General features: G+C 41.6%; 1 protein-coding gene across 1 annotated transcript; it reads left to right on the forward strand.

Annotated features, from left to right (window-relative positions):
* Nucleotides 1-2,656: 2,656 nt before the first annotated feature.
* On the forward strand, nt 2,657-45,873 carry plcl2 (phospholipase C like 2; the record flags this gene model as incomplete). Its single annotated transcript, XM_080737345.1, has 6 exons — nt 2,657-2,781; nt 23,982-26,465; nt 28,087-28,290; nt 35,132-35,207; nt 44,268-44,377; nt 45,667-45,873. The coding sequence occupies exons 2-6, from the start codon at nt 24,033-24,035 to the stop codon at nt 45,871-45,873; spliced, it is 3,030 nt and encodes a 1,009-aa protein (XP_080593471.1). The 5' UTR covers nt 2,657-2,781; nt 23,982-24,032.
* Between the last annotated feature and the right edge of the window lie 26,216 nt (nt 45,874-72,089).

The following is a 72,089-nucleotide window of genomic DNA, read 5'->3' on the forward strand; positions in this document are numbered from 1 at the left end:
CAATGAGGCTCAGCCAAGCTGGTCTTCAACATACACACTGCCGTTTTGTTTTAATGTAAAAATGTAACCAAGTAAGAACGAATAAAAAATAAAAAATGTATAAGTCCTTGTCATAAGCCCACCTACACAGTCACTGTATCACTGCCGACATCGCCAGAATGTAACCGGGCCGTGGCCTGGGTTTAGAACAGATTCTTGATACACATGTGACAATGAAAGATGGACTCAGGCAAGGACTTTCCCCCAAGATTACAATATTTATTCAATCATTCAGCAATATTAAAAGTACTTTACTGTACAGTATCAAATGGTTTAAAAGTCATAAAAACGTAAGCAGAGAAGGGAAGGGAGTACTACAGGATGGTTAAGGAATGAAGCTTATTAACCCTTGATTAAAAGCATGCAAGTTGAGGGCAAAATACCAATCTGTAAGGGGGGGGGGGGGGCACCGCTGTGATCCTATCCACCTAACCCTCCACAGTCCAGGAGTTCAACGTGCACCAATCCTGTAGCACTCAGAAGACACAGAAGACAAGGATGGTTATCACTATGCGAGCATAACAGTGTAGAGGCACGTATGAATTACTTGAATTACTGCTTGGGGGAGAATACAATTATTGTTACCAATAAGGTTCAATAACAGCAACTAAATACTGAAGTTAAAACAAACTGAAATGAATACAAACAAACAAAACATAACAAAACGGCAGTGGCAGTCTATCTACAAAAGAAACAAATCATACATGTTAACACACCATAAATCATATACATTATATAAAAGCAACCAAAAGTTACATTTACCTCATAACTAATGCACAGAGCCCATGTGAAGGCAAATAAAGGGCATCACACAGGGCATCAGACATAGGGCATCAGTCTCTAGGGAGCAGGGCCTAAGGTGACAAACAAAAGGTCAGTTTCAAAGGCAATATTGTATGGCATTTCACCATTACTGATATATTAACCTACCCAGGGCATGGCACAGAATAGCTTCAACCTGCTACCACCAGGACAAGAGGGAGGAAAGCCCACACTAGTGTGGCTTTTGTAGTGCAATCAATTCAGGCAGCAGGAAGTGGAAGGGACCCTGGCCTTTCTCTACGGTAGCTCAGGAAGGACATTTCTGACTGGCTACACAAAGTATTGGAAATACTCAATTAAAGTAGACATGAGTACTTAAGTAAATATACTTAGTTACTTTACAACACACAGACTACACACACAGCAAGCAGCCGTTTTCTCCACACAAACTACAGCCACATGCAAGCTCACAGCAACTTATGGAAGAACGATCTCTTTTCTTCGACAGCAAAAGGCAAGTATGAAAAGCCAAAGAGTCGGCTATGGAGATTTTGAAATAGAATCTGAGTCGTGGTGGTCATACGGACGGACGAACGAGAAGATGTAGTTTTTTGTTGTAACATAGGCTATAAGATACGGGGAGAGTGGGCTGTGTCTGTCACGTTACCCCTTAATATGGGGATTTACACAAACGCCTCGATAAAGGTCTAATAGAGAAGCAGGCAAGCAGCATCCTCTTTTGAGGTAAAAAGGACCACTATTGATTTTATGGGTTTAACATTTTCAATGTTTTCATGTTAAGTTGTTAACAACCTGACCCCCCGTGGTAACATCTGCTTCGAACCAAAACACTAAACACTAAAATTAATCTGCATTTTGGCTGAATAAACCAGACATATTCTAACTAGTAAAAAGTCGCGTAGACTATTTTCCCCGTTGAAGACGACGTCATTTGTGGCTCGTGCGACGAAGTAAAGGAACTGTGCGCGTCTTGACTCCATCGCGCGAAGGCGTCGCTTTGCAAAGAAATCGCACCGGTGAGAAGCGAGCGGCGCTCACTTAATGATATCTAAATATGCGACACACGTGCATATGTATATCTCCTTGTATGGGCCGTTCTGTCCGTGACGTTAGTTAGTAATCTCCATACATGGAGTTCCGTGCTCGTACATAGGGACCGTCCTGCGTCCTACACACAAAGAACAGATCTTCAAACTGACAGGGCGCGCTGGTGCAACGCATTCTAAGTTTGTAGATCTGTTATTTACCCCTTTTGTGTTGCAAAGCGACACCGTCGTACTGCGAGTGCATAAGTGAGCTCCTCTGTGCTGTATCTAACACATTCATAGCTTCTACTACTAACTGTCATGCTGCCTTTAAGTATGCTAATCAGTCTGCTTTCTCTCCTTTCCACAGCAGACCTCAATGCACGAAAAAAAGCAGCGTTTCCGCTGATATCAGCGTGGCGGTGTGAACATGTGTTGCCAGATATAAACCGGGAACGCTGTCCTTTCCTTCAAAATGTTACTACGAGGCAATAATAACAATAACAACAACAATAGCAGGCTAGGCAGGGAGTTGGAGTAAAACCTGAAACACAAGGGGGGTTTTGCTGCAGCTTGACAGCACACAGTAGTGTGTGTGTGCTAGAAAGTGCCTATGGCGGAGCTCGGGGAGAACGGCAGCAGCGTGCCGCCTCCCTCCTCGTCAAATCCAGGACACACAGCCGCAGCCGCCGTGCAGCCCGGCGAAGACGAGGAGGAGGCAGCAGCAGCTGGCAACACGCACTGCGAAGGCTCCGTCTTGAACGGGGACTGTGGCGGTGCTGGTGGTGGGATATCGGGCAGTAATAACATGGTCGGCACGGGGTGTCACGCTCCTGGCAGCCAAGCCGGGCATGAAACATCGTCCACCGCCAACAAGACCTCTGTGGGACTGGATGACAAATCTGGAATACCGCGCAGGAGCAGCATTATTAAGGTATTAAACGTTTAAGTTGACTGTTTACAGGATCAGTATGGATGTGATTATTTTTGCACGTCTTCCTGCCTCATCATGGCTTATTTGACATGCAGCATTTGTGCGCTGGACTCATTCATTCAACCACCCCTCGATATATAACGTATGCTTTGCCTTTTCAGCAACCTCGCCCATGAAACATCATGGCTAATGTAAGCGAAATTAATGGTGGGGGGTTTACTGTGCAGAGCAGGCCAGTAATTAATGATTATGACCAGAGCCATATGCTGTGCTTTTGAGTTGACATATTTTGTGGGGATGTGTCGCTTAATTATTGCTCTCTCGAATGTGTCAGTTATCATCAGTTAACCCTGTCTCTGCAATGCATTAGCAGGGAAATAGCTCATACACGCATGTTTCATTTAAATAAGCGCGCACACACACACACACACACACACACACACACACACACACACACACACACACACACACACACGCGCGCACACACGCACACGCACGCACACACACGCACACACACACACACACACACACACACACACACACACACACACACACACACACACACACACACAGTATAACTAGGCAATTTACATTAGTCATAACACCAGTTTTACATATTTTGAATGGCAAAGAACAATGTGTGTGGGAAATCAAAGTACTAGTAGAAAATCACTGATTTCAGCCATTAGGGGCTGTTCAAAATGACAATGGTTTGGCAGGGAAAAGATTAAATAAAACCTAGTTGGCTGGGAGATCTGATGATAAAAGACACCACTTAAAGTATGATGCCCATGTTTGCCCACACAAGGAACATGCCGTGGATAAAAGTGTCCACTAATGTCATCTCATGTTTGTGTTGGGAGGAAAAGTGTAAACATTTTAGTGTTCTAAAATCTGGTTCTCATTCTGTAACCATGCAATATAATCAATACAAAGATTAGGCCCATGGTTTATTTTGTTATTGGTGAATTCTCTTGCCTTGAACAGAGTCTAGCTCAGACAGGGGTAGGCAACCTTAGGCACGGGTGCCAACATTGGCACAGGGGAGGAGGGTGATCGTACTGCACACTGTAAGAAGTGTGAGAGAGAGGATTTTTATTTTAAAAACAAATCTTGTTTTAATAGTCAATTAAATGAAGTTAGGTAATTTGTAGCAAATTACATCTTGCACAAAATTCTACATTCATTAAACCTCTGAACTCTGACTGGGGAGGGAGTCGGGGAGATAGGTGGATTATTGCTCTGGGTCTAATGATCGTTATAACAATTAATGTCCTGCCAATAAGATTATGTCAAAATATTTGTCATTAAAATATATGTTGACATGGCACACTGACACTAGAAAATAAAAACATTGCAAAGGTTGCTAACCCCTGTTCTAGCTCCTACTTGCCTTTTCCAAGGCAGTTTTTACTTGCAACACATTCTTGGCACATGTTGAACTTTGACACTCTCTCTGCTTGGAGATTGATGGAGGTAATATTGACATTTCTGGCTTGTAAAGCTCAGAGTAATCTCTCACCACACAAGGATCTGTCTCGGTTCTCATGCCATGCCAGGCTAGTGCAATTTATTCAAGTGAGATGTTCACTCCTGTCAGCTAGAGCTGTTCCTCCTGGACCGCCTTAAAAGACAAACTGAAATCGAATCTATTGGAAGTTATTTGAATAATACAATAGCAGAATACATTTCATGTTAGATTCAACCTCTGAGCTTTTCTGTTAGGGATAGAGGCCTTTAAACATTCTTTGACAAGCTTCTCATTGCCGCTGTACCTGTTTTTGTGGAAATGACCAGTCCAGTTACAGTACCAAGGCTTTCACGTAGGTGGTCCAGTGCTACTCGTTCTACTGAAGGATTTCAAATAGTTTCTACACCAGTGAACTGTAACAGCACAGTCTTAAGGGTGGCTAATTGCAGTAATAATTAAGCAATGTCTAGGGACTGCCCATAAGTCCGACATCTCATTACTCCGGCGGGGGCTAGGGTTAGGTGTTTTACTGAGGTTAGGGTTAAGGTTAGGTTTAGGCATAGTTTTACTGAGGTTAGGGTTAAGGTTAGGTACCGTAGGACTAGATTTGTCTTTAACAGGGACATGCCTTTGTTTGGTATTCTTTGCATTAGTTTGTTGGGTAAAATAAGTGCTAAAGATTTCTATATTCCAATAATTGCTATAGAGCAGTGGTAATTAACCAACCAGCTGATCACAAGGCCGATCTTCAAGGCCACTACAGTCGATCCCAATACATATTGTGCGGCCATTCATTTAAAGTTTTCAGACGCTCTGGCTTGAACAATCAGATCTCAGTAGAAATGTGGATTGGTCCGCTTGTATAACCCCTCAAATTATTGAAAGTGGAATGACCCAGTCTGAGAGGAGCAGTAGGCTACGCTCGCTGCACAGTGGTCGGTCTATGCCTGTGGTTGACTGTACTATGCACTCAGTCTTGTCAGCGACAGGCTGCCGGTAGGCATTATCCTGCACATCTAGTTGACAACGGATTTATTGATTAATAGACAAGCACACCGCAAATGAGATGGGTATGATCAACCAATCAATATCAGATGTCTTCCATCAAGAAGAGAGATTTTTTTTTTTTTTTTTAAGTTAATTCCGATAAAGTGCCAACGCGTTGAACAGTTTGATTCATAATACAATATTTCAGCTGAATATAAGCCTAGTGATGTGGAGAGCATTATATCTTTTTTCAAGCACTTTTGTTCTTACTTCTTGTGCTAATTTCTAATTTTGTTTTCTTTTAACAAAATACCAGAAGGTGGAAATGGAATTCCAGTCTTTGTCCTGAATATTTGCTTAGGAAGTTGTGTAAAACATGCAACTTTAAAGGGACTACACAATGAATTTTAAAATGTTCCTTTCTTTCTTGTTTTTTGGTCTTACCAGTGTCTCTTCCAGCCCCCCAAAAACCCAATTCTAAGCCTTACCTTTCATTTCAGTGATTTTTTTGTAAATCTTCCCACAGCCTAGGTAGGCAGAGGGCTCATATCCTAATTTGGGCCCCCTCGAGAAGGGGCGGTACTTTTTGGGAGGCTATATTCTATTGAGACTACTATACATATATATGAGGTGGAACCATGAGGTAAAGTGGTGCTAAAATTGGAACGATACAGAGAAGATTTTGCATTGTGCCGTGGTATCTTCTCTGTATCATTCCAATGTTAGCCCAAAGAAGCGCCCCGTTGCCAACAAAGGGAATTTTGGTATTGCATCTGAAATGACTTAGAATTAGAGACAGATAGAACATGAAATTTCAAGTCCAGGCTAGTGCAATTTATTCAAGTGAGATGTTCACTCCTGTCAGTTAGAGCTGTTTCTCCTGGACTGCCTTAAAAGACAAACTGAAATTGAATCTATTGGAAGTTATTTGAATAATACAATAGCAGAATACATTTCATGTTAGATTCAACCTCGGAGATTTTCCGTTAGGGATAGAGGCCTTTAAACATTCTTTGACAAGCTTCTCATTGCCGCTGTACCCGTTTTTGTGAAAATGACCAGTCCAGTTACAGTACCAAGGCTTTCACAAGGTGGTCCAGTGCCAGAGGATTCAGCCAACAAATTATGCCCTTTGGAGCATTACCAATGCCCCAAAGGCATTAAGGAGAATGTCAGACTACATAATAAGAACCTTCACTGGCAGTCATGACAAATTGGTACAATGCACTATAGGTCCTTATGCTGTCATTTTAAGTCATTTCTCAGTACAAAACAGAAGAGAAAATGTCAGCATGAGTCACGGTATGGTAAAGTCTGACAAGTTGGGGCCATAATGTTTCGGCAGCTGAAGATTAATAACTTCTAGTGGCAGTGGGGTATGCTGCAGGTCCTAGGGATTCATTAACACATTGACCGCCATTTTAACATTCACTGTAGGCTCCCCTGCCATTTTGTTTAAGCATTTTCTTCATATTTAGACATTTTTCCTAAATTCCCTGTTTGCACGAAAATGTCATACAGTGCATGGATTAAAAGAGGACATCCTCTAGTCTCTCCAAAAAATATTTTTTTGTATGTACGATGTAGCAATCTAGAGTTTTGGCCATTTCAAACCCCTTGTTTTTTCAAAATCCAGGTGGAAATTCAAAATAATTGGAGTTATTGACCTTTTTGTGAATGATCTGTTTTCAAGTGGATAACTCACTTGAGATGTGTCTTTATGGCTTCAGGCATTATCAGATAAGTGTACTAATGTAATTATGTAATAGGATTTATTTTTAGAATTTTCTGTTTAGAAAAATGCAGAGAAAAATATTTTTATTGGCTATATCTGACCAAAAAACTCACATACTATATTGCAGTATTTCTGTGAGTATTTCTGTGAGCCCCCACTTGGGGGCGCTTTCTCTCTGTCTCTGTGTGTCTGCTGGTTGTCTTTTGCTCTGTACAGGTGCACACACACAAATAGACATAAAAGGGGGCATGAGTCTTTTTTCTAACATGTCCTAGAATGTGAAAATAGCAGATCTACAAGCTCTACAAGCTCAACACATCGCTCTGAGACTGACACATTGAGAGCTTGTCATTCAATTTTATATGAGATACTTCAATGGTTTCCAGTGGAAATAAGCTTAGTCTTTTCATGGATCTCCTTTTAGTAGACCTTGTACCAGTGAACTGTACCGTCATGAAACTGTACCTTTTCCTATGCAAACTTCTAATAAAGTCTTCAATCAATCAATCAAAGTCGAGCTTGTAGATCTGCTATTTTCACATTCTAGGACATGTTGGAAAAATGTCTCCCCCTGCCCCTAAAAAAATCCTCTGCACTGCCCTGCTAAACAGCTCCTCTGCGTCTTTGCTCGTTAGTAACGACACTAGTTGATCTCTTGCTTTTTGGGAGGAGCGTGGTGGGGGAGCGTGGGAGTTTTGGTGGTGGTCCGTGAGAAGTGTTGGCTGGAGACCAGGCAGGGTAATGAGAGGACGGACCCCCTTCCAGGGACCACTTCACTTGTCTCTGACTCAACTGGATCGCGTCGTGAACTTTATGTAATCGGGCAGTTTTATTGATTGATTTTGTAAGAGTTGATTATCGTGTTCCCACTGCTCTGCGGAGCGAAGCGTTGGGCCCGCGGACCCCCTGTTAGAAAGCCGACCAGGGACCCCCCTTTGCAAAGGACCGCCTGGCGCCAATGGCCTGCTTGGCTGCTTGTGGACCATTACAAAACAATATATTATAGCCTGGATATATGGATTATAACCTGTGGATTCTAATCAACCATCATCATTCTCAGGTATGTTTTAGAAGCATTTATATGGCGAATTGGCGATAATTATTTTGTATCTAGAGAGAGAGAGAGAGAGAGAGAGAGAGAGAGACAGATCTCTGAATCAGAGACTCTGATAGCACTGTGCTGATCAGGACAGGGGGACCACTGAAACAGACAGTGGTCCGTGGACCACCAGCCAGCTAAGAGATGTTCACACACACACACACACACACACACACACACACACACACACACACACACACACACACACACACACACACACACACACACACACACACACACACACACACACACACACAGCTGTTCTCACACTTTTTTTTTCTTCTCTTTTTTTTCCGCCAGCCTTGTGTGCGCAAAATGCGTCACTGTGCCAGTTCACTGTGGGTTATGGGGAGATTTATATGCATTTGTATTGCAATTTATACATTATTACAGTCTTTTTTTCAAACACACTTACTTTGATGTGTGATATTTTGGGTTCTCTGTAAGATAAAAGGATAAAAATTTGTCACGAGCTGGGGGAGAGTGTAATTAAACATTACATTATATAAAAGCAAATTCTCGGGACTATCGGGCCTGGCGGGGAACGACATTGGGATTTTCTCGGGACTATCGGGGGAGGCGGGGAATGAGTTAAACAGTCTCATAGTGGGATCATTCGACTTTCAATCAATTCTGGATGTACATTTTCTTCAAACGTCTTATCATTCCATAGATTTCCAGTTTGACATGAGAATGATTGCTTTTTCAGCTTAATTATAATTCAATATGAATGCTCTGTCATTGGCCAATGCACTGCATTTTCTGTTTACATTTTGAATGGACTGAATTTTAGCGAACTGACTCCTGATGTCCCTGGCAGATCACATTTTTTCACTCCCACCACTGTATACTTGGCTGAGGTGTCAGATCCAGTAATGAGTATTCGTTTTTTTTTTATTCGAATTTGTTTTCTTGCACGGTGCAATGTTTTTTTGTATTGTTTTTGTTGGCAGTGCCTTGTGGATCAGTAGATGGTAAAAAGCGGAAAAAAGCACACCTTAACCGTCATTCATAACTATGGTTGAACTGCTTTGGGTTGATGTGGTAAGGAGGAGGAGGAGGACTATCGTGTTCTCATCTGAAGAGCTCTTGCACTCAGTGTTGTGAAACCTGACTTATATTGGGTGGAGGGAAAGCAGATAGTGCCATATCAAATCTACAGTACGTGTGTGAACAGTTTTTCCACATAAATCTTATGTGGAAAAAAACCCATCAACATTTATCACACAACGAATAACAAATTACAGTCCATTTGAAATAACTTAATTTCACAGTTATTGAAAGATAATCATAATTAACAGTTACTCGTTCTCTAGCATTGTCAGGTGTGTTGGTCATAACACTCCATAAACTAAAAAGCAACCTACACTTACTTTTACGGCTGTATCTAGGCCAGCGGTTCTCAAACTATGGATCCCGACCCAAAGTTGAGTTGCGGGAAGGTGCTGTTGGGGCACATTGGCAACCAAAACAATAATGAATATATTTTAAGCAAGAAACACTTAAAGTGAGGTTGTTGCGACCAGCGTGAAACAAACGGACACTCCTCTCCCTTTAACACACACACACACACACACACACACACACACACACACACACACACACACACACACACACACACAGCTCCACCCCAACAACAAGTAGCAGAACAGTTTTCCTCCTCAGAGGTGGAAAGACTGGTGATGCAAGGTTAGCAGACACGTTCACAAGCAGAGGCTTAGAGAGACAAACTTATTTTAACTGTTCATAAATGATTTCCTATAGGATTATGTTTAATATAAAATGCATGGACCACTAGTCCATTTGGTTCCATCTGTAGCCTTGCGGTGTTAAATTTCGATCGCGACGCGATGTAACATTACCGACCGGCTCGCTCGGATTCCAGACAGACAGACAAACAACCAGACCAGTAATCGAGAGTTCGATCACGAAATTCTCGTTGTAATATTATGTTAAAGTACTACTAGCAACATATTCTGTCTAAACTCTAAATGCTTATGGGGGGTGGTACAAATCCATCTGTATTCTTGTATTCTGTACCCTCGCAGAGTTTCGATCGGGGGGGGGGGGGGGGGGCTCGTGCTAGAAAAAGGTTTGAGAACCCTGATCAAGGCTGTTCAAAAAGCTGTGAGGAGCTAAACATGGAAATAAGACAATTATAGTATGTACAGTAATATGACACGCACGCACAAGAATTCAGTTCCACTCCAATCCTTGCTTTCATTTATTCTTCAGATCAACAGTTCCCAGCAAACTATCATACTACGTCACCGTGGATGTTACTTTGTTGCGATATTTGCGTTAGTTGCGTTATAGTGGTCATTCGGGTGAACAGAAATTGTCTGCTTCCAAATCCACGCTCACCCCCTCTCCATCCAAATTCCCACACTAGTGGACTAGTGTCCAGGTAAACGCCATGAGGAGTTATCACCAGGGCAGCACCCCAGCTCCAGTGATCACGCCCACCACCTACTACCAGTGTAGTGCCCAATCTGTCAATCAAGTGAAACGTGTAAAAAAACACACAAGTCACATTATGGCTCCTGCACTTAATGTAGGATCAGGATGTACAGCTATGCTATATGAAAGAGCCTACCCATCGCTTAAGAAGCCTTTTGTGTCTACTGAAGGATTTCAAATACTATCTACACCAGTGAATTGTAACAGCACAGTCTTAAGGGTGGATAATTGCAGTAATAATTAAGCAATGTCTAGGGACTGCCCATAAGTCCGACATCTCATTACTCCGGCGGGGGTTAGGGTTAGGTGTTTTACTGAGGTTAGGGGTAAGGTTAGGTTTAGGCATAGTTTTACTGAGGTTAAGGTTAGGTACCGTAGGACTAGATTTGTCTTTAACTCATTCGTAGTTTACGGCCGTAAAGCCCGTTAATTTCTCTATGTCTTTCACTGCCGGCTTCTCCTTACTGTTAACGTGGGCGCTCGTCCAGTTCCCATCGTGCGTGATCGGACACTGCTATGCATCGTGTGTTCGCGTATTCCATCAGCTTCTCGAATCCGTTGAAACTTTTTCAATTGATCAATAAGTTCTCCATCTGTAAGCCGCGGAGTGTAGACAGAAAGTTAACGGGCCAAAATAGAGGACGGACTTCCGCTTCCGGTTCAGGGACTCCAATGTTAAAGTTGTCCGCTCAATAATGTGTCCGTGTAGAAACCGATCATGGAGCATTAGTTCCGGCCTATTTTAGTTGCGCTTCGATAAAAAAATGTTTTTTAATTAATTTTTATTACATTTACGGGTTCTACGGGCATGGCAGAGAAGGGGTACAAAGGGGTATTTTGATGGCAGAGTTTGTGTTAACAGGGACATGCCTTGGTTCTGTATTCTCTGCATGAGTTTGTTGGGTAAGTGTTAAAGATTTCTATATTCCAATCATTGCTATAGAGCAGGGTTAGGGTAACCAACCAGCTGATCACAAGGCCGATCTTCAAGGCCATCACAGTCGATCCCAATACATATTGTGCGGCCATTCATTTAAAGTTTTCAGACGCTTTTTTCCCCCAACATATCAATTTTCAACATATTAGACTTGACTCCATCGAGGCTCACTGACGTTTCACTTTACCTTGGGCTCTTGATGAGAACGCTGTTCGCGGCACGTGATAATTGGCGAGACACAGAGCTTTTCATGTTTGTACCATAGAGGTATGGTTTGATATTTACAGACGTTGAAGACTCCTCACTACTGCCCCCACGGTTGACAAACGGTTCGCCACGGGTAGTTCAGGCATACGTACGTTTTAATCGGTTTTAATCCGTCGGTTTGGGTGGTGTCCGCTAGCCAACGGACAGGGAGAAAATGCGGACATCAAACCTCCGTTTCTAATGTAGTCCTGCGGTACTTATGTATTACTATGCATGGTACTTAAGGTGGCTGAGAGAGTAATCTTTCCAAGAGGTGGCTTAAGCGTCACCTAATTGTCCATCTGGTTTCAGGTGTCTGGTCCATATCCAGCAGTGTTAACCAGCTCCACTGGATATTGACTTGATTGATTGATTAAAGATCTGTCAACATTCTTAGTGCTGGGAGCTTTTTCTATCTCAAATTTCACATCACGTCTGTGTTTGTTCCAGACGAGTGAGGCGACTTGCACTCATTCCCATGCATGAATGAAGCCTTATTTCTTTGTGTGCCTGCTCAGGTGTCACTGAATTACTAGTCTGGGGATGATGTGAAGTGGGGCGAGCAACAGGCAGTTGTTTCAAGGGTAGCTCAATGACTTGTGATCACACTTCTGCTAAATTAATTGTAAGGCATGGCTATTCCTTCCCTTATGCCCAGATGGGTTATCCTAATAGGCCTAATATCATACAGCTTTACAAGCACGTTTAAAAACAGTTACTTAGATAAAGTGCTATACTAAAACACATAAAACGGAACATCTAACTAACAATACAGCTGTTTTTATTCAACTACCCTTAGACAGTGCGAATCGAGACCATCCTGTAATCTTATCAATGTAGTCCATTCACAATAAGTGGAATGGATTATATGTTTTTATGTGAATATTACAGCAGGGGAATTATAGATGTATGTTATTGTCCTAGTTTGTGCAGCCCATGGACAATGGTTACATTGAATAATTATTTGTTTCATATCAGACCAATCTAATTTCTGATAATATGGTCAATAGAAACAGATTCTTAACTACCTTATTTTTTTACTATTCTTGTGGCAGACTGAACAGTGTTTGTACATTTGAGAATTGGAGCAACAGTATTTGTGCCACATTTGGTGCGAATTGGAACAACGGTGAGCCCTATTGGCTATTCTGATGGCAGACCCCTGACCAGTGTTTATACCAAGTTTGATGCGGATTGGACCTTGCAAGTCTATGTTTGTGTGTGTGTGCGTGTGCGTGTGTATGTGTCTTTTTTCTGACACACAGCAAAGGTCGTCGGGATCGGGACTCGAACCCGCGACATGCTGATTACCAGCCTAGGTGCCCAGACAGCTACGCTAGTTGGCTGGGCCATGTGTGTCTTTTTCATTCCCATATACAGTATGGAATATGGATATTGGTTGGATGGTTCCCGGGATGCGCAAATGACACGCACACGCACACGCACACAGAGATTTGCGTGATTTATGGAAGGATAGATATACGATTAAGTTGCAGAAGAGTGAGGCACGCATTTTTGCATTGTACTTAATAGGACAGCATTGGAGCGTAGCATTCCTCCCTATCCTCATCCCCTTCCATCGGAAGTAGGCGTTGGCCTTTTTTACTCGATTGGGAAAGGATGCACGCTATCTGAAATGAGAAACGCTGCTGGTAATTAATCAAAATGTCAGTATATTGGTTGTGGTTGATGATATAATTGTCAAGGTTCTGTGAAATATTTAAATTACAGTAGCTGTAAAATGCATTTTTTTGTAGGTTACAAAGTCAGGGTTTAAACTGACCTGCACATTTGTATGGAAGCACATTGCCGTTAATAATTAACTTCAAAGGTTTTCTCATTCATATTGGACACAGTTTTTATTCAGTCCATACCAGGTTTGCAGAGGATGCAGTTGGTATGATACTTATGAGAAATTACATTCTAATTACAAAATGATATACTTGCTAGTTGGAGACTCTTGTAAAGACCTCAAAATTAACTCATTGCATGCCAGGCCCGATAGTCCCGAGATTATTTCAATGTCTTTCCCCGCCAGGCCCGATAATCCAGAGAATTTTTTTTTTTTTTTTTTTTCCAAAAATTTTTGGACCCCAAAAACTTTAGTAGGCATGATAGCAATCGCGAAATTGCATGTTTAACCCCCATAGCAACCCCATCTTTCAAACATGGCAGCCATCTTTGTTTACATTTTAGGAAAACATAATGGCTGCTATCTCATGAATGCCTGAACGGATTTCCATTCGGATTTTTTTGTTTGAAAGCTGTGAGCAATGTGCAGACACGTGGTGCATTATCTAGGCATGGGTGTGCATGATCCGTGCACTATGAATTACATGGAAGTCTATGGAGACAGAGGCAGGGGAGAGTACGAAGGTATTGTTAAATGGCGGGGAATGTGTTAATTTGAAACTTATAGTATTTAAGCAGACAACTAGTGCAGTGTTCCTTGCCTATACTATATCATGCATTTGTGTGAATGTGAATGGAGAGTCTTGGAGAGTACATTATTGTATTTTTTATTGATCATGTCTGCCTTCAGCCAGGGTATGTAAAAGATACCATTCTATACTGCATCTTCTCTCAGGCAACAATACTGCTGGCGACGGACCTCACAGGGAGGGGATTGGCTGATTTATCAACTGAAATTGTGGATTGAACCGCTTCCGGGGCTGTATTGATGTGCTATTAGGGCTGCATAATTATCTCAAATAATAATTATAAAAAACATTATTTCATGTGTTTCACACTTACGTAATCATGAAACTTGGTAATTAATTTTCCTTGGCCAGCTGTTGCTCTTTGCCCTGCTCTCTTCAACATTACACAAGATTTACTGTAATAACTCATCTCCCATCCTTCAGGCTCATAGTCAGCATATCGCAGAGAGCATATCACAGAGGCCATTACATATCAGTTGACCAAAGATATGGTTTCAAAGAACAACAAAGTTATTATGGTTACTTCAAGATATATTTCCGTATTAGGCCGACATGTAATCATTTTGCATTAAAACCATACATATACTGTAACTGTAGATTGTTGTTGCATGAGGCCAGATAACCTTGTACAATGATAATGATGGGCCAAAATGTCCTCATCACAGACTCGTAGCCTTATTTATGTTTGCCAGACCCAGGGGGTCGGCCTACATAAGGCTTTGTCGGTCGGTCTGTCGGTCGGTCTGTCGGTCTCTCTTTTCCTCAGTGTGCCTGTCCCTCTTTTCCTCAGTGTGCCTGCTCATCTGCCCCTCCCTTCCCTTGCTCGGCTGATTGCCTTGAGTGCCGTCACCTGTACAGGACCAGCTGAGTTGAGTTGGCTGACGAGCTGCTGACACTATAAATTCCTCAGCCCATCTACAAGCTCACAAACATTTCCAGCTGCTCAGCCTATACAATCCTGTGTGTTCATGTGTTAGTTCAGTGCCATACTAGTCAAAACAGCCGATCTACAAGCTCACTACGCTTTGTTGCTGAGACTATAAAATCCTGTGTGTTCATGTGTTAGTTCAGTGCCATACTAGTTTTCATTGCGGGTCTGGCACGACCAGGTGACCTGGTGTAGTTTTACAAAGACGATGGGAAAATGAAGATATTTGCATGGCTTCTCATGAACATACAATTTCCAGTGCAAGGTTTGATGATTGGATTGAGCCTCCATAAACTGTCAGCTCACCACAAGTAAAATAAACATACAGTCATAAGATGGTGATGCTCACTATTGTGGTGTAGGTACATAATTCTCTGGACCAGAGAGCAAGGAGCATCTCGTGATGTCCTCAGTTGTACACATGGATAGTCCTCAACTACCCACTGAGCCAGAAAAGAAGCAATGAGTCCACTAGGGGATTTTGATGCACACAGATCCCTATGGGATGATGCAGTTGGGTTAGATTTTCTCTTTCACTCATTGTGTGTGCACACGCACATTTATTTAAGTGGTATGTCAAGATAAAAATAGTTGTTGTTTCCCCATCATGAAAGTTTGATTGAACTATTATTAAGTAAGAAATAGCAATATATGATTATCATATGCCTTTGTTTTGCTGACTTGCCTTGAATTGTATTGCAATACATCTCTACAGAAGAAGGTTTAACATAGAAGGTGTGACATAAATATTTCAGAGGATAGCAGATTATAATATGGTATTAATGATCAAGAGGAAGATAAAGACATGGAGATCCCTGTGATGCCAGGGGAACCAAATCCCTTTTATGCCCATATATGGAGATCCCTGATGTCATCAATATTTAACCCATACTTGTGAATATCTATGGGTACCAAGGGTCTCCATATATGGGTAACTGGTCCGATATACATCACTGGCCAGATGGCCAAGACATGGCACGCTTTTCGCCCTTAGGTGTCTTACTGGTTATTATTACTATTATTATTGTTGTTACAATGAAAGCCGGGCTAAGTTACAAGGTGGTGCACGCAGCTGTGTAATGTCCTTTACGTGGGACCATTTGGTTTCATTTTACACTCTCAGGAGTTAAAGATCTTACGGGGTCCATTTGGTTACCTACTCTCCGTCATTTAGTGTTCTTTAATAAGGTAAATCTATTTGAAGCAGCCTGTATACCACGTAATTACCATGATATCTCAGGTCTGTGAAGAACAAAGCTTGTTTTGATGTTGTGTGCTTTGTCTGACACACAACACCTTCATTATGGGTCATTTTGCATTTGTACTGTAGTTAATTATACAATTAAAATGGGATGATTAAAGCTGTTGGTTCGTAGGACAATCTGTACCTTGAAAATCATCACTGAAAAAACAAACATTACTGTATCCTTTTCAGCATCAATAACAACATGATCAAATGACATACATTAGTAAAGAAAACATCATCTAACCACATTTCCAATTGAGTGAGAAAAGAAGCTGTTACTGGAACTGATAAAACCGTATGTGTGTGTGTGTGTGTGGTCACGATAGGTGGAGCTAGCGGATATCCTGACCAGAATGGTTGGAGCTTGTGGTCACAGAACTAACTAGAACTAGACCTTACCCGTTCAAAGATGTGTGCTCCAAAATATACTGTGCAGAGTGTGGGTTGTGGGGAAAGTTACTGTAACTGGTGCGTGCGTGAGAGCATCATGTAAGGAGCAGCTCATGGAGGAGTGTATATTTATTTACCCGTTGGAAGATGAGACACACATCAAACGCACAGAGAGAGAGAGAGAGAGAGAGAAAGTTACTGTAACTGGTGCGTGCGTGAGAGCATCATGTAAGGAGCAGCTCATGGAGGAGTGTATATTTATTTACCCGTTGGAAGATGAGACACACATCAGAGAGAGAGAGAGAGAGAGAGAGAGAGAGAGAGAGAGAGAGAGAGAGAGAGAGAGAGAGAGAGAGAGAGAGAGGGGTGTGGGGCTACAGATCCCATGGCCTGGAGGAACAGACCGTAACCCTGGCAACAGACAGTAGAAAACGCTAATAAAGCTTTAATTTGGGAGAAATGAAATTCGGGCTTCACAGTTATGTCAGGTGTGTTCATATGCTAATGGTGATGCGATTTCAGATCAATTGCTCCAGCCACTGAGGAGAAACGCTGTTACAGACGGACGGACAGACATTCGCAAAATTATATGTTTGATGGTACTAGCAGCAAGCAAGAGATATAGAACTAAAGTGTGGTTAAAGTCCACATTCCTTTTGCAGATCACAACGGATTTACTGCAGTCATGCATATCGACTTAAATCTGTCCAGTATAACCTCATGAACCTCCTTAAGCACAGACTGCATAAAGGATTGTGCTTATTTTGTATACATGTAGCCCATTTTCCTAGATTTATCTGTCTGTAGTGCACAAGCTGCTCTGCTTGCTGCTGTTAGGGTGACAAATGAAGTGTTTGGGTAGTTCCAACAAAAGTAGATAAAAAGTATGCCTCCCCATTATGTACACTACAGTGTAAGCCAGAGTTTATGAGTGTTATATCAACATGGCCAGACTTATGTCACCAGACGTGACACGTCTCCATGCACCGACCTCCTCCAAGCACCGATTTACAGTGTAGCTCTGCGTCTCTCCACTGTCCCAAAAGCTAGAGCATTTAAAGTTTGAGGAATGAGATTGTCAGTGTCTTGTCATTTTGTAGTTACTGTATTTCAAGGAATTCTACAGGTAAATTATCTTGTTATTACATTAGTAGTAGTTGTAAAATAGAGTTGGTTCAGTTGTTTAGCTTATTGCTTACACAGACTAGTCAAAGCTTAGCAGATCAATCTGTTGGACGAGGCGGCTGTGGCTCAGGAGGTAGCGCGGCCGCTTGGGAATCAGAAGGCCTTATATAATAATCCTGCCTGGTGTAGAACAAGAGACACTTTAAATAAATATAAAACTATACAGATGTATGCACTATCCTCCTGCCTGGTGTAGAACATGAGATAGAAATTGTATCAACGTATGGTAAGCCTAAAGTTATGACATCAGCACAGAGTAGACCACAATTGATTGAACTAGAGGTTCGCGGCCCTTCGGGCCGCTCACATCTAGAGATCGCGCCTGCTTCGCAGGCGCTCACAGCTACGTTGCAGCAGTGATCCACCCACATCCATCCATCCACATCCATCCATCCACATCCATCCATCCATCCACACATCCATCCATCCATCCACATCCATCAATCCACATCCATCCATCCATCCATCCATCCACACATCCATCCATCCACATCCATCCATCCATCCATCCACATCCATCCATCCATCCATCCATCCACATCCATCCATCCATCCATCCATGCATCCAACCACATCCACATCCATCCATCCACATCCACCCATCCACATCCATCCATCCATCCACATCCATCCACATCCATCCATGCATCCATCCATCCACATCCATCCATCCATCTGTCTGTCTGTCTGTCTGTCCATCCATCCATCCATCCATCCACATCCATCCATCCACATCCATCCACATCCATCCATCCATCCATCCACATCCATCCACCCATCCACATCCATCCATCCACATCCATCCATTCGCATCCATCCATCCATCCATCCATGCATCCATCCATCCATCCATCCATCCACATCCATGCATCGATCCATCCATCCATCCATCGATCCATCCATCCACATCCATCCATCCATCCATCCATCCATGCATCCATCCACATCCATCCATCCACTTACTGTACTGTACTTTACTGTACTCTACTGTACTGTACTTTACTGTACTCTACTGTACTCTACTGTACCTTACTGTACTGTACTTTAATGTACTCTACTGTACCTTACTGTACTGTACTTTAATGTACTCTACTGTACCTTACTGTACTGTACTTTAATGTACTCTACTGTACCTTACTGTACTGTACTCTACTGTACCTTACTGTATTGTACTTTGTACATTAATGTACTTTAATGTACTCTACTGTACTCTACTTTACCTTACTGTCCTGTACTTTAATGTACTCTACTGTACCTTACTTTACCTTACTGTACTTTAATGTACTCTACTGTACTCTACTTTACCTTACTGTACTGTACTTTAATGTACTCTACTGTACTCTACTTTACCTTACTGTCCTGTACTCTACTGTGCTCTACTTTACCTTACTGTACTTTGCTGTACTCTACTGTACTCTACTTTACCTTACTGTACTTTGCTGTACTCTACTGTACTCTACTTTACCTTACTGTACTTTGCTGTACACTACTGTACCTGACTGTACCGTATTGTACTGTACTGTACTTTGCTGTACTGTACTGTACCGTATTGCACTGTACTCTACTTTACCTTACTGTACTTTGCTTTACTCTACTGTACCTGACTGTACCGTATTGTACTGTACTGTACTTTGCTGTACTGTACTGTACTGTACTGTACTGTACCGTATTGCACTGTACTCTACTTTACCTTACTGTACTTTGCTTTACTCTACTGTACCTGACTGTACCGTATTGTACTGTACTTTGCTGTACTCTACTGTACCTTGCTGTACCGTATTGTACTGTACTTTGCTGTACTCTACTGTACCTTGCTGTACCGTATTGTACTGTACTATGCTGTACCTTGCTGTACTGTATGTTACTGTACTGTAATCTACTGTATCTTACTGTACCGTATTGTACTGTACTCTACTTTACCTTACCTTACTGTACTTTGCTTTACTCTACTGTACCTGACTGTACCGTATTGTACTGTACTTTGCTGTACTCTACTGTACCTTGCTGTACCGTATTGTACTGTACTTTGCTGTACTCTACTGTACCTTGCTGTACCGTATTGTACTGTACTATGCTGTACCTTGCTGTACTGTATCTTACTGTACTGTAATCTACTGTATCTTACTCTACTGTACCTGACTGTACCGTATTGTACTGTACTTTGCTGTACTCTACTGTACCTTGCTGTACCGTATTGTACTGTACTTTGCTGTACTCTACTGTACCTTGCTGTACCGTATTGTACTGTACTATGCTGTACCTTGCTGTACTGTATCTTACTGTACTGTAATCTACTGTATCTTACTGTACCTCTCTCTCTCTCTCTCTCTCTCTCTCTCTCTTTCTCTCTCTCTCTCTTCTCTCTCTCCTCTCTCTCTCTCTCTAACCCCCCCCTTCCCTCTTGAAACCCGATACTCTTGTGACCATGATGACAAACTCACTCTACAGAGGATTGCGCAATAGGTATTGCGAAATAAGCATACAAACACAAACTGTACGGTAAATATGCATTTTGAAAAGATGACACTAAGTGGATTACGTTCAGCATAGCATGCAGTATATATTTCTGTAATAATGGTGACTTCCAACACGACCGAATGTCGGGAACCGCCGAACAGAATCCGTCTTTGGCCGTTTTGAGTTGGTGTGGCTGAGATGTTACAATATGCTATTGAATGTTACAATATGCTACTAAGTCTCAGAGAGTCAGTTTATCGTTGCCCATTACGTGCCTCGTTATACATTCTCACAGCAAAAGGCACAAAGGACTGACGAACCCCCTCCAGCCTCATCTTGGAGTAGAGGAATAAGTCCTTCCTATTGTTGCTAACTCGCTCTTCAATCTTCATGTGGAGGGAGTGGTTGGCCCTGATGGCCTCCAGCTCCCTCAGTATGCATACCTTCACCACATTCTCCTGTCCAGTACTAGCCACAATGACATAGCCAGCTCTCCTCAACAGCCTGTTTAGACTTGTGTCCGCAGCCTTTATGTGAACCCCCCCAGGACAGGCAATTGCAAAGAAGAGCTATGTGAACAATGTGAAGTCTTTGCAAAGTCTGTCACCGCTCTGCATAGCTTGCATACCCCTTAATTAAGTAGGTACTGTGGCCGTTCGCAGACCTGGTTGCCTTGTGCAACAGTTGTACTACCGTAGCGTCCAAGGCTCTTCGAGTAGAGTCCATGCTGTGGCTGCTATGAACGCGCACTCAGTCCAGCCCAGTCCCAGGGCTAGGGGTCTGAGTTGCCGTCGCTGTGCCATCTATTGCATCCCATTACGGGAAAGCTTTCTTCTCTCATTGCCTTTCAACCTCTGACTATCTACCATTGACTGCTTGCCAAATGTCATCCCATCGCTGGCAAAGTTACTGCTACACTATACTCTTGGGCACGAGCTGTCATAGACAGCTGATACCCAGTTGTACAAGGTACTATATGCTAACTGTAGCATTAAAGGTCTTTGCACACAGGGTCCGATTTTCCGTTCAGAAAAACAGACAATTTTGTCAGAATCTGGACAAATTCGGACCCGGTGTGCATGAGGTCATAGAGACACCACATATTCATTTATTGTAAGTAATTTTTTTCCATGCAGAAAATTGGATCCTGTGTGCAAAGGCTCCAGACAAACGGTTTTCCCTACCGCCAGGGTGTGGCGGTAGTAGGAGGGCGTGTCACGTGTGTCAGAAAGTAAAGTCTGGGAAGCCAGTGGAGGGAGCGGAGAAGGGGGGAGAGATGTGAAATTTTGGCTGGTTGAAGACCAATCGTGCTGCGGCATTCTGGAAAGGAGACTGAAAGGTTTTTAATTAATCTCTGCCAGGGCTTGTTGTAGAGCAGCTATTTTCAGCTAAAGGCTGGATACCATTCCCAGTTTGACAGTATGTCTGTTCTCCATCTGTTTCTGCTGTGTTTGTCCTGTTCAAATGGCACAGCATGATTGCAACAAACTTCTACCTGAGGAGGACTGCAGTACTGCCTGCGTTAACTTTTCTTAAGCGATATGCATAGCCTGCTCAATACCTTTAATATTCCACTCATTTTGAAAGAATGTAATTCTTCTTATTCCATTATTTAAGAATATATACAGTGTATTTACTGTATATATACATTGCTAACCCAATACCTGATGACACTGCATGATAAATGTTCACCGGGCGGAAATACAGAGGGGGAACCACAGGAAGGACAAAAGATATTAATATTTCAGCCCAGGCAGCCCCATTGTTCTATATTATATGAAGGGATGTTATGCATTTCTGTGTACAATATAACTTACATCTAATTGTAACTTTTTATATCGATGACTAGTAAGGTTGTTTATTCAATTCCTGTCTTTATTCTAAGCATCTTACACTAAACACACAGGTTTAATAGTTTACACAAATATCCAAGGTTTTTAGGATCAGATGCAATATTTATCAGAGAACATTGTTCATACAATTATGCTACTAAGAGACCGTTTATGTTCGATCTGTGAATATTAGAACTAACTCAACACTAAGCACATACTTTGGGTGCTCATATCCCCGGGCAGGTATGGACTAGTATACTATAATTCAGTCTCTGTCTGTCACACAAAATGTGTCACTGGCATAACTCAGCCTGTTCGGTCTCAAACTTGGCGTTTGTGTCTCATAACCCTGAGGTGTGCAGAGCCGAATGGAATCATAAATATCTGTAATTCTGCATTTGGGTCTGAGAAAGAGTACATTTTCCGCGTGTTCTGGAGATTGTATGCATCGGCTTCTCTGATTGTCAACCCAAACCGTCTGCTTAACTGTTTGCATCGCTTGTGCCGCAAGCCAGTATAAATGGAACGACTTGTATCGTTCTTGACATGCGTGGCCCCAAATAGGCCGGTGCCCGAAGGTCGCTGTCCTAGTATGATTAACTCTGAGTATAAGTGTGAAAAATGACAAACACCAGTGTGACAGAAAGCATCTTTGCATAAGTGAGTGATGATGTGAGAGATGGGAACTGAAGAATCCATGCTGCTCGTCCTCCATATTCGTAACCCATGCATTGGATGATTCTATTTAACAAAATGGTATTTTCACTGGTTCTTGCTTCTCCAGAATCAGGAGTTTTGCACTTCAATTAAGTTGCCTAATTATGTTTTCTAATTGAGCCCTTTTCAGTTAAATGATCCTTTCCCTTGTGCTCAGAGAGGTTAGGATGAAAAGGAGACTGTCTCCAGACACCAAAAGACACCCTTAACACAAGGAAAGAGAGGAGTGAATCAGCAAAGCAAGCAGCCAGCCTAGAGGTTTTTATGCCCACAGTAATATTTAGTACATCGACAGTACCTTTGCCAAGAAGACATGAAAGCACATGGGCCTATTTCTTGAAGCAGGTGTCCATATCTATGCCTTTTTGTATTGTGAATAGATCCCCTCTTAATCTTTCAACTTTTTGAGAAAATGCGAGCCTTGTAGGTAAAATAAAATAAATCCTTTCACACAAAGCTCAAGGACCTAATTTTCTATAACATGAAATCACTCCATAGTCCATACACAATCACTTTGCACCACACTGAATGATCGGCAGCCTTTCTTTCAGGTGCTACTTGTTGTTTTGCTTGGCGATGAGCTTGATCAATTCCCCCCCTCTTTTGATGAAATGTACAGTATTTCTCTTCATATGAACTTAGTGTTTTGAACGAAGGGCCTGACTGACACAGGTTTTTTGAGATATTGGGGTGTGTGTGTTTGTAATTAATTCCCCTGCCACTATTGTCAATTGCTCATGGGGGAAATACATTGGAAAACTGGTTTATATGTAAAGTGACAACTTGTTGGCACTATACGTTATATATATATATATATATATATATATATATTACTCACACGTTATATATAGGCTATATGAAAATATGCTGCCATATTAACTGTAGTAGGCCAATTTCGTCCGACCAATATATTGGTCGAGCTGTAATGTTTTGTATTAATTTGATCCAGTATTCATACTTCTTAAACTGTGGTAGGCCAATTTTGGTCGACCAATATATTGGTCATACTGTAATGTTTTGTATTAATTGTATCCAGTATTCATATTTCTTTGCTTTCTCTCCTCTACAGGATGGCTCCAGGCAACGTAGGGAGAGGAAGAAGACTGTGTCATTCAGCAGCATGCCTACGGAGAAGAAAATCAGCAGCGCGAGTGACTGCATTAATGCAATGGTGGATGGTTCAGAGCTAAAGAAAGTGCGTTCCAACTCTCGCATTTACCACCGATACTTTCTGCTAGATGCAGACATGCAGTCTCTGAGGTGGGAGCCCTCAAAGAAGGAGTCAGAAAAGGCCAAAATTGACATCAAGTCAATCAAGGAAGTTCGGACGGGAAAGAACACAGACACTTTTCGAACCAATGGAACCTATGACCAGATATCAGAAGACTGTGCTTTTTCTATCATATACAGTGAGAACTATGAGTCACTGGACCTGGTGGCAAACTCTGCAGACGTGGCCAACACATGGGTTACAGGGTTGAGGTACCTGATATCCTATGGAAAACACACATTGAATATGATAGAGAGCAATCAGAACAACATGCGTTCCTCTTGGCTTGGTGAACTGTTTGATGAAGCAGATGTTAAGGACAGCAAACAAATAAGCATATGTGCTGCTGTGCAGCTGGTCAAAAATCTAAACCCTGGAATAAAAAATGTTAAAATAGAGCTCAAATTCAAGGAGTTTCACAAGGCTAAAGACAAAGTAGGTTCTGACGTGACCAAGGAGGAATTCATTGAAGTCTTTCATGACCTCTGCACCAGACCGGAAATCTACTTCCTTCTCGTTCAATTTTCTAGCAATAAAGAATTTCTTGATACGAAGGACTTGATGATATTTCTGGAGGCAGAGCAGGGTATGGCAGAAGTTAGCGAAGACACTAGCTTAGAGGTCATTCAGAATTACGAGCCCTCAAAAGAGGGACAGCTTAAAGGCTGGCTTTCCCTCGATGGGTTTACAAATTACCTTATGTCGCCAGAGTGCCATATATTTGACCCTGAACATAAAACGGTGTGCCAGGACATGAACCAGCCTTTGACCCACTATTACATCAATGCTTCACATAACACATACCTGATTGAGGACCAGTTTAGAGGGCCTTCTGATATAACGGGCTATATCCGTGCCCTGAAAATGGGCTGCCGCAGTGTAGAGCTAGATGTTTGGGATGGACCTGACAATGAACCCGTCATTTACACTGGCCACACAATGACCTCGCAGATAGTCTTTCGCAGTGTCATTGACATCATCAACAAATATGCCTTTGTTGCGTCCGAGTTCCCACTCATACTGTGTCTGGAAAACCACTGTTCCTTAAAGCAGCAGCAAGTCATGTTTCAGCATCTGAAAAAGATCCTTGGGGACAAGATCCATCTAGATGCTCCCAAACCTGAGGACTGCTACCTGCCGTCACCCTCTGTGCTGAAGGGGAAGATCCTGCTGAAGGGCAAGAAACTGGGCACCAGCTGCACTGGTTCAGAAGGAGAGGTGACGGATGAAGATGAGGGGGCTGAGATGTCCCAAAGGACGAGCATCGAGTCTGTGGAGGAGCAGACCATTGCACCCAAGAAGTTCCAGCTGTCTAAAGACCTCTCTGAACTTGTGACCTTGTGCAAGTCAGTAGAGTTTAAAGACTTTTCAACGTCTTTTCAGTCTCAGAAGCCCTGGGAACTTTGCTCTTTCAATGAAGTCTTTGCCAGTCGTTGCGCCAGTGATTTCCCAGGTGACTTTGTCAACTACAACAAGAAATTTCTGGCCAGAGTCTACCCCAGTCCGATGCGGATTGACTCTAGTAACATGAATCCTCAAGATTTTTGGAAGTGTGGTTGCCAGATAGTGGCAATGAACTACCAGACCCCTGGCCTGATGATGGATTTGAATATTGGCTGGTTCCGTCAAAATGGGAACTGTGGCTATGTGCTGCGTCCGGCGATCATGAGGGAGCAGGTATCATATTTCAGTGCCAATACGAAAGATTCAGTGCCAGGTGTGTCCCCACAGCTCTTACACATCAAGATCATCAGTGGACAAAACTTTCCCAAACCCAAAGGCTCAGGTGCCAAAGGTGACGTGGTAGACCCTTACGTGTACGTGGAGATTCATGGCATTCCCGCTGACTGTGCAGAGCAGAGGACTAAAACGGTCAACCAAAATGGAGAAAACCCACTGTTTGATGAAAGTTTTGAGTTTCAGATCAACCTCCCTGAGCTGGCCATGGTGCGCTTTGTGGTGCTAGACGATGACTACATTGGTGACGAATTCATTGGCCAGTACACAATTCCGTTTGAGTGTCTCCAGCCGGGTTTCAGACACATACCCCTACAGTCACTGACTGGCGAGGTTCTGCCACATGCCTGGTTGTTTGTTCACGTGGCCATAACCAATCGAAGAGGAGGTGGAAAGCCCCATAAAAGAGGACTGTCAGTGCGAAAGGGCAAGCGAAGTAGAGAATATGCCACCATGAGAGTGCTGTTGATAAAGGCCGTGGATGATGTCTTCAAGACTGCAATGCTGCCACTTAGGGAGGCGACAGACCTGAGAGAAAACATGCAGGTAAGAGCTCAAGACATACATTTGCTCTCAAACGGCTAAACCAATTAATCCAGGAACAGATCCAATATCAACATGAATGTGGTGTATATGAACTGTTTGTTTTTCTATCTCTAAGCATGGGAATGTTCTGCACCCAAAGGAGAGATCATGAGAAAATTGAGCCCCACGTCCTGCATAGATCATAGCCTGATTTAATACAAGGGTTGTGGAGCATCAGAGAATAGACATGCTTGATTTAATCAGATTTGATCTAATCCGTATGTGTTGCATAACAGTCAAGACAGGGAGACTTAAAGCTCAGAGGTAGCCTGTTCTTTAGATGCAAGCTGAGGGGGTTGTATTTAGAGATCCAGGTAATAATTATATAGGACGAAGGTGATGCTGCACTTATAGCCTTATGCTTGTAATTATTTGTAGTTCACAATATTTCATGCTGTGAAATTGTTATACTATAGATCTAAACTAGATCTATAGTATAACAAAGAATGCACAAAGTGTTTACATCTAACTGTTTCACTTCCATTACAAACCTGAACCTAACATCTGATTTTTAAACAGGTCCTACTCACTTTATTTATATAGGCCTACAAAGCAGGGTGTGTTTGACTGGAGTACTTGCAAACACAATCATTTCTGTGTGCACATTCACATCATGTGTGCCTTCCATATTTGTCCTAAATATTTTTAGGCTCTGAACATCAAACAAAGAAATTATAGCATAAGGAAATCCTGGCTATAATTGACTCTGTCACAACACTCTGCGGTTGGTCTCTTGTGGTGGCTCATTTCATGCTGTCCATTAGGATTTATTTTACTTGCTCTGTTTGCATCACAGTCATTGTATGATAACAAAGCCACCGTGGCCTTGAGACTATCACACATCCAGGGCGTCCTCCATCATTGTTTGACCCACTGGTTGTTAATGTTTATGCAGGATAAATGTGTATTTCTACAGGAAGGTAGTATATATTTGTATTTTTACAGGAAGGTTATGTTGTGTGTGTCTAGGGTAGGACATTGCATGTCCATGCTTCATTAGTAGAACAATGTCCTTAAAATAAAACTTCTCACGGGCACAAGTGTTCTCTCCACCAATTCCTCTGCTAGCTTCTATGATGGTCACACCTCTAAACAGGTGAAAGAATTCAAGTTAAATCAAGATGTGATGTTTGGTCACATTTGTTTTACACAAATCCACAAATCTAAAAAAAAGCCACCACTTACCATTCCCTCTATCTCTTTAAAGGGCTGTATGATTTCAATATGATTTTCTTTCCTTAAGCTACTTTCAATTTGGCTGAGGTGCTACAGTAATTGCGTTTCTAGCAATAGGCCAACATCTTAATAAACCCACAATATCATTGTGTGGATGTTGCATAGTGTCTTGTAGGCGAGAGAGAGGTGGCAAAGCAAAAGGTCTAATGTAAACAAAATAAAGCAAATTCTTTCATGATATTCTAATGAGGACAGCATATCAATGTTGCCGGACAAATCATGAATTGCTTTAATCTAGTTCTACTTATTACATCACTGTTTATTGTTTCTTTTTTTCCATCACTTTCTCATTCTTTTTTTGAATGTGATAAGTTACCAAATGTTCCCTTTCCTCCTTTGTCTGCAGAACGCCATAGTTCCGTTCAAAGAGCTCTGTGGCCTGTCAGCTGTGGCTAACCTGAAACAGTGCATTCTGGCCCTTTCCCCTCGGCTGATTGGAACTGACAACAACCCCCTTCTGTTATTCAACCTCAAAGACCAGTACCCTACCTTAGAACCCCAGGTGCCACCGGCGGAGGTCCTCAAGAAGGTCATCACCACCTATGACATGGTGAGTACATGTCAGCATGGATAATAAGATAATACATGCGACTTATATAGAGCTAGGTACTCAAAGTCGCTTTAGAGAACAAGATAAAAGGATACTGCATCTGCCCTACTTCCACTGCTGAAAAAATAGTGGAACATTATACAACTTCTACAGTATATATTGTCATATTTGCCTAACATTTTTCAGTCAATGCAAATTAAATTACAGTTGCACACTTCTCTCGATACAAAACGGTTATTCATTAATACAACAACATGTTTTGGCGTGTGTATCAATCCGTAATTGTTTTTTTTTTTTGGGTGAACTGAAATCTGTGGAGGGAGCGTTATGTAACCGCTGTGTAAAGTAGTACAATCAATGGTGTTGACAATGGTGTTGACAATGAATTGAAGTTATGCAACATGCCACTGACAAAGCCATTACTGTCAGCACAGCCTGTGCACTACTGATTCTCAGCATGTTGTTGTAAAAGCATCATACTTTGTTTCAGAAGACCAAAACCCCTGAATAATCCTGTGACAATTAAGAGCAAGCACAGAGCTACTTTGATTGTGTGATTATGGATTAGAGTTAAGGTAATTTGATCTACAGTATTTCAACCATCAACCATTTATTGATGATTGCAGAATATAAAACTTTCATTCAAAACTTTCAAACTTTGGCATTTGAGTTTCACCCCCGCAGTTTTTGAATTATGCACTAAATACAACAAAAGCAGAACAACAAGAGCATCTTCAAAGCCCTATGACTGATCCCAGCATGCTCCCTCAAACCCCTACAACTGATCCAGAATGATGCAGCACGACTGGTCTTAAATCCTCCTAAATGTCCACATGCCCCCTTCTGTGTTCGCTTCACTGACTTCCAGCTGTGATGACCTATAAATGCAATCAAGTCCATGGTACCCCTTTACCTTCAGGATGATGATCCACACAGCACACTTAATTCAGCTGATACAAGAAGTCCCTCCCTTCACCATGACACCCTGGCCAACAATCTTAGACACTTCTCCCTCCTGGCTAACAAACTATGGAATGAACTCCCTCTCACTCCTCATTTTCACTCTTCATTTCTTATATCACTCCTTGTTACCTATAATTATTGACAGATGTTTGTTGTAATATGCAGACTTATGTTGGTTCATTGTTCACATATATTAGAGATGCACTGAGCAATTGGCCTGCGATCGGAATTGGCTGATTTCCAGCTGTTCAGCCATGATTAGTGACTGTCTGGTCAATCTCATAAATCTGATATTGTTCCAGAAATAATGTCAAGCACGCACAGTACACAGCGGCACAGTCAGTACAACACAACAAAAATGTTTGTGTGGACTTTTTTCAGCAAGAGTAGAAAATTTAAAGTGAGCAGTTGAACTACCTGTTAACCACGGTGAAAATACGTTTTAGGAATTTAATTACCTTGCGCATGCATTCACTCTATTCGCTGTAAGGATTTAGTTTCTTGGCTCTTTATACTAGGTAGGGTTTTGAGTGTCAAAAAGAATAGATCAACAAGCTAAGAGCGCACTGCGTAACCCGTTGTTACCTACTCGGCATCGCCCTCCAATTGACACCATCATATCCTAGCAAAGACATCTGTGACAGCTTGATGAGTCTTACCAGCTCAGTGGACTTGTGGGTAGAGTGTCCACTCTGAGATATGGAGGTCGCGCTTCAATCCCCGACTGGGTCATACCAAAGACTATAAAAATGGGACCCAATGCCTCGCTGCTTGTCACTCAGCATCAAGGGTTGGACTGGGGGTAAATCCCTTCGACATACTATCGTCATGTCCAGGGGTCAAGCTGTACATCAAGCTGACTCACGCTACAGAAGAGGGAGTTAGGCTCCCTATGGGCCTCATGGCTTGGCAAGGCTTACTTGATGAGTCTTAAAGCAACAATACTGACAGTAACCACATGAGCCGAAAAAAATAGAAAAATAGCCGATGTACAAGTTTGCAATTGCTTCACCATTTTCACACAAAAGCCTGAGTTGACGTTAAAATGATCCCAAACAACTCAATTAAATTAATTAGCATGTTTTAACCTTGCTGAATAAAGAATTCATTGATCTAGCAGCTGTGCATGCACAGCTTCAATTTGATAGTGTTTCCACTAAAGATTTTGTTCGCTCACTTCTTTGTGTCATCACTTCCAGTTACACTTTTTGAGCGGTGGTCACAACGCTCCTATACGTGGCCGTGTGTGTGGGTATGTCTGTCTCCGTCCGTCCGTCCGTGTCTGTCTGTCTGTATGTAGCCTACAGTACCTTTTATGACCACACATGTTAAGGGAGGGGCGCTGTTTTCAGGCCAGGCCAGGCACACACACACACGCACACGCACACACACACACACACACACACACACACACACACACACACACACACACACACACACACACACACAGGGGGGAGGGGGGTGGGGGGGGGGGGGGGGGGGGGTAAGAGGGTACTGTTGAGACTAGCCTGGGGGGGGGGCGACAGAATTCATAGAATTCATAGATATAGAACACAGAATATGTACAGTACAGTACAGTTAGGTACAGTAGAGTACAGTAAACCACCGCTCAGTTCACACGGGTGTGATTTTTATTTATCTACATTTAGCTACATTTATCCTGTCTCATGTATGAGTTCTCTCTCCTGATTGGATAAAGTTGCTATCCTGAGCTGAAAACAATGTTTTTGTTTACTAAAAAGCTGGAAAGGCAGAGAGAGACTAGTTACTGGACAAACACAATGGTAATGATGACTATATATGACGTACCATACCACTATTCAGAATATAGAGCTATTTAATAAAGTTAAACAAATTGCACCATTTACCTCATGGACCATTTTACAGCATCATTTGTTGATTAGGAATCATGCCACTAACTCTGATCTTGCACTTTGTTAGTCACTCTGAGTAAGGGCATCAGCTAATAAAAGTTGTAAAATGTGAGGCTGATATGTTAAAATGTCAAAAGGGCAAAGACGGTATCATAGACCAAACCATTAGTGTCACATTAAAAGTAATTTACTTGAAACAGTTTTAATGCGTATCATTTATTTTTACATGGTTTTACAAAAGGACCGCAGATAGTAGGCAACACACTTTGTTCAATGTTACAACATTTATGTTGGCCTACTTCAATTTCCAGTGAACTCACCAGAGGAGGACATTGTAAGAGATGTGTTACAGAAGTAGTCTGTGATTTGTAGTCGGGATTAACATTCTAGCTAGGCTACAATGCTTTGGAGTTGTTGTAATGGGTACACTTTATCTCAAAGCACTGAGCTATGAAAGAGGGGGACAGATTTTAAGGTGAAACTTCTTCTGCTCCACAATGCATAATTTCAAATGAAGTTCGTGTAATTGTACCTAGTAAAATATTTGTCTGGATAATTGAATCAGAGCAAAGAATTGCGGAAATGATGGATCCTTGGGCAGCAAAATCTAATCTATCCTAAATTAAGAGTGTGGGCTTAAGTGTTTTCATTTGGAAAAAGGGAGCTAGTAAATCAAGAGGCGCCGTGAAGGACAGGAGGGAGGAAGACTGAAGCATTGTGTTGGAATAAACCCTTTGGGAGTAACCAGCATTTGACATCCTAATTGGCAAGAATGGAAGTGGGTCTCAGTCCCTTACCCATTTACCCACAGAAAAACAAACAAACAAGGAACATTGAAAAGAGCCAACAATGCACTCTTATAGAATAAGGTCCAATGTCTGTATAATTCATATACAATGGCATGAATAATGGAAAGACTCCCAATTTCTCAGGACCCAGTGGACTACTAAGGTTGTTGGCCTTTGTCCTTTTTGTCAATTTGGTGGAAAAGTAGAGTTGGCATTTTGTTGCCATGTTATTTTTTGGTTTGATATTGAATTGCAGAAATGTCATAATACAATTCCAGTTGCCTGAGCATCAGTCTGCCTGAAGCACAATCATATTGTTTTATTTAGTGCTCAATTGTATTGGCAAGATAAATTCATTTATGAAATAAACATATAATTTGTAACCTATTTAGATGTCAGCAATTTGTGTAGTACCACTAAATACATCAATTACGTTGGCTAGTATTTAAGGCAGCACAGCACCACCCTTTTTACCTCAGTATGTCTCTGAGATGCTGAGTCTGCCACATAGACAGTAATTTTCTTCACCCATTAGGGAAGTAATCACAGTGTGCATGGCAGCTCTAAGCCTTGCTACTGCAGCTGTGGACTGTCACAAACAACCATACACACTTAGTCATGACTGCTACTTAGCATAACATGCAGTGTCTGCACACTTGTGAAACTACATTCATGCTCCCTATCAAATCATAAAGGTTTTTTGAAGAAAAAAAACATTTCGGATTTCGGATTTAACTCATACAGAGTATACGCTTCAATGAATATCCTGTGCTATCCCTAACCCCATCCTTAAAGGAGCACCTCACCTCTGGGACAACCATATCTTATTTTATTGTCGTTTGGGACACGATCAACACAATCCTGAGTTATTTCTTGTGTTCAATCTGTGTTTTTAGATATTTTAGTATTTCAGCATGCTACAACTGGTCAAATGATGCTTTGTAGCATGCTAAAAACACAGATTGAACACAAAAAATAACTTAGGATTGTGTTGATCGTGTCCCAAACAACAATAAAATAAGATCTGGTTGTCCCAGAGGTGAGGTGTCCTTTAACTAACAACTATCATCTAAGGTGATTTTCTATTCTTCTTCACTCCTGTTGATTTCAACACAAGTACCTCCTATTGTTTCTAAATAGGATTTAGAAAATGATTTCCCTGTTACCTCTGCTTGTCCCTGACCCCCTTAATAGTGGCAGTTCTGGGCAATATTCAGGACCAACTGTTAACCAAATCAATAATATGTTGAGATATGGATCCCACCCCCGAATCAGGCCACCCACTCCGTCAAGGTTAATTGACCCACACTTGATGAACAAGTTAGCTATAGAAACCTGATGTGCAAAATGGCACCATTTCTACTTTTGAAAATATCACACACACACAATATATGCCCATGTTGCCATACTTAATCCACCATTGCAATTTGTCTGCTCTATTTCTTTTCAATCTCTTTCTGGATGGACGACATGGCATGGGCACAGTGCGAGTCACTGTCCCTATTCATTCGTTTTTGTTTTCTTTTCAACTGTTCTCCTCCTGTCTCTTCTTCTTGGCAGCTGAGCTTGGCAGAGTGCTGCTTTTAACCAATTACACCCACACTACATACATTGAGGCCCTTGTATCCAACTGCCACAATAGAAATTGCACAGTCATTTCATGCAGTCATCACACTCATAAGATGGGTAGGTACTGTACTACTAGGTAGAAAAAGAATGTCCTATTTTTACTCTATTTATGATCTCAGTTAAATTAAGTGACCATAAAGGCAATAAAAAGGAAAGATCCAGAGTGTGTGTCAGGCCTGTGTCTATGGCACCCAGTCATGCGGTGGTGTATTTACCAGTATCTGTAATAGCAAACATACGCGTCATTAACTTCCTGAAGCACCACTGTGCATTTCCTCACGGGAGGAAATTAAGGACTTTTTGGGGGCCCAGATAGTGTGCGTAGGTTTATGAGGGAGACAGTATTTAACTTGCACATGGACTCCCAAGTTATTTTCTGTTTGTGCTATGGGGCACCGTGAGAGTTAAACCAGTATGCAGATCAGCAGAGTTTTGTGCTCTCAGTAAAGACTGAGAATAATAGCAGGATGAGCTCAACCTAGAGCCAGCTCCACAGCTATAATTCCTCTTGGCCTACTAGAAGAAAAGTGCGACGGTGTTCAGAGGAACCTGAAGCAGCCCTGTTGATGTGAATGGGGGCATGCATCCCTTCAGCCTGTGCATGCACACAGTAGGGCGAAGCCCCCTAGTGGCCATATTCTGGGTCAATAAAGCAAAGTGTACAAATGCAAATTGAAAATCAGCCATTACGAAACCATCAAGGCACCACCAAAATACAAAATACATCAACAAAATCAACTGTAAAATCTTCGACCAAAACTAAAACATTACAGATGACTAAAACTAAATTACATTTCATTCAAAAGACTATGACTAAAATGAAATCGATCATTTGCTGCCAAAATCAACACTAGTTCAAAGGCCAGAAGCATGAGCAATATTTGTGCCAAGTTTGTAGACAATCAATCTGGGAACCCATTGTTTTGCTGTGCTGAATCTGTCTTAAGAGATTAGGAGTCAATTGGATAACTGGTGTGCTGTGTGAACACAAACACACAAAAAGGGCTCTTCAATTCTAGATGTAAGAAAAGCTGGTTAACAGCACACTTAAAAACAAGGCATCAATTGAGTTGCTCTTGTCATAAAAATGTACAGCCTTGATTAACTGCTTCTAAACTGACATGATTTGAAGGCCAAACATCAGGACTGAGTTTATTCTTGTGACAGGAATGCACTATAGCCTTTAAAACGAGTCAGGCTTATAATAAATGTGCTCTTGTTCCTTTCTTCCCTTCCCTGTGGTACATTCCCCATGGAATGTACTGTATGTGCTAATAAAAGATTAAAAATATTGTTTTGATGCTCAAATTAACCTCAGGAAGTATTACGTTGTTTTTATTAGCACATGTATTCCATACATTGCATAGAGCTGGACCACACATGGACATATGATATGACATCATCAACTTGCGTTGATGACGGAGTGGTCCCTATGGAGTAACTATTTCTGATATAAATTAAATATATACAGTTTTAAGAGAATATAGACACTTGGGCAACAGATGTAGATAGCTCTCTGGAATAGTGTAGGCTTAGAGTTTTGTTAAAACACAAGGAAGGGCTCACAGTTTGGCTGTCTCTTTCTAGATCATCCAGACCAGCAAGACTCTACTGGAGAATTACGAAGGGGTCTATGAGAGAATCCTGCAGACCCAGAAAGCAGGTAAGAACTGATGAGATAAAAAGGGAGATACACTAAATGTGACTCGGTGCGAGAATCTCTGATTGCTTGATTGAATACTTTAGCAGTCAGAAATGTAAGTCTAAATTGAAAGAAATGTTTCCCTTCCAGGCAAGGAAGGATACAACTTTAAAGATAAGAGATACCAGTCCATCCACCCAGCAAACACACTTGAATCAAAGTGTTTCCTAAAAGACAAAATGGCTTTAGGTGCAAAAGTACACACTGTCTGCCATATAATCTGTGTATTTAGAATGATGCTTTATAGCAATATATAAATGGTATTGTGTAAGCCTGCCCCCAGCATGGGCTTGCACCAATGCACCATGCTGGTGCAAGTGCATGGTGACAGAAATTGAAAGGAACATGAACATCTTCTTCACTTCACCTACACTGTACTGTACATTCACAGCTCCAGGGTAACTGTAGCTCATGTTTACCAGATGTACTGTATGTGATGCCTCTATATCCAGTCATGTGAAGGGGAGCTCTGTGAATAATAATGTGTTTACTAAATGTGGTCAGAACCCAAATGAATGCATTCAGAGCCATGAGGAAATTACCCCAGCACTGCCTGATTGGCAGCTCATCAGTGTAGTCTGCCAAAATAAAAGATGTGCTCTCACTTGTACTGTACTTGGCCCCTAGTGAACAGTTTCTGTATTACTTCAAAAACCAACAAATATAATGTATGTGTTGCTTTTAAACAGAGGAAAGTAGAGCGGCCATAACTAAAGATGGGTACCAAGAACCAGTACTATTTTGGTACTGACCTAACACTCGTGTCAATTATTTGTGTCATTAGTTTGTACAGGGCCAGACTGTAAACACAAATCAGGGCAGTAATGTAAATGACAGCTGGTAGATCTGATGATGGATTCGTTCACTTTGGCATTTTTTCTTTTTGTAAAATGTGTTACTTGCACAAGTCACTTATAGCTAGCGAAGCCTGATAAAACACCCGGTCAAAAAGAAAAAAAAAAACATTTTAATTTGAAAAATGATTTAGGAAAAAAAAAAATACATCCAAGCACATTCAAATCATATACTGTAAAAATATATATATATATTTTTTTAAGTAATGTAATTCATGACATACCCAGCAATTATTTGCCCTGGGTGAGAATAGTGATAAAAAGCACCAAGAGGGTAAACTGACCAGTAAGACTCCCTAATCGGGAGATAAGCGACCGTAGGTGGCTTATCTCCACAAATAGGGCAAAAATTTGTTTTTCCCAAATCTTCCTGATCCATGTTGATGACATGAGTGTAGACATGCTGTGTAGTGATATTCGTGATTTTAGGGCAAAAACTGTAGGAGCAGTGTCCAAAAATGTGTTTTAAAAATCGGCCTGAAGGTGGCGCTAGAATAGGGCCATGTGAGAAATGAGGGGTGGGGTCTCCGCGTTGCCTTGGCGGACGAATAGGTACCGGCCCCGGCTCTCCCGGACGCTCCTAGCCTGAGTTACGGCATTTTATGTGCGCTGCAGTGGCAGGGGGTCCTCCACTGGGGGCGCCACCACTTTTGCATCCGTTCTGGAGCACCAGGAGTCGGTGGTCCCCGGGAATTCCCCGTGAGCAGCCCCGTTGGGGTGGTCATTTGGTCATTTTTGCACATTTGGTCATTTTTTACATCTGGGGGTCCCCCAGGGACCTGGGGGTCCCTGGGACTCCGGGGGTCCTTGGAGGTTGTAGTTTGGCAGGCAAGGAGTGTGTGTGTAAAATCTGGCATGGATCGGGTCAACGGGTGCGGAGATATAAGCAGGGAAAAAGTGTGACGTGTGACGTGTGAGCACATTTGGACATTTTTTACATCTGGGGGTCCCCCAGTCCCTGGGGCTCCGGGGGTCCTTGGAGGTTGTAGTTTGGCAGTCAAGGAGTGTGTGTGCAAAATTTGGCATGGATGGGGGCAACGGTTGTGGAGATATGAGCAGGGCAAAAGTGTGACGGACTCACTGACTGACTGACTGACGCACAGACAGCCCGTGGAGGTTTTGGTAGTAAATGCGACCTACGGTCGCAATAACCCAGAGTGATGGCAGTCAATTTGACCAAAAGTGTCACGGTCAACGTGAGCATCCACACTTTGGAAGGAACTCGGCGTGTCAAACTTGGCTGCCAAATCCTGCAACGCTGTGTTGTCTTTGTGAATAAATAAGGCCAGACTGTGGCTATGTGATCAATTATTACCCAGGCATACAATGTTGCCCAAGGTTATCCAACTGAAGGCCTGCGTATCAGTCTGAGCCAGGTTGTATGTAGAGAGAGACTGAGGTTGGATAACTCTAAAACGGTGTAGATACAGTATTGTTTCTTTCATATGGTAATATCAGTCTAAATTCACACATTTTGTCCTAAATGGTTCTGATGGTCTTTGTTGGGTCTGCAGCTCTCTGCCATGTCAAACATCAATCTCCGACTAAATAAAACACACACACAACATAAACACAAAACTAGACCACAGGTGTTTCAAAATGTTACAAAGCAGCTTTTGGCCACCAAGCAAGAATAAATGATTGAGGCCCCTTTTAGACGGAAATGGTTTCTATAGAAAACTGTAAAATAGAATGTCAGATATGCTGTCCGTTTAGATGACAACAACGTTTTCGGGGGTTGAAAACGCAACAAAGTGAAACCTCCTTCCAGGGTGGAAATCTTTGAGAACGTTCTACCTTCAGTCTCCATCTGAACAGCAAAAAAACAGGGAAACCAGCAAAACGTGTGATGTCATGGATGACATCGGCGCAGCCATGCTGCGCTGGAGAAGCGAGACAGCTGTGATAGGAAGTAGAGCGGACATTACGTCACTTGTCTCTCTGGCAGTGCGTCACCGCTACCTGGCATGCACACTACAGCGTTTCATTCACTCATGCGTCTTCGTATGGAAAAACGTGACAACGCAATGGGACCTCGCCGTTTTCTCTAGACCGAACAGGGCTAGGGCAACAACGGAGGATGAATTGGTAGAATCTCAACTAAATTATTTCCCTACCTGACTATTAATAATTTTATGTTAGTGGTGTATTTTTAAGCACAGATGCACGCACCACAGTCGGGCCCGCGCACATGTTTGAGCATGCCTGCACACAAAGAAATCCTCAACACTGCAACAAAAGTGCAGAGTGCATGTCCTTGATCAAGATTTAATTAAAATGTCTCTAAGTTGTTTAGATCACAAGCCAATCAATGGATACCATTTGAAACGCAAATGATGGGTTTTGGCTGAACCACTACACTCGCTATGCAAGTCCCACTCTCTCTCTCGAACCTGGTGATTATAATCATTAACCCACAGGATTTAATATTGCCCTTATTAAAAAAGGAAACTTGGGTGGTGTGTTTTGCATAATCTCTAATCTAGGCTCTCTACACTGATGGGGACGCATTTGTGCCAATAGAGGAAGTGTTGCGGACATGCAGCAAAATACCAGTTTTTATTTTTGCTTCTGAGCGGACGGGCCAGAGCGGAGTGGGCACTGGCTGTGCGATGTACAGTAGTGGGGGGAATCAAGATGTGCAGATAGCGAGCGTGACAACAGCCCCCTGGAGCGTTGAACGGCATTTTCCCCCCTCAGCTCCACTCACATGCTCTGGCGCGTGTGTGTGTGTGTGTGTGTGTGTGTGTGTGTCTCTTTGTGTATGCTTATGTCTCTGAGAGTGTGTACATAAACGTATATCTGTCTTCACACATCTGTTGGATAGAAAGTAGGCCAATAGAAAATGTCCCCCTTTCCTGAGAGTATAACATTTCAGCATCAACTAAAGTTGTGAATTATCCATCATACTAGCCCAGCCAGATCCCACTGTACCTTCAAAAGGCTAGGGGGCGTCAATGAACAAAAACAGTTACCTCACCTGACACCGCATATAGGTTCCAAACAGCTCTGTTGCTTGAATCTGGCGTGTATTCATTAATTTTACAAGAAAAGCAGTGTTTGTCTAATAAAACTGACGAAAAAGATTCGGCACCTCAAGGTGTCTAATAAGCAAACTCCCAACTCAAGATATTGTCCCAAGGGTCCATTTCAGCTGTCTTTGCAGCCATCTTGTATTTCCCATGAACATGTACAAGTGTACATGTGAATTTGCTTGGTCACACTTAATTATTCACTGACTGCATCCTACTTCATTATCTATTAAAGCACTTCATAACTGATGTGTATGACATTTTGTCAAAGGTCACAAGCATAAGCCTTTACCTTACAGTCTACATGTGGCAGCATGAGCTCACAGAGAATTGAGTTTGAATTGCCTTGCTCAAAATGAGCTTTCCCCATCTGCCAGACTCCAATTAAATGTTGCTAGGCAACCTCTGCTGAGTGTTGTGTACGAGTGCTGGGTACCATCCTCAGCACAGTCATGCTTCACGTGCATGGCAGGCGTAAATCAAAACACTGTTCCAGTTCCAAGGGCGGAGGCGCACCGTCTCAGGCGTCCTTGATCCACGCGAAACACCGCCGAGCGAGTCGCCATGTCGAGCTTTGCGAAGGTCGCATGAGCCGACTCAGCGCCGTCCGAGTTATGTCGTGATATGGACAGAATCGTAAATATTCGTCCCCCCGACTTTCGGCCCCTCCGCGCGGTCCAAGTGAACACATAGTGTTACAAGCGCATGGCAGTGGCACCCTCAGTGGCATTTACCAAGGGTAAATGCCTAAATCAGTTTGTGGAAACAATTTGTAAACTTTTCTACATTGTGCATTACATCAAAGCAACATCGCTTGAGTGACTTGGCAACAGCAAGATATTTGCATCCTCCCATAGTTGTAAGAAGATCTGTCAGAGATATTGGTCACGCAGCATCTCATCACCCATTCCCCTTGATCCTGTTAAATGATCAAAGATAATGAGCGAACCATCTTCCTTGGTCAGTGTTTCTACTCAGCTGACGTCCCAAAGACGGCCTGGACCCATGTGAGAGACTTATTGCCGTGGCAACAACACCAACATGGGTCTTGGGACACGGGAGCGTGAAGTGCACATTCTTAGTCTGAAGTGTTATCAGTAGGGGTGCAAGAGTTAATCAAACTAATCGATTTAATAGATACAAAATAAACTATAAATATCAAAATAATCTGTGAAATGTTAAAACAATATATTTATATTTAATTTTTTCTTCAAAATAGTTATTTTTGCATGACACTGTTCTGCGTTGAAATATAAAAATGACGTTGATATATAAAAATGCCCTTGCACTTAATCATAATTGATTGAATAATCACTAGATAATCGATAGTCGCAGCCCCAGTTATCGGCCTTGATTCCTTTTGCCAAGCATACACCTCAGTGACCAGCAGTGTAAATATCGTCAACTAAAACTATGGCGAACAATGTTCGCCGACTAACTTTCTTTCACTGACGAAAACTAAAATTATAAAAACTAAGCTATGATGACTAAAACTAAGACTAAATATATTAACAGTTTTGTCAACAAATTAAAAACTAGACTAAAATATTGGGGAGGGACTACTGGAGAAGAGATCTAGTAGAACTAAAAGACAAGTCATTTTATGTTTGGTTGCGCTAAGATGTGCTGTGAGCTTGAATGTAGATCGTCTATTTTCAGCATGAAACCAAGTGTAAAATCAGGCATTACGACATCTTATTACACGGCTTGGTTGAATGCTTGATTCTGATAGGTCAATCGCTGAAATCAGCGGTGTGTTACTTCTGGATAACAGACTGCTCCGCTCTATAACAGACCGATGCCTAATCAAAGGCTCGAAGCACCTGCTGCACTGCGTGAACTTTATGCCGTATCCAACATGACAGCCATGTAAACAAACACACAGTGTCATTTACAACTAAACGTTGCTCTCAAGAATGTTTTAAAAAATATTTGAAGGGAGAAAATAGACAATGCAGTAATTCTGCAATGGATTCTATTTGATCAACTTCCTTGTGTTTCCTGAAGGGATTTGATAGCAATAACGACCACTGAGTCAGACGTTATCCCTTACATCGATGCCCACCAAAATACATTTTTTTGGCAACAAAATCAACTAGATTTAGTCAACTAAATCTAAAACATTTCAGATTATTAAAATATTACTAAAACTAAATACATTTTTTATCAAAAGACTTAACTAAAACTAAATCAAAATTTGCTGTCAAAATCAACACTGGTAACAGAACGTTTCCCCCGTTTGCTGTGACATCACAAGCAACGCATCCCTGAGTTGACGTGATATGCGCCACGCGGAGCCGAGCAGCAGAGAAGGAGAGGAGGCGGGAAAGAAGCTCCTAAGGAGACAAATCCCTCCTCTGTTCAGAGGCTTGATGCTAATCCACAGTGAAAGAACGTCACGTCTGTCTGCCCACGCCACGCCACTCCTCTCCCCTTACTTTCTCGCTTAATTTCTCTCTTCAGTTCCCTTCTCACCACGTCATCCTTTCTTATATTGGTCTCTAACCTCGGCTTTCCTCCCTCTCCTTCTCTTTGTCTACCACCGTTTCTGACTCACTCTCTCGCTCTCTCTGACTCTAACATTCTCTTTCTTAGTTAAGTTATTGTATTTTCTTCAGCGGGACCAGATTCCATTCTATTCATACAGTATCCCTTGAGACCACAATTTTGGGCTTGTCAGCATAGGTGAAAAAACAATTTCTCACACACACACACACACACACACACACACACACACACACACACACACACACACACACACACACACACACACACACACACACACACACACACACACACACACACACACACACACACACAACCTCACTTGTTGCAGCTTGAAGATCGTCTATTTTTAGAATAATCTAGAATTCTTTAGTCAGTGGTTAAATTGCTAATGAAATGGAACCCAGGGCAATTCTGCCTTCCTTGCCCTGCCTGATGTATTAATTTTCCACATGAAACGGAATATTGAGGTGGGATTTAACAGCGGGGGGGATTCACATAGGACTGACTTATGGCATATGACACAAACATGTATCAATTAGAGATGTTACCGATCAATCGGCAATGGATCGGATCGGGCCGTTCAAAGCGTGATCGGTGATAATCGGTGGTTTAGATCAAAAGGTAAATTCACCGATCCGATCCGATCGGTGCATCCGATCAACCAGCCGTTCAGTATGCCCACTTGAGGCCATTTTGGGGTATTGATTTCCACAGTGCTGAAGGAATAATGAGTTACTGCTATGATAATAAATACATAGTAATGCTGGTAAATAACTATAAGGCAAATATATAAATGAATTCACGAGTGAATTAATTAATTAAAGTTAAAACATTAACATTTAGAAAATATAAATAATATATAAATAATAACTTGATCGGATCGGTGATTGATCGGTATCGGGTGATCAAACTTTTGTGATCGGTGCTCGGTGATCGGTTCCAAAAAACCTGATCGGACCATCCCTATTCCCTAGTATCAATAGATTAACACTTCTTTTCGTCTTAGTATGGTTACATGGACAAAAAGTATAGACTGTTGGAATGGCATTCTCGTCAAAGAAAGAACATATTCGCCATACTTGATCAATTCCAGGAAATAAAGATTATAGGGACTGGCAATTGACAACACACCACCAATCCATCTTGGTACCGCTACAAAACTATCACCTATAGAAAGATGTTATAACTTATGACTATACTATTGTATCGGTCATCCCAAACACATACTTAAATCCAGTGGTGTAAAGTAACTAAGTACATTTACTTAAGTACTGTACTTAAGTACAGTTTTGAGGTATTTGTACTTTATTTGAGTATTTCCAGTTTTCAGTACTTTCACTTCTACTCCACTACATATGGGATCCACTACATTTATTTGAAAACTATAGTTACTAGTTACTTTGCTGATATAAATTATGATATGCTAAAACATACATAAACTGCACTTTATTACACTCTATTTTATACCTTGGCTATTTGAAAATAGCCGATCTACAAGCTTACAACGCGTCGCGATGCGACGTGTTGTGAGCTTGTAGATCTGCTATTTTCAAACATTTTGTACTTTTACTTTTGGTACTTTAAGTACATTTTGATGCCAATACTTTCATACTTTTACTCAAGTACATTTACTTGTAACGGAGTACATCTACAGTACAGTATTGATACTTTTACTTAAATACAGTACAGTACTTTTTCCACCTCTGCTAAAATCTCTAAAACTAGTATGACACGTGTTACCCCCTATGATGAACTTCTGAAGCGCATGCTTTACTTTGTGTGGAATTTATATGTTGATATGAATCATTAAACATTGACTTGCTTGTCAACGTCTTAACACATATGGTGCCAACCCCGAGTTTCCCGAGTTTGTATTGGTACCACCGCTGTGCCAACTCAGAGTTTCCCGAGTTTGTATTGGTACCACCGCTGTGCCAACCCAGAGTTTCCCGAGTTTGTATTGGTACCACCGCTGTGCCAACCCCGAGTTTCCCGAGTTTGGGCCGTTTTTGAAGATTTCTTTTTTTTTTTTTTCTTCAAAGTTTTTTTTTTCAAAAATGTTTTTTGGACCTCCAGAAATGTGTTAGGCATGATCGCGATCGCGAAATTGCATGTTTAACCCCCATACCAACCCATTCTTTCAAACATGGCAGCCATGTTTGTTTACATCTGAAGAAAACATAATGGCTGATAAATCATGAATGCCTGAACGGATTTCCAAGCGGATTTTTTTGTTTGAAAGATGTGAACAGTGGGCACACACGTGGTGCATCATCTAGGCATGGGCGTGCACGATCCGTGCACTATAAATTACATGGAAGTCTATGGAGACCATGGCATCGCGGGACATTGAAGAGAAAAAATCATGGCACCAAAAAAGTTAACATCACTTGTTTGGCAAAATAAAAATGTCCAAATTGATCGATGTTACTCTCATCTGTCATCTGTAATGGTGACTTATGCCTTCCACAAGATGAGAGAAAATGTGGAAGTAGACAAAATAGATTGTCACCCATCTCATTAGGAAAGATGTTCTTGCTCTTCTGTTTCCACAAATCATCCGGAACACTCGCCATGAAAACTGACATGATTCTTTTGCATCGTCTCTCTCTCTCTCTCTCTCTCAGCGATGGAGTTCCATGAAAACCTGCATGACATGGCGGTGAAGGAGGGCCTGAAGGGACGCAAGTTGCACAAGGCTGTGGAGAGCTTCACCTGGAATATCACTATACTAAAGGTGAGGTGGGCTGCTCACACAGTAGTCAAATTCTGAGTGTACAAATGCAACCACATTTGTTACTCTCAGACTTGGAAGTGTAATACAACATGGTCTCGGCTTTCTTAGCAATCAAGCTAATAGAATGTCTGAGATCATCTTGCACAATCATCTGCCCCTTCCAATGGTTTATAACACTTCACTCTCCCTAAAACCCCACTCCTCTTCCAATCCTCCTCTTCCAATGTTCTTATAAAATTATGTTTTAACCTTTTTGTAAATTGTGGTTTCACTTCCTGAAGCATAATAAGAAAATGCATAGATTTCTGTCACTGGCTGATAGAGCTACAGTCCCATATTATGAGAAGGGGGGAAAATGCAATTCCCAATGAATTATGCAGCAGTGGCACACTCTCCTGGCTCAACTCAACCGCCTGGAGACATCAAATATGAATTATAGCTGATCACGACTCGTGATGTCATCTTAATTAATAAGAATGCAGGAGGTCATTCATTAATAATTGTCCCTCGTGTTGGCATTGGAGGTTGAATTGAAAGCCATGATAAATAAATCTGGTGTTAAGTATTTTTTAAGGCTATGCATTGATCCCAGTGTTCCTGCCAGAACTGGACTGAGCCAAAAGAAAATAAATAATAATCAGTTAACTTTGGGAAATCTTCTTCTGTAAACAGACACCATACACCATAATATTTTCTTTAGCCACTTTGTGTTGTTTGAGGATATTCATTTGCATCACTCGAGAGGGTTTTTCCTGGCTCAGAAAGGGCCTTTGGTGGGTGACCATGCAAAGCATTAAGCATGAGCCGTTCGCATCGCCACTACACGCAACAGTAAATAAAATGAGCCTGGGGTAAAGGGAAAGGAAAATATACCTTATGTCTTCGGTGTACGGTGTACGCCCAAGTTGTGTTCCTATGATGTCAAATATTTAGTTTCATTTCATCAGGGTGTACACTTGGGCATTTCATGGGAAAAATACGCAGAAAACAAACACTGCAGGAGGCTAGCTGTCTGTAATATGGTCAGTCGCTCTGTCTTTGTCCGCCTGTCTGTGATAATCTCACAAACCGCTGGATGGATCAGCGAAAACAATTGTATACACACTGCCAGTAGGCCAAAGATATTTATTTGTTTCTATTCGTTTCTCCCCACATACGTTATACTTATAAGATCTACTCACATCAGAACAATGGAATTTAGGTTAGAAATCAACAAAGAGTGCCGTTAGCTAAGCCGACACTGTCATCAAGGCCATGCATTTTATGTGATTCACCTCTTCCAATTAAAGGGACAGGCAGACCTGCTGAAGCACGCCAGGAGTGAAGTTCAGGAGAACCTGAAGCAGATCCACTACGCTGCTCTCACCTGTAGCCTGTGTAAAGGTGGTCCCACTGGCTCATCCACCGGCTCCACCGAATCCAAGAACCGACGCAGTCTGGAGGCCATCCCAGAGAAGGCCACAGCAGAGGATGAGCTCACCGACGAGGACAACTGAAAAACAGCCTTCCTCACTCTTTGCTGCTTAGGTTGTCTTCGTCCTCTTACAGATAACCCATCCAATCTCAACCCCAAGCTCAAAACCCCAACACCCCGTAACATAACCACACACAGTGCTGCTTTCCCAATCATTCATTCTACTGGCACCAGTGCTTTTTCCATATTCTACAGTACAGCTTCTTGGATAGATGGATACCTTTATTGATCCCGCTGGGGAATTTCAGTCGCCCAGAGGCAGCACAGCACTAAACCTCAAGAGACTCACCACTTTTGTATCAAGTTCAAATGTCCTCTGTATTCCATGCACACCCTTCCATTCCATACTCAATCTCTGCAATGAGTTACTCCACAAAGATACTTGATAACCAGTAGTGGTACTGATTTAGGTGCATTGTTTTAAACGTTTTCAGGTAAAAGTTTGGTAATTGTACTAAAGAAAACAGTTTTTCAAGACACATACAATAATTGACTGCACATTTTGTGTTTGCTGTTATCATCCTTCTGTTGTCGCACATATTGTGATATTTGTTATCACAAAGAATAATCTGGGATTCTTGTGGCTATAACAACTCTTCATATAGTGTATCTACCACAGTGCCATACATACAATGCATATACTGTATACAGTATATATATGTAGAGTTCCCATTGCTTTCTCCGAACATAAACCCCCAGCCCTAATCCTCACAGCTCCAGTATAGCTGACTGTAGCCATGCACCCGTCTCTTCATTGTTCTGGGTGAGCTGGGAGAGCGCCAAGTGAACTTGCAGCCACAGGAAAGTCTTAAGGCAGAGTGACCTGCCGTTCTGAGGACAAAGCACTTCGACATAGTGGACGTGGGTGTTGCCCCAGGAGACAATTAAAAAGAAAGGTTGGTAGGGAGGGGAGACATTGTACTTTGGACTTGGTCAAAGGATTTCTAAAAAGCACAATTTTACAAAAGGGTTTCTGACCAGTCGGAAACCAGAGCTGTGAATGTAATGGGAAGGAATGGGAAATGAGCGGGAAAATAAATGACAGAACAGGGGAGGGAGAGAAAAATGAATGAAAGAGACATGTTCTTGTCTGCCAAAAACGTATAATATACTATGTGTGTGTATGGAGATTTCTGTTACTTAGTTTTTTTCTCAACCTGCATCATTTTATTATTGTATACTTAATGGAAATAAGATTTATTTTGTAAAAGATATATATGGCTTGTCCACGGAAAAACAAACAAAAAAAAAAGAAAAAAAAATTGTCTGTACACTGTGTACAGAGCTAATATTTAGAAGGTGCCGCTACAAAGTGACCATGGAACTTTCCCACTGGAGAGTTCCTTTGTTTAGACAGAGGGACAAATAGAGAATGTACATTTCCAGCATGTGTGTGGTCCACGCAGGCAGACTAATACAGTGGTGCTCAACCTTCTTTGGAGCAGGGCCCACTTGACGATGTCGAAAGCATCGGCCACCCACCCGTCTGACCACTTAACATGACAGCCCGATGAGTCTCTACCGGAGACCCAACGAGTCTCTACTGCAGTGTTTCTCAAACTTTTACATTTCAAGGTTTCCCCTTAACTCTGACAGCATAAAAATTGAATCAAATGGGCCTGTTAGGGTTCTTTTGGTTCCATATTGTATACTGTTAGAGTTAAGGTCTTTGCACACTGCTGCGTTTCTCGGGCCGAATATCGGAGTTAATTTCGGAGTGCGTGAATAAAAAAATCAACCTCACGTTATGTCAATCACGTTTGCACACTGCCGCCCGTTTTGTATTTATTTTCGGACCAGGGTTGATTTCCCTTGCTCTCTCTCTCTCTCTTTCCTCTCTCTCCCTGGCCTACGGCTTTCGGATTTCCAAAACGCAACGAAAACACGCAGTGCAGTGTGCAACCACCTTTACTGACTTGTACCTCCATAAAGGAACCCACAGAGTCCCTGGAATCCACTTTGAGAACCACTGTCTTATGGAGTCTCCTACTGACCGATGACCTGGCCATCAAATTACTGGCTTAGGAATGTGACAAAAATGAAACAAATCTCCATGAATTCAAGTCTTCATAGGGTGGGTAATTGACAGAAAATAATAAATTTTTGGGGTGAACTACTCCTTTAAGTGATCGGCTGGGTGGGCAGCGTGTATTTTCAGAGCATGTTTATTTTAATGATGAATCAATCGATTGGGCACTGGCTTGGATCAATGGAGCTAACGTATTAAGTTCCAATTTATCTGTATCACAATGAAAACTAATTTTCAAGGTTTTAAAGAAGAAAAAAAATACTATGAAATGTTTTTAACATTTTCTTTTTTAACTCATTGAGTGCCTATCCCGAATTAGTTCGGGATATATGATCGTATCACAGGGTGCCTATCCCGAACAAGTTCGGGATATAAAAAAAAAAAAAAAAAAAAAAAATGTTTTTTTTTGAAAAAAAATGTTTTGAATTTTTTTTTTTTTTTTTTGGACCCCATCAAATCTGGTGAACATGATTTCAATCGCGATTTTGCATGTTCCACCCCCATACAACCCCATCTAACATACAGGGCAGCCATTTTTGTTTACATTACATGTAAAACATAAGGGCGATTATCTCAAGAATGCCTGAACGGATTTCCAATCGGATTGTTTTGTTTGAAAGCTGTGAACAAACTGCACAAATCCACTCCAATGCAATCCAGGATTGCATTGGATTTTTCAGAGCTCATTCTTCTCTGTTTTTTTCCCATGCATGAGGTGTGCAAGGTTTAATCATGGCTAAGTTGACGAAAATAAGGCTTCTAAAATGCTTGGTAGCCAATAGCTAACTTCAAGCTAACTTCATCCTCTTCCTGTACATGCAGTCATGCACAAAGGAAAGTGTTCAGGCAAGTCATGGCTGCAGGGCTTCTGCATATACCAGCATATCTCTATGGGATTTTCTCTGGCCACTGGGCGCCCTCTAGTGGTGAAAGGGGTGGCACTAAATGAGTTAATAAGGTCAGAAATCAGAATATTCGTTTTCTTTTTTTTTTTCCTTTTTTGCCAATCATGGGGGCCCACTTGCAATATCCTCACGGCCCAACAGTGGGTCCCGGCCCATGGGTTGAAAACCACTGGTCTAATAGAAATCACAACCAGCAGCTGTTTGTCATGGAAGCACACATGGAGGTAATCACATGGAAACATCTTTTATATTCTGCTTGTACTCGTCACTCTGTGTGTAATTTATTCACCTTTAAATCATCGTCAGATGAATAAAGCCCAATTCGTAAGAAGGGAGTCACACACCAAAATTGCCAATCTACAAGCTTGTGATGCATTGTGAGCTTGCAGAGCGGCTATTTCCGGCATTGGTCCTTTCCTTTCAGGGTGCCAAAAGCGTCTGCAACCACTAAACATTGATGTATTGTTTTCAGGTCTGCAGCAGCGGTACATGAGCATTTCAATGTTCCTATATGAGCAGTAGACTTTTTTTCTACATTGTTGCAATGCCATAGTCATTATACGTTGCGTTACACTACATGAACTGTTCCACTGAGCTTTGAGACTTGCACGGTACATTCCTCTTGTGTTCACAAAGATTGCACAAATGTATCTAAATTGCATTTGTATTTGTATGAGAAAATGGATAAACTAACACTGAGGAATTTTCTGTGTGGTATTCACTGAAGCAGTCCCGGCTACTAATTTAATGACGGTGGCCATTTGGAAATGATTGTGCAATTCGTTCCTGTTGTGAAGATATTAGGAGGAAGGTGATTATCTCTGAGTGGTTTGATGAGTCACCTCCAAGTTTACAGCTACTCCATTCATTACATTTCCTTCATTTGTAGAAGATATTAAGAGTCCGATATGTTCAACTTGCAGACTCAAAGGCGGAGACAGAGTGCATATAAAAAAAAGCCATAATTGTCTCCACCAGCCGAAGGCTGAGGGAGAGTATGTTTTCCCCTCCGTCCGTGTGTCCGTCCGTCCGTCCGTGCGTCCGTCCGTCCGTGCGTGCGTCCGTGCGTGCGTCCTCGCAGTTTGTGAGCGCCAAATCTCAGTCGCCGTTGGCCCGGTCACTGCCAAAGTGAGCACACACATTCCCTGGATGCCAATCTAGAACCTCTGCCCTAAATTTTTCAAATGGGCCTTTTCTAGCGCCAACTAGTGGCCGATGTTTGCTAAACACATTTCTGTGCACTACTCTTACAGATTTTGTCCAAAAATCCTACAAATCGGTAGGCAATATCTCGACAGTCATGTGATTGACACGGATCTGTCCGATTTTGCATATTCCATCCTGATTGGCTAAGATTGGCTTCCAAAGTTTGTGGGATTGAGCCGTTTTGAACAAAATGCCTCAAATCACAAACGCAAAGTGCAATTATCATGAAATCGCGCACACACGTTCCCACTAGGCCGAGGAAGAAATGCCACTTAATTTTTTTTAAATCAGCCTCATGGTGGCGCTATAACAGCCCGATTTGTGGTTTTACCTATAACTCCACCGATCAGTTTCAAACTTTGTAAGCACACTCCCTAGAGGCTAAGGATAAACCTTTGCCCTGCATTTTTCACATCAGCCTTTTATAGCGCCACCTTTGGGCCGACTTATGTAAAACACATTTTTGGATATTACTCCTTGAGATTTTATCCAAAAACTAGAAGCAGTGCTCTTCCGAGCACAGGTCTCCACCAGGCCACACAAATCGGCCTGTTATAGCGCCACCATGAGGCTGATTTAAAAAATGTGGGGCAGAGGTTCTGAATTAGCATCCAGGGAGTGTGTGTGCTCAGTTTGGCAGTGATCGGGCCAACGGCGCCAGAGATTAGCTGGTAACAACCAGGCCACACAAATCGGCCTGTTATAGCGCCACCATGAGGCTGATTTGAAAAATGTGGGGCAGAGGTTCTAGATTGGCATCCAGGGAGTGTGTGTGCTCAGTTTGGCAGCGATCGGGCCAACGGTGACTGAGATTAGCTGCTCACAAACTGTGAGGACGCACGCACGGACGGACGGACGGACGGACGGAGGGGAAAACATACTCTCCCTCAGCCTTCGGCTGGTGGAGACAATCATGCAAATCGGTACACAGTATCTCTATAGTCATGTGATCAAGTCCGATATTTCACATTCCATCCTGATTGGCTAATATTAGCTTCCAAAGTTTGCAGGATTGCTCCGTTTTTGAACAAAATGCCTCAAATCATCAACGCAGCTTGCGATTACCGTGACATTTGCCACACATATTCCCACTAGGTCAAGGAACAAATGCTACCTTTTTAACATTGTCCTGTTATAGCGCCACCAGCAGGTAGACTTTAGCAAAACACATTTTTGGAACACAATGCTTGAAATCATGCATGCAGCGTCCGATTGCCATGAAAGATCTAAGGTGAAGAACATATGCCACCCTTTTTACATTGGCCTATTATACAGTAGCACCACCAGGACGCACGGCCTGGTGGAGACCTGTGCTCGGAAGAGCACTGCTTCTAGTCTTTAACTATTTTTACGACACAAATTAAATCTCACCAATGGTGGACAAAGTACTCAATCTCAGCACTTGAGCCAAAGTATGGATACCTCTGGTCAAATACTACTCAACTACATGTGAAAGTACTGGAATACTTGCTTTTAAGAAATACCTAAGTATCCAAAAGTACACCTAAGTATCCAAAAGTACATGCTTTTAAAAATACAAATTACAAAGTATATTTTCAATGCATCTTCTTTTTGTAGATTCAATCCTCATCACGGGTATGAAAAGAATCACACCCAGTGTGAATGAGCGGTGCAGGCTGCTCCACAGCACCGCCGGGTGGCTGCAGCTGGTTTTGGCTTACTCATACGGACATACATAAGGACAGACATACACACTCGGTCAAATGTTGGAGCGGCAGGCACAGCTCACAAATAGAGAAAATGTCCCTTAGTCCGAGCGTTTTGTGCACAAATCGTGCACTTTATGATAGAAGCATGACATTTGGCACACAGAACATGCCATATGGAACATTTTTGGCTATAGGGCCATCGCAGATTTGTCTTGGGAAACTTTTAGGAACCAATTAAAGTTGGGCTCTCATAGACTTTACTATACTATAAATAATACAAAAAATCACACCCGTGTGAACTGAGCGGTGGTCGTGGAGGCTGCGCAACAGCAAAACAAATATATATATACCTGTATATATATATATATAATAAAAAAAATATTAAACAAAATATTAATAATAAAATGCATGTCACTCAGGCCGCCACTGGTATCCATCCATTGTGTGTGTGTGTGTGTGTGTGTGTGTGGGGGGGGGGTCTGGCCTGGCCTGGCCTGGCCTGAACAACAGCGCCCCTCCCTTAACATGTGTGGTCAAAAAAGGTACTGTAGGCTACAGACAGACAGACACGGAGACAGACAGACATACCCACACACACGGCCACGTATAGGAGCGTTGTGACCACCGCTCAAAAATAAATATGCTTTAAGTAGCATGTGAAGGGTCAAACTAGGTTTTTTTCGGGATTCTGAGTCCAATGCAAGCATTAGTTTTGCACAACAAACATTCCTTTCCGAAATACGGCCCCCACAAAACTGTGAAAAGTGACGACTCATCACTAAACCATAGTTTTATGGGGGCCGTTTTTAGCCCCAAAGATGTTTTTTGTGCAAAACAAATGCTTGCATTGGATTCAAAATCATGACACACCCCTAGTTTGACCCCTCACATGCTACATAAAGCATATTTATTCTTTGTATTGTTTTACTGTATAGTATAGTAGCAGACCTACAATATCACTGTTGTGAGCTTGCTATTTTAGAAAAATCTAGAAAATTTGTGCAAGTCTTTGAATATTTTTTACCCAATTCTATAAATATCTTCTAAACCCTTCTCAGGTTTTTGAAAAACTTTTTCATTTCAAGGACCACTAGAATTATATGTATTTGGTCCCTGACCCCCATCTCTAAATATTATGTATAAGGGACCCCCCAGGAGCAAATATTTGAGTTACAAATGTTCACTTTAAAAAAAGATGTGATTTGCACAAATTTTCATGATTAAATATCAGATCTACAAGCTCTCAGCGCGGCACTCGGTGCCGCACTGTGAGCTTGTAGATCTTATATTTTTCAATAGCTAAAGTATGAAATAATTCCAGGTCTTAATGGGTCGATCCAGAGCAATTTACAATAAGCAAGGACGGCACGAGATAATAATAGCCTAGCATAGAAGTAGTCATCTAAACACGTAGTTAGACCAAGAACCTAATCAATCAAATCAAAACATCAATAGTCTGTATATTGAAGCTACACACACACTCTATAGCTTCCATGTACGATAGGATGCTAAGTGGAAAATGGCCTGATGTCGGTCTATATAAAAATGCTATTTAAATTACATTTTAGCCTTTGCATAAGCCTGTTGGTGGTCATTAAGGGTTGGCAAGTGTTTGTTGCCATTCATTAGGAAAGTGTTTCTCAAATTGGGGTCCAGGGTTCCTTGAAGGGGTCCTAGATGGACCCTTACGAGTCTGTAACTCTGACAGTATAGATTTGTATACTGAAGAGAAGTTTGAGAACCACTGCTATGGGAGTTGCAGACATTCTGCTTGAATTTCTTTCATTTACAGTATTTGAGAAGTAATTTGAACTAGGGCTGCATGGCAATTGATGAAAATATATCTAAACCAAAAATCTTCCCATAATATATCAACGAATCAACATGAAATAAATCCTAATATATTTTTTTAATTATCTACTAAATCAATTAGTCTGATTAAGCACTTGAAAGCCCTGTATTATACATTAGGCTACTTCATTATGCAATATGGTTGGCGTGCAAAAATAGCGAAAATTGGTGAAGATATAGGGGCTGTTATAGAGCCGTTGTACACTAGTGTAAGTGGCATGGTTGCCATGTCTGCCTATAAGAAACTTTGAGCTTGTGTCTCTGTAAAGTTGCTTGAAAATATTGGTAATTGCAGGTTGCAGTTTTTTGGCCTTGTTTCCAAAAGTATACCGGTAGTTGTTTCCTAATGTTGTTTAAACCAGCAGTTCTCAAACATTTTCATGTCAAGGACCCCCAAATTAATATGTACAGTAGCCTAATTGTCCGCTTATCCCCCATCTGAAAACATTTTATGCCAGGGAAATGTAAAAATATTTAAAATTCTTGATTTTTCACTGAAAGAATTTATTTTGAAAATGGCAAGCTACAAGCTCACAACGCGTCATGTAGCCTATAGTCGCTTCTTTTGGGCTTGTTTTCGCAGTCCTGGTTGCTTATTCATCTGGCAACACCGGTAAGTGGTTAAATTGTTCTTTTTGGTGAGGCATGCTAGACCATAGAACAGACATTGTTGAAAAGATTTCAACTAGTTCTCAGGTCAGGGGAGATTTCTCTGAAAGATAACGAGTGCAGCACGATAACAGCATCTAAACCATTCCCGGTAACAATGCTATGTGTGATGTAACTGTGTCCCGTTGCTATACTCCACAAATCTATCAGAAGAGATGTGAGGTGCGAGAAAAGATGCATCCTAAAACTGTCTTTCAACGTGTCCTTTCCCACATCTTGCTTCAACTGTAGTGCGTAGGCTATTCATATGGTGGTGGCCATCTTTCCAGAGCATGATCTAAATGGCCACCCTGTGAAAATGGTCTATAGCCTTTATGCTTGCACTTTAACATACTGTCCATACTTTATTAGGATTTGATAATGTCTTAACTCCAGTGTGTTTGCCTCTATTAATCTATGGAAATGCATTGCAAGTACACCCATACTACTTTATGAAAATGCACATAATGTTTTTACATGGGTGTAATAGCTCAATTTTGTCTAGAAGTGTAATCATTTATTTTGTGTTACAAACATGTAAGTATAACATCTTGAAGATTTTCACTAGTAGACTACTTAATTACTGTGTATTTACGTTTCTCCATAGGTGAACATAATACAGTCAGATAAATGCCTTTTTAGTGTAGCCTACATGAAATGCCACCTTTTGTCATTTTTTTAAATCCACATATAGATTTGCAAACCCTCTAAAGCAATCGTCAGTGGACTGTAATGTAATATATCCCAATTTTCGTCTGCTGCTCATTTTAATTTTTCCTCGGTAAAACCCTGTTATACTAGTTGTACACCAGTGTTATTTTCACAGTGACACTGGTGCGCAACTAAGAACACACAGCAGTGTAGCCTGTCATTCTCATTTCTGCCCTTCGCAGATCTCACTGCTAGTATTTTAACTGGACCGACAGAGAGTCTAGTCTCTCTAACAGTCATCATATTTCTGTTGTTAACCATTTCTACTGACAAAGGAGTAGAACAAAAAAAGGGTTAGGTAGGTCTACAACTGTCTCTTTATGTGTCAATTCCTTGGAACACTCACAAATAAACTGTGTTGAATAGTTAAGATTGTGTCTGTGACTTATTTTTGGAGCTGTGTGAAACACAGGCTCCCTATACGTGGCTGTGTGGGTCTGTGTGTGTGTGTGTCTGTCTGTGTGTCTGTCTGTCTGTGTGTATGTAGCCTGAACTTCCTAAACTTCGGCACGCCACTAGTCCCACAGTTTTGCCACCACACACTCGCGCCATATGTCAAATCGACCGGCTTACTCGGGAATCGTGGGCTATTACTTTTCTAAGAGAAAGGTTCTATAGTTTAATTGATATTAATTTATTAGTGAATTAATTTTCCCCATTGACTTATAATGGGAATCGCAAAAACTCACATTCAATTATTTGTCTCTCGCAAACCATAGGGGCTAGAGTTTCAAGACTTGGAGAGGAGGTTCATAATGATTTCAAGGATTAAATAAAAAATAATTGTGTCATTTGGCCGCATGGTGGCGCCATAACACCCCACTTTACGTTTTGGCCTGTAACTCTTGAACCGTAGGTCGGAAAATTAAAAATATTTTTTCCCTGGATTCCTTGGGTCATGACGCATCTCCCCATATAGGCCACGCCCATTTGCGCCATGATAGATTTTCCGCCATCTTGAATTTTCTCCAAAACACACTTTTTGCTCCTTTTCCTACATATTTTCTTCAAATGTCACAAAAATCGGTACACATGATCCACACACACACACACACACACACACACACACACACACACACACACACAGCTCCACTTCACACGGGTGTGATTTTTTAAAGTTTAGTTAACGATTTAAAACACTTCTGGGGTCTACTCTGGTTTTTGTGTTTGTAACTCATTAACCACTCAGCTATGGCTACCCCTGGAAGCACCATAGAAAACAGGGAACCACCATAGACAGGGAGGCTCCATAAATCAGCGGTTCCCAAACTTTTAGCTCGAGACCCAAAGAGAGATTAGACTTTAGCCCCGGACCCAAACTAGTGAAAACAGCTGATCTACAAGCTCACAACGGCTACTTTTTAACATTACATTTTCTAATTTATGGAATTTCTTTTATAGATTTTTTTTAATTTAATAATTAAATTACTTAGAGGAATCATTGTAATGTTTTGAAATACTAATTCAAAACAAAAAGGTTTCTGACCAACAACAACAATACAAATTAGCTTTTAAAGTCATGAGATCAGATGTCTAGCTCTGAATATCCCAGCTGTTTCACAAAGCCAGGATGCCAGTGATCACCACCAATTAGTTCACTGTGTTGAGTCAAGCAAAGAGAGCCTATAGGGAAATAAAGCTTTATAGTTCACTCAAGATGCCTAATGCTCTTGACACGCACATTCTGTACCCAGGTAGTGGTCACGAGCAGGTACTGATACCACACACGCACACGTCACCCATGTACTTACAGATGGGTACATATGGCTGATAAGAAATGCAAACACGCATGGGGTGATTCTGTCCGTGTCATTTTCCACCTCATTGTTCCAACAGGCTGCTGTTCAATCGGTGTTAATGTACTGACCATGTTCGCAGTGAACTAAATGGAACGGCTCTTAGTCTAAAGCACCCTTTGAAGAGCCTGCGTTTAGTATCAGTGCCACAGTGCCACTAAATCCTAATTAAAAAGGTCCATCACCCATGAGAGAGCTAAAGGTTGAGAGTGGATAATGAAAGATATATGTACTTTTTTATGAACACTGCTGCTCTTGTGCAGAGATAATGCTGAAATGAGTCAAACAAGGTTATTCAGTGCATAGCATGGTAGACTTAGTAATAATACTAGTAAGACGCCTCAGGGCGACAAGCCCTAAAGGGCGAGGTTGTGCCATGTCTTGGCCATGGCCAGTGATGTACAGTATATCTGACCAGTTACCCATATATGGAGACCCCTGGTACCCATATATGGAGATCCATGTACTGTATAGGGAGATATGCTGGGAGACCCCAAACATGCTTACTCAGTTATTCGTTATGTGAAAGTCCTATGACGTCTATGACATTTGACATCATACATACAATCCCTTTTATGCCCATATATGGAGATTCCTGTCTGTATAAACAGCCAAACAGATATGGGCCGTCTTCCTCCATATATGGGCATTCCTATATGAAGTCCTGTTAGATATAGGCTTAAAGGACTACTTCACCTCTGGGACAACCAGATCTTATTTTGTTGTTGTATAGGACACGATCAACACAATCCTATGTTATTTTTCTTGTTCAATCTGTGATATTTTAGTATTTTGCATCGTATTACACACCCAGCATGCTACAAAGCATCATATGATGCTTTGTAGCATGCTGAAATACTAAAATATCTAAAAACACAGATTGAACACAAAACATAACTCAGGATTGTATTGATCGTGTCCCAAACAACAATAAAATAAGATCTGGTTGTCCCAGAGGTGAAGTGGTCCTTTAATATTGATCTCCATATACTGCATGGGCATATAAGGGATTCTGTTAGTGTGGTTCCCCTGACATCACAGTGATGTCAGAGCGGCAAACCCATAGACCGTAAAAAAGCGTACGCGGAGAGACGTTCGTCCGGACGGAGACATGATGCCGTTTCTCATACTAAACAACTGCACAATAAACTGCGGCCTTCGGTCGCAAAAGCGTGAAAAAGTGGAGGAGTGGGGAAGGATACCGAGTGCCATTGTGAAAAAGGTAAACAGTAAACATTGCCTGTAGGCCATCATTCACTTCAATGTCAGCTAGAAAGGACACACAGTCACAAGTCACATAAGCAAGCAACTGGAGAATGATGAATGTATGTCAGATGTACAGCATTGAGGACATGGAAAAGGTTGTTCAGGGTAAGAATTAAAGCTATCAGTCACCTCACAAAACCTCAGGCTTGTCAATGTCAACAACTAGAAAGAAAACACATTCACATATTAAGCAAGCAATTGGGGAATGAAGCATGAATACTGTATGTTAGGTTTACAACATTGAGCAAAGGAAAAAGGTTGTTCAGGGTAAGAATTATCAATGTCTATATCAGTGGTTACAAAATGCACAATGCACACCAATTGGCAAGTTACAATCTCAAGGCATGCCTGTGTTCATACTGTAGCACAAATAGCCGGAAAAAAATACCTATTATGTCATGCCTTTTAGGGAAGTGATAGAATCTATCACTCTCACCATTTCTTTACCTCTTCCATTCTTTTCACAGTCAGTTGTCAGTCCCTTGTTTCTTCCAATTCACACACCAATCTCATCTCACTGTGTATTTATGTTCAGTTGGCCTCTTCACCAAGACTGAAATGACATTTTCAACCCAGTAATTGCAAGTGAAGATCATCAGCCACAATGCTGTCAGTGACCGGTACAGTGGTATTTACCTGGCACGGTCAAAATAATGTTAACTACATCCTGAGTGGATGGCATGTTGTGGGCTGCATTTTCAAGTTCTGAGATTTAGCTTCAGCTGTCCTATATGCGGAAACTAACAGCTTTATTCCAATTAATTCATTTGTGTAGGACTTAATGGAAAAGTATTGGTGTTAGCATTAACAGCCTTGTTCTACATGTTAATATACTGGAATAGTGCAAGTGTAAAGCGTTAACATGACGCCTTTGTCTGTTTACGAAATTTAAATCAGACAGGATCAGACAACTGATAGAATACCCACTGTGATTAGAGGCCTAACACACTAACTAGGCTGCTTAGCAGAAAGTCAAGAGAATATTTCAAAGGAAATATTTCAAAATGACACACGTGATAACTTCTTTTGTACGACATTCAAAGGTTGTGGAATAGTCGTCTGGCTTGATAGACTACTGATGATGACCCTATGAATTAAGGCATTCCAGCGACCCCCCACAGGGCAGATATTGAGCAAGCCTTGACACTGGCAGTGGTGGCGTGAGGCAGCATCGACTGAAATGAAAGCAAGCGACGGTTTAGATAAATGGGTTTAAATACCCTTCAGTGAGCATGATCAGTGACTGACAGAAAAGGCATGCATAAATTGGCTAATGAATGGAAAGCCGAGAGGAGATTGTGTAAATATATGCAAAGAGCTTCATTTATGGAGATTATTCTAAAGGTGTTTCCAACCAATCTCCAAGAATTCCAGTGAATTATTTTCCAAAACGCAAACACATATGAACACTACTATATTGCTTGGGAAAGGTACTGCTTCACACTTGGCAGATCATGCTCCTGCCTTGAAGCAAGATGGGGGAAAAACCTGATGTACTATGAATGTATTCCTATTCATTGTTGCTCAGTCACTCAAAGTCTCCTCCTCCGAAGGAAGCCTTTGTGATGTATTTTAACATTTTGATCCCACCTTTTGTACCTCTGCGACATTTGCACTTGTTTCCGTGTTAGATGCTCAAGTATTTCTTTGCCTGGGGGCTTTGAGGCCTATCAAACGAATGTTAGCAAGAAACGCTGTCGCACAGTCACCTTTTCCAGCACTCATATCCTCCCTATAGATATTTCATGCTCTGTCAGTCAGTGTACTGTGTGTCCCAGAGCGATGTCTCTCGCCCCACAGCCCACATTGTGTTAAGCAAGTGTTTGCTCCACTGCAGCACTTAGCGTCTTTGCGGCCATGCGGCACAAGATGAAAAAGAGCAAGGGAGACAGGAAGTGTGTGTTTGTGTGTCATACCAAATCAGGAGAACTTCACTGTGTTGATAAAGAGGCCCATTTTTTAACAGACATGACTAGTTACCCCGCCTTATCGGTTTTGCACAGGAAATAGAGAAGCTGTTGTGAATATGATATACCAAACAGTTCCTCTCGACTACAGTAGAATTAAACAGTTTGTCCCAAAAGTCGGAAGTAAATTCACAATGGGTTCCCTCGACAGATTTTCCTTTGCTTTTTTTTCCCGCCACATAGTTTTTGATTCACGTATTTAATATAAGCCTAATACAATGTTTCATATTTTGTTTTATGACGCCCGTTAATATCTCAACAATGAATGTGTTTTTTTGTGTGTGGTTCGCAGAGGAAACCATGCAAAGCAGTAAGCACCAACCTGCTCATCGGGAGAAATTAGGGGTTCAGCGTCTTGCTCAAGGACACTTCAATCCGGTTGCCAAGCGGCTGCTCTACCCCTGAGCCAAGGTGTGAAAATGATAAACCTGTTCACTGCATATTTTCTTGCAAAAAATCTATTGGAAGTCTGTGGTGGGATTCCATGGCAGAGGTAACTTTGTCTGGCCTTGACTACAAAAATACCCTGTAGCACTAGAAGAAAAACACTATGTAGTTATTCTCAACAGCAGCTTAATGGAAGTCAAATGTATACAAGTGTTATATGCCTCAGTTATACAACTGAGGCACTCTGTTCTATAAATGGTCTTATTAATTAATTAATCTTTTCTTGTCTTGTCAAAGGGACATTGAACAGTTCCCCTGTTGGATGGTCTCTGATGAGCCCCATTATTCTTACTTTTTTGAGCGGTGGTCACACCGTCTCCTATACGTGGCCGTGTGTGTGGGTATGTATGCGTCCGTCCGTCCGGCCGTCCGGCCGTGTATGTAGCCTGGCAGTACCTTTTCTGACCACACATGTTAAGGGAGGGGCGCTGTTGTTCACACACACACACACACACACACACACACACACACACACACACACACACACACACACACACACACACACACACACACACACACACACACACACACACACACACACACACACGGGGGGGGGGGGGGGGGGGGGGTTGGTGGGTAAACCACCGCTCAGTTCACACGGGTGTGATTTTTTCCTGAGTAGTCTCACATGGTGCATGCATCCCTGTGTTCGACCCTCGGGGGAATGTAGATGCTGAGGTCTTCTGTTAGGTGACACCATTTGTGACAATGTTACAATTGTGTGTTCGGTGCACTAAACGTACCACAAGCCTCAACTCCAAATCCAACCCTGCAGACTGTGCCTATTTACAGTGCAACATTTCTGTCTAGATTCGAAAAACAGACACTGCCATTTTTAGGAGTGTACGTACGTGTCTAACGTGTCTGAAAAGCGAACACGACAACCTGGCAGATCTTTGAGGAAGGATGTAGTGTTTACTGACCCTCCGGTTATTTCCAATGTCAATGCCGCCCCCAAGCACTTGCTGTTTCTCACAGTGTGACACAATAAAGGCTTGTTCTTCTTGCCAATGGACATTGTGCCTCTGTTTGGGCTGCACGGTGCTGTTACTCGGTTGTCAAGATTTGACTTCCCTTCTCCAACTCCCCAAACAAACTGTGACTGTGTTCACAGCCCTGACTCAAACCACATAATGGGACATTATCTGCATGAGCACAATGTACACACACTGTACTTTAGAGTGACAACAGTTGGCGTAATGGTTTGGCTACAGATGTCATTCATCTTACTTGGTTTGCTCAAAGGCACAGTGGCAGTGTACCAGGAGATGTGGAGCGATGCTCATTGCAGTCTTGATATACCGTGACACTATAACTCACACCGGCTTGGCTTAAAGTAATGGCTAAAAAGAACGATATACAGTGCCAGGGTAATGGAGGTAGACTGACTGTCTGACATCCATTCTCAGTCAAACCAGGAAGAGAGAGAGAGCTACTGTAACATCAGCAACCATGAGGGATCGTCTCGTTTCCTTTGACTTGATTAAAATGGCCCGCGGACCAATAAGCATCGAGATGGATATGAACGTAATTGCTGAAACAGCTGGTTCCTGTCTGGGTGATGATCCATTGTTGCAGAAAAACAAGACGTGGTCTGATAACAGTGTGGCCTCCGTGTGAACTTGGACTTCAAGTGGCCATGACATCAGTCATCATCTTGACATATCTAAGACATATGTTTCCATATTTGGTCAATTAGTGTATGTTTGTATGGCCAGGGTCACATTGGCCAAGCTTTGCGGGGCTCTTAATGAAATTAACTCATAAATAGCACTGCTGACTGCTCACATCACACTGGGTGTGATTTTTACATAACATTATAATCTAATAATCAAATTTTCTTCATATAAGACCCAATTACTGAATATCAGTCTCCAGGTTTTGGTTTTCTTCAGAATATGTATGACATTGATTTAATATGACTGCATGGCACATTAGGAGTCCAGCGGTTCTCAAATGTTTTATTTTCAAGGACCCCCAGGGGTCCATTTGTTTCCATTTGTACATGCTCAAGAGTTATAGACCTGTAATGGTCATTTAGGGCTTGCGCTTAAAGGGGAAGACCACCCATTTTCAATATTGAAATATGTCATTAATATACCTTAGAGGAGTTGTGTGGAAATAGAAAAATAGTTCCCCCCCTTCTGTGTTGCCTAGAACTGGAGGATTGATTTTGGGGTTTGTATTGTAAAGTACAACTTGATGACATCACACATTGTACTTTACAATACAAACCCCAAAATCAATCCTCCAGTTCTAGGCAACACAGAAGGGGGGGAACTTTTTTTCTATTTCCACACAACTCCTCTAAGATATATTAATGACATATTTCAATATTGAAAATGGGTGGTCTTCCCCTTTAATGCGTTTGTCTACTCATCTTGTATGTCCATGGCAAAAATAGAATTTTAACAAAAATGCAAAAATGTCCAGCACAAGCCTGTTGAGGGAAAGAGAAAAGGAAAAAAAGGAAAGAAAGACAGACGGACAGGGAGAAGAGTTCACAACAAGTTCTATTGTTTATGTCGAAAGAGAGAGCCTATAAGGACAGAGAGGATACCATTGTTAAATCAGTGCTCTGTGTTACCGGGGGGCAAACAGAGTTGGAAGATGTGTGGACAAGCAGTGCTATGTGTGAGGGAGAGAGAGAGAGAGAGAGAGAGACAGAGAATCCTGAGAATACCCAGGGAAATATGTCAAGTAAACGCTGTAAAACCCAGAGTGTTTATTTAACTCTGAGAGTGTACAAATGTTACAAGTTAACATTTAAAAATTATCCTTAAGTAAGGAATTGACAGTGTATATATGAGATAGACAGTGACAAAGGAGGTGTGTGTGTGCGCGTGTTTGATGGAATGACAAAGAGCAAGGCCAAACAACTTGCTAAATATTGCTCTGTTTCAGCAGTTATAGGTAGTTTGTCTGTGTGGAAGAGAAGGTGCCATGTGTATCCTAACCTTATGTGTCCGTCAATTCGCCCTCCTGGACCCCAAACTGTGGAATAGACTCCCTGTTAAACTTAGAATCACTCTTCAGCTGTGGCCTGAAGACTCACCTCTTCAGACTCCACCTAAGCCCATAGCACTTATCGTAGCAATCACCTACCATCTTTCTTAGGTTTTATATAAAGTTTTTTATTAATTAGGTGCTTGGTCTACCTATGTTATTTTGTCTAGATTGATATTTCTTTGCAAATGATGTATTGATGTTGATGTATTTATGTATTACCTTGCTTATTGTATTGATGTATTACCCTGCTTATTGTATTGATGTATAACCCGGCTTATTGTAAGTCGCTCTGGATTAAGAGCGTCAGCTAAATGCCTAAACTGTAAACTATCAACCCTGTTACATTTGTTTCCCTGTCAATTTATACGAGGCTTTCTGGATTCAAATAAAGAATGAATGTGTGTGTGCGTGTGTGCTGGGTGGGTGCCACTGGGTGGTTTATTGGATTGATGATGACAACACATTATCCCTTTTGTACGTGGATGAAATGCTGCTGTCTGTCTGTCTGTCTCCCCTTCAGTCAATCTATCAGTGACTCAACCAGAAGCTGTGCATGGTTACCTGAGAGCTCCTTTATTCAGACATGAACCACTGTCCTTCCTCAAGGTCTTTGCTAAACGGTTTAACTGCCAAAGTGAATTTGACGGAGCTGCCCGGAAACCCACTTCCAGTCACAATCGCTATCCAAACAACTTTGGTGTGACCAGTGACAGTCAGGGTTGTGTTTGTTGTATTTACAGTAGTAGAAGGTTCTGATGTTCTATGCCAGTATAGTTGATGGAGTACCATTTATTTATTTATTGATTGATTGATTGATTGATTGATTGATTGATTGATTGATTGATCGATTGGAGACTTTATTAGAAGTTTGCATAGGAAAAGGTACAGGACAGTACAGTTCACTGATAAGGTCAACTAAAAGGATAAACACCACAAGAAAGCTTTTGGGCTTGTTTAAATTGGGGCCCCTTTTTACAACTCAAACTCATACAACATTAAATGACACAAATTACAAATAAAACCCAGTACTATGCAAAAAAATATCACCATAAGACAGAAACAAAAATAAGAAAAAAATAAGTGGTAGGCTATTTACAGTAGAGAGGTCAGGGGGAGGTAAGGATAGGCTTTGTCTTTTTTACCAGTTTCGAGTTGCAGCCACCCATAAGTGACTTTTCAGAGCGGTTTTAAGGGATTTACACTCCCTTAAAAAAGGTATATTAGCATTTAGCAAACTATTTGTCACATTATTTGCTCAACAACCAACAGAACATCTTCCCCATAATTTAAAATATCACACTTTTACCATTACCTTTACAAAAGGACAATTACACGCATGCACGCACGCACACATGTATATACATTATCATTGTCAAAATATGGACATTAGATCAACAGAATAAAAAAGGTAATATAGAGTCTAACATTTAATATGGAATAATTATGCCAGCAAAAAAGGGGGAAGAAAGACATTTTTAAAACAGTAGTCCAAGAGCAAAAAGAAAAATGAGAATTATGCAAATAGATAATTCTCCAATGAACTGATTATTATGCTACACATGAAACCAGACGACCGCCCTAGTTAGATCCGCCAAAAAAACTACATCGACGAGAAAATCGACGAATACAAAAACAAACCACGAGACCTATGGAAGTTGCTTAACAACCAATTAGGCTTAAAACCTAAAACCATATGCCACAGCATAAACATCAAAACGGACGCCGCTCTCATTTCTGACAAATGTGAAGTGGCTATCCATCTTAACAAAACCTTTACCATCACAGCCCGTTCACTGGTCGAAAGACTGGTCGCCCCATCTGGGCGGTATGGTGTAAAATTTGTTAAGAAATTCTACAATAAACTGGGCGTCAGAAAAGACAGTTTTAAACTTGCCACAGTGACAACTGATGAAGTGTTTAAAAAATTGAGCGCCCTACCTCAACACAAGGCCACTGGCCTTGATAAAATGACCCACATAATTAACCTTTCCATCGAACAGGGTCATGTCCCACAGGACTTCAAACTAGCAAAAGTAACCCCCCTGCATAAAAAAGGTAGCAAACTAGACCCTGGAAACTACCTTCCATTCTTAGCTCCATATCCAAAGTCATGGAGAAAATAGTCTACGAACAGATTGCAAGATATCTCGATGAGAATAATCTGATTTACGAGTTTCAATCTGGATTCAGAAAATCTCATTCCACTGACACATGCCTTCTCTATTTGACTGACCAAATCAAACGCGAAGCGGATGACGGCAAATATAGCGGCATGGTCATGATGGACCTCCAGAAGGCATTTGACACCGTAAATCATTCTATTCTGATTGAGAAACTAAAAGCCATCGGTCTTGACAGCGCAGCAGTGAGTTGGATGCAATCTTACCTGGTGGGGAGGGAACAGGTGGTGGAGATTAACGGTACCCTGTCCCCCCCCCCTCCCAGTAAACTGTGGTGTTCCTCAAGGTAGCATACTGGGACCTCTGTTGTTCCTAATATACGTGAACGACATGGCATCTGCTTGTGACTGCAACCTGTTCCTGTTCGCGGATGACTCGGCTCTCCTAGTCTCGGGCAAGGACCACTTGCAGGTTGAAAAGACACTTAACTCCGAACTAAGTAAGATCTGCACATGGCTTAACGACAACAAATTATCAATTCACCTGGGAAAAACTGAGTCCATCCTCTTTGGATCAAATCATAACCTCAAAAAAGTCGATAACTTCACAATCAAAGTGGGTGACAAGGTCATAACACGAAAAAACGAAATCTCTTACTTAGGATGTATCCTTGAAGCTAATCTTTCCAGTGAAAAGATGACTTCTAAAGTAATAAATAAAATCAACCAACGAACTCGTTTCCTACAGAGGATCGCCCCAATGGTCAATTTCAACACACTAAAGACCATAGCTGGTGCAATAATCCAGCCCCTCTTTGACTACGGAGTCCACATATGGTATCGTGACGCCCCACAAGCCCTGAAAACTAAACTCCAAAAAGCCCAAAATAAACTAATTAGGGTCCTGCTTAACCTTCCCTATCAGACTCACCTCACCGCTACTCACCAGTTAAGAGTGGGGTGGCTCAGAGTAGATGACAGAGTACAGCAACTTGCAATGGGCCTGGTGTACAAGATACACTAAACCACTATGATACTCAAGTACCTGTCAAAATACTTACATTACGGATGTCCATAATTACAACACCAGAGGCAGCGCCACAGATCACTTTCAACCCAGAGTCAAAACCAACAAAGGGTCAAACTCTTTTTTTCTGCTATACCACCAAAATGTGGAAAGCCTTACCGAGGCCATAAAGGAGTGTGGATCATTAGCATCCTTTAAAATTGCCCTGAAAAACCACTTACAGGCAGCAGCCATTAGCAACTGGTAAATAAACTAACCTAGCCCAACCCTACCCTCCCCTGCCCCTTCTTTGTATATACTTGCTGTTTGTTTAGACTCTTTTTTTTGTTCTCTCATTTTTCATTTCTTTACATATCTACTGCATAGTACTGTGTTCTATTCGTCTGTCATTCAATGTTATATGAGATACTTAAATGGTTTCCTGTGGAAATAAGCTTAGTCTTTTCATGGATCTCCTTTTAGTAGACCTTGTACCAGTGAACTGTACCGTCATGAAACTGTACCTTTTCCTATGCAAACTTCTAATAAAGTCTTCAATCAATCAAATGGGTATAGGCAGCATATTAGAAGTGTTATGCTGCCACCTGGTGGCCGTGAGGTGCATTGTAAAAGATCCTTGTACAATTGCACATAAAATGTTGCCTCTTCCATTCCCCCAAAATGCCAAATAATACAAAATATGTTTACCACAATGTTTTTTGGATCAATCATTTAACATTTCACCCCAGGGTCATCCAAGTAACATTTATTAACAAGATGACTAATATGTATACATCCATGAACATGCCAAAGTGAAGCTGTTAATTCATCTACCATGGTGGCATTCTATGCACCCAAAGAGACGCTGGCTTATTTCGCTGGAGTATTTCACATGCATTTAACTAAACATTGTGGTCATACAGATCTGAAGCTTGGACCGTGGATTCTCCATCTGACTGATCAGAAACTGGTTCATGTGGAGCTGTGTTACCATCTTCAGTCAACTCCGACACATCCTCTGTGTCTACAGCATAGCTACCGGGATGGGCAGTGCCCATTTCTTTACCATAGAGCACTTTGGGAAGTGTATTTTGGCATATACACTAATTTGAGGATTTATTCCAAGCCAGAACCTGACATCAAATGGAGCTGGTTAAATTGAATTGATTGATTGATTGACTGACTGACTGAATCACTGATTGATTCAATACATTTATTAACAGAAAACATTCACTGACAGACAGATATACAGTACTATGCTATGCTAAAACATCATACGAGAATATGGAAAAAAGTTGCTAGGTCAGGGGGGTGGGGGGTTACATTTGGGGGGAAGGGGGTGACTTTATTACTGGGGCCAGTTTCAAATTGCAGCCACCTGTAGGTGCCCTTTTAGAGCGGCTTTAAAAGAAAGTAGGGATTTACACTCTTTTATGCTTGTTGGAAGGGCATTCCACGTTTGAATGGCATAGGAGGAGAACAAATTTAACCCCTTGTTTGTGCCAAATCTGGGTGATTATTAGTGATTAGTGGAGATCCCTCTGGTGCTGTGACTGTGGACGTCATTGATACTTTTGAAGTAGACAAGGCCCATTGCAAATTTCTGTACCCTAAGCCATCCCAAACTGACAAAATGAGCATGTACAGTACGTGCTAGATGAGGTCTGGGTGTAAGGCCACGCAGAAGCCTGAGCAGTTTGTTTTGGGATGTCTGGAGCCTTGTTTTTAAGGCTTTAGTGGTGTTATACTGTAGTAGGCTACCATGAGGTGACTCCGTAGTCGTAGTTGGATGAGTGCTCCTACTAGGGTCCTCAGAGTATTCTTATTGACCAGTGGAGAGATACTGTGTATAAATCTTGTTCTATGGTTAACTCTAGGCCAGAACATTCTATAAAGAATTCTATAAAGTAATGGTTCCAGTAGCAGTGTTACATAGAATAGGCCAGAACATTCTATAAAGTAATGGTTCCAGTAACAGTGTTACATAGAATAGACCAGAACACCACTGAACACGGTGTGGCCGCCTGAGTTATCATAGAGCCTGTCCCCTCCTTCTAAACGCATGGAGACCCTGTCCCCCTCCTGCATCTCTATGATCATTCCATTGGATATCTGTTCATGACCTCCACTATTGTATCCAGCATTACCTAAGAGTTGCTGATCATTTTTAAACATGCGGATAACGAAGTACTCTGATGACCACACGGCAGTTGCAGTAAATGTGAAGTGATAAACTCCTTTTAGTGGGGCTGAAAAGATACCTGCATGGGGCAAATGAGAGAATTGTATAGGTACAGTAAGGTTACATTCACAAAATCATGGCATATGTTTTCATGATACAATATAAGCATGTGACTCGGTACACTATGGGTATAAGTGACGGCGTCTCCACCATACAGTTATGTGGCGGCTGCCAATTATAGCAGAGACAGCACAATACTTTGCCAGCCTTTTTGGGCATCCCAAGTTGTTGAAACCCTCTAACAACCAGTCTATGGGTATGTCATACGCTGCCAAATATAAAAACAAACAGTCTGCAGTGTCTGCACCTATAATCCAGTAGATGTAAAGATGTAAAGTGTAATTAGTTGGTGACAATGGTGAGAGCTAATCTTTCTGTAACATGGTATAATGACCACCTCCCTGTAGATTGATTGTATGAGTAGTAATATGGTTTAATCCCAACCTACCTGTAGATGGATTGTATGAGTTGCCGATGTTACTGAAGACCTTCTTGTAGACCAGAGTGGTGGTAGAACCATACGGTCCAACTTGTCCAACCAAACCAGCCGAGAAGGCTACCTTTGGTTTGTCTGTCAACACAGGAGCACAAATTGTAAAAATATTATTAATTAAAGCTGCAAGCAGCGATGACCGGGCCCTCGGAGCTCTACCCACGTCACAAGGGGCAGCAGTTACACTATTACACTTATTGCCCTATTACACTATTACACTTATTTCACTATTACAGTTTTTGCACTATTACACTATTACACTTATTACACTATTACACTATTAAACTTATTGCACTATTACACTATTACACTTGTTGTGCTATTACACTATTACACTTATTACACTATTACACTATTACACTTATTACACTATTACACTTATTGTGCTATTACACTATTACACTTATTACACTATCACACTTATTACACTATTACACTATTACACTATTACACTTATTACGCTATTACACTTATTGCGCTATTACACTATTACACTTATTACACTATTACACTATTACAGTTATTACACTATTACACTATTACACTTATTGCGCTATTACACTATTACACTTATTGCGCTATTACACTATTACACTAATACACATATTACACTATTCCACTTATTGTGCTGTTACACTATTACACTTATTACACTATTACACTTATTGTGCTGTTACACTATTACACTTATTACACTATTACACTTATTGAGCTATTACACTATTACACTTATTACACTATTACACTTATTACACTATTACACTTATTACACTATTACACTTATTGCGCTATTACACTATTACACTTATTACACTATTACACTATTACACTTATTACACTAGTACACTATTACACTTATTACACTATTACACTTATTGAGATATTACACTATTACACTTATTGCGCTATTACACTATTACACTTATTACACTATTACACTATTACACTATTACACTTATTACACTATTACACTTTTGCGCTATTACACTATTACAGTTATTACACCTAGACACAGTTACACTATTGCACTTAGTACAAACCATTGAAAAGTTAGCAAATAGGAACTATCAATAATCGACCAATCAGAAGAGGGGGCAGGGCTAAATTAAACCAATTAAGATGAAGGACCCTTAGTCAAGTCATATGATACCAGCCACAACTCTGTACGATAAACGGTTGATGAGTAACAGCCAAAATAGGAACTATCAACAATCGACCAATCAGAATAGGGGGCGGGGCTAAGTTAAACCAATTAAGATGAAGGACTCTTAAGCCGGTTTTCCATACCACTTTTTAGCCCGACACTACACGACACGGCACGACACCGCACCACACCGCATTTTTTATGTAGGTTTTCCACTACAGTACCCCCACCCTCCTCCCCTCTCCCCCTCCTCCCCTCCGCTCCCGAAAGAAATCAACGCCCCTTTCAACATATGGATACTTGGATAGGATCTTCTCAGTCTGTAAACACAACGGAGATGCTAACTTGCGCTAATTATTTTTAGAGATGTGGTGGACAATGTTTTAGATGCCACACACTCACACAGGTCTTCATCGAGTCTTTACAACTATAGCGACGACTAACGTCGGGGTGAACATAGTCAAATAAAAACTTTATTGGCCAAACTACACAAAGAAGAGTAGAGGCTAGTTGCGCTAGCATACATGCTAAGCTACAGTACAGTACATGTAGGCTACTGTAGATTATTTTCCCCATTCAACACGGAGATGTGGTGGACAATGTTTTAGATGCCACACACTCACACAGGTCTTCATCAAGTCTTTACAACTATAGCGACGACTAACATCGGGATGTTCATGGTCAAATAATAACTTTATTGGCCAAACTACACAAAGAAGTAAGCTAATGTAGAGGCTATGCTAGCGCAGCAACATTACAGTACAGTACATGTAGGCTACTGTAGATTCGTTCCCCCATTCAACACATGCAGTTACAAATACAAACAGGAGACATCTCACTGAGATCTATATAAAATAACGGATTGCCGACGCATTTGCCGTTGATAATTGCGACTCGCGACGATATAGCCTATGTCCACTGTTTGTGTTGGTTAATGTCCTTGGTGCTTTGTGGTATCTCAACTGCAGCAATTATTATATATATATATCAACAATTCTGCCTAATCGTCCTCTTTATAAACAGATATATAAAACAAACAGGCTTTGCTTTTATATTTGATTTGCAGCCGTGACTGCATACTAAAATCTGTCTCAAGTTGTGTTGAAAGACACAGCTCAGCCGTGAGACTCTGACCAATCAGTATCAGCAGCGTGTATACGTCACTGATTTGACCTCACTTGGCATAGGGGTACTAAAACGGCTCCACTCGAGAGTGGAGCCGTTTTGGTACCACGTTAAGTACCACTTTCACACCACTCTACCCAGTTCCTTGTAGTGGAAAACCTGACACAAGTGGGCGGTGTGGTGTGGAGTGGTGTGGAGTTGGGCCTGTGGAAAACCGGCTTTAGTCAAGTCATATGATACCAGCCACAACTCTGTACGATAAACTGTTGATGAGTAACAGCCAAAAAAAGGAACAATCAAGTATGGACCAATCAGAAGAGGGGGCACTTCCTGTTTGGTGAAGGAAGTTTGACGCTTCGCCACGGGCACGCCGTTTTACGAAAACTCACGGTTCGCACAACTTTTCATCGTTAAGGTGTCTTGAGTATGCCGAGCGAATGTGAAGTTGATCCGATTAACTCCCTAAGAGGAGTTTGTTAAAGTGCGACCCGTGAAAACGGCCAAAAATGCGCCAAAACGCCACTAATTAGTCAAAATGGCTGACTTCCTGTTTGGTTTTGGACATGGCGCCAAGAGACATTTTTGTGAATCCGGACATGATACA

Source organism: Nannobrachium achirus (assembly GCF_963921795.1).
Source record: "Nannobrachium achirus genome assembly, chromosome: 2".
In the NCBI taxonomy this organism is placed as follows: domain Eukaryota; kingdom Metazoa; phylum Chordata; class Actinopteri; order Myctophiformes; family Myctophidae; genus Nannobrachium; species Nannobrachium achirus.